General features: G+C 54.6%; 2 protein-coding genes and 1 long non-coding RNA gene across 11 annotated transcripts; 2 read left to right on the top strand and 1 right to left on the bottom strand.

Moving 5' to 3' along the window:
- Positions 1–5,937: 5,937 nt before the first annotated feature.
- Positions 5,938–34,396, top strand: BCL9L (BCL9 like). 9 transcript variants are annotated; one of them, XM_046684875.1, is made up of 11 exons: positions 5,938–6,594; positions 12,409–12,471; positions 12,892–12,949; positions 21,383–21,484; positions 22,766–23,151; positions 23,857–23,976; positions 27,030–27,240; positions 27,408–27,492; positions 27,592–29,884; positions 30,331–30,612; positions 31,046–34,396. In XM_046684875.1, the coding sequence occupies exons 4-11, from the start codon at positions 21,459–21,461 to the stop codon at positions 32,137–32,139; spliced, it is 4,497 nt and encodes a 1,498-aa protein (XP_046540831.1). In that variant the 5' UTR covers positions 5,938–6,594; positions 12,409–12,471; positions 12,892–12,949; positions 21,383–21,458; the 3' UTR covers positions 32,140–34,396. The 9 variants fall into 9 exon arrangements, with proteins under 9 accessions (XP_046540831.1, XP_046540835.1, XP_046540830.1 ...); XM_046684879.1 differs by having other exon boundaries at positions 12,892–12,956; XM_046684874.1 differs by lacking the exon at positions 12,409–12,471.
- A 1,526-nt stretch (positions 34,397–35,922) lies between these two features.
- Positions 35,923–46,254, bottom strand: CXCR5 (C-X-C motif chemokine receptor 5). Its single transcript, XM_046638249.1, has 2 exons — positions 46,198–46,254; positions 35,923–37,124 (listed from the first exon to the last, which is right to left on the bottom strand). Exons 1-2 carry the CDS (start codon positions 46,252–46,254, stop codon positions 35,970–35,972), a joined length of 1,212 nt encoding a protein of 403 aa, XP_046494205.1. The 3' UTR covers positions 35,923–35,969.
- A 10,328-nt stretch (positions 46,255–56,582) lies between these two features.
- LOC124225322 (uncharacterized) lies at positions 56,583–60,841 on the top strand. The gene is made up of 5 exons (XR_006885060.1): positions 56,583–56,877; positions 57,090–57,155; positions 57,543–57,675; positions 58,110–58,254; positions 60,709–60,841. It is a non-coding gene; the product is annotated as an uncharacterized LOC124225322 (long non-coding RNA).
- The last annotated feature ends 2,481 nt before the right edge of the window (positions 60,842–63,322 follow it).

Here is a 63,322-nt window from a genome sequence, read left to right as displayed (position 1 = left end):
TTGCGCTTCCCTGGGGCGTGGGGCCCTGGCCCCCCCCCCCCGCGGCCCCGGGCGTGGGGTGGTTTTTTTCTTTCTTTGCCCCCCCCCCCCCCCCGCCACTGCTATTTAACTGCTATCTTATCTGATAAAGAGCCTGGAGATAAAATCATCCAACCCTCTTGTTCTACATTTGAAGAAACTAAGGCCCAGAGACAGGGTGTGACTAGGCCAAGGTCACAGACTCTTCACTCTCCCCCCAGTCTTCCTTCTTTTGGGACTGGGAGAATTGATTTAAATGGGTGGTTTGGGAAGGGAGCCTTAGAGCTCTCTCATAACGTGTGTGAGATCCCTTGCTGGGATCTTGTTCTATCATTAAACCTCCAGCAAGATGAACTGTCCGCCTGGACAGAACCGCACCTTAGGCTGCAGTGAGGCTCAGCTCAGATGTGGCTCCCTGCAGGAAACTTTCCAAGACTCCCAAGTCCAGGATAGGCATCTCTGAAGTGCTCCCCAAGCCTTCGTGATGCCAACTTGAAGTCAACTGTTCACTTGTTGTCTGTGAGGGCAAGGACCACATCTGTCTTGTTCACCAAAATATACCTATTGTCTAGTCCAGAGCCTGGCACATAGTAGGTCCTCAATAAATATTTGTTGAATGAATAAGTAGGTGGCGTTGGTCAGAGAAGGATTCCTGGAAGAAAAGGCAAACGTTGAGTCAGGTGTCACAGCCGGCCAGGAGGACTGAGTTGTCTCTGGTTGGGTGAACTGCCTGTACAAAAGGAAGTCTTATATAGAGGATAATGGGAAACGAGGAGAGAGAGGCAAGTGAGGCAACTGAAGAAAGAAAGGAGAAGAATGGAGCCCCTCAAGATCATGGCCTTTGCTAACCTGGGAGGGCTTCTGGGTAGAGGGGAGGACAAGCCTCAACCCTGCTGGGGATAAGAGGAAGTGGTTGTGGCACCTAGGATCCCTCAAGAGGAGTCTTTTTATGAGAAGAAACTCAGAGGGCAGCTTGGCTGGTGGAGAGGGAAGCCGAAGGCGGATGGGGTGGATGGTAGGAGCGTTGAAGCCTGGCTAGAGGTTTGAATTTGCTGCTGGGGTCTGGAGGGGGTGGGAGTTCTGGGAAGGCCTGGGGCACAGAAAGAAAAGAAGGTGAGGAGCAGCTCCCTTCTATTGACCCTCTCTATTAGGTTGAGAGCCTGAGAGGACAGGGCCTTCTGTTTTTTCTGGTCCTCCTCCAAGTATCTGGGCACCGGGGACCCACAAGTAGAGTCTCTAGGGCAAGGATCTGGAAGGGGCTGAGGCAGCCTGCGGAGTGGGGATGGCATGGCAGGGATTGTGGGCGCTCCCTCTTCCACCGGCCTTCTCCCACGACTCCCTTTCCCTCCAAAGGTGCTGCTTCTGCAGGAGGAGTACTCCAGCTCTCTCCCAAGTCCTTCTGCCACCAAGCACCACCTGAGCCTAGCTTTTGCCAGGCGACTGCTAAGCCAGATCTAGCCACCAGGGGGCAAAAAAGCAGCCCTTAGGTCGGCTCCCTTCGCTTCCCAACCCACACTACCTGAAGGCCAAGATGGGCGTGCCTCACCTGGCTCTAAAGCCTGGTAGTCCGTTAACCCCTTCCTGCCTAGGCTGAGGTACTTTCCTCAGGTAGTCACTCACAGCGGACTTGGGGGTAAAATCTGATGGGGGAGGGTGTGTTGCCTAGGAGAGGGGCTAGGGTGGAGGTGAAAGCAGAATTTCCCGTTACTCAGGCCCTTGTCCCAGCTGGAGCTGGGGGAGGCTAGCATTCCCTGTCTCAGTTGCATAGCTACCCCACGCGCCCTCGTCCCCCTTCCCCCTCCCCTCCCCTCCCCCCCCCCCCCCCCCCCCCCCCCCCCCCCCCCCCCCCCCCCCCCCCGCCCCGCGGATGGGTGAAGGAGCCCCCTGGAGGCAAGAGCAGCATGGGCTGTGGTGACCTGCGCTGGGCCTCACAGGCGGGATGTAGAGACCGCTGAGGCAGCCACAGAACCCAGACTTCCGGGTTCCCTGCAGCCTTGTATCTATCAGGGGCCTTTGCAACAACTAGTGGGTCGGGTGTGTGTGTGGGGGGGGGGGGTGGCTAAAGAGTGGAGGGAGCGGCACAGAGGGTTGGGGTTGGGGGAGGGCAGACAGTTAAGACTTGGCAGGAGATGGGACTGGATTACGCTGCTCTCAGGTGCCCGGTTTCGTGTTGCTCCTTGAGTACCAGGCAGCCTTCCAGGGCTCTGACCAGCCCAAGTTCTGAGATTGCGTTCCGGACCACAACGTGTTAAACTGTGGGTGGGAGTGAGGTCGGGAGTCCCTCCCTTCTTCCCTTCCTCTCGGCGTCACCACCTCGGAGTCCACCAGGCTGGCAAGCAAGGAGTTAAGTCTGCCCGCAATCTGCAAGACTGGAGCCGGGGAGGGGAAGGAGGGGGAAGAGGAGGGGGCAGAGAAGGAGAAGGGGGAAGCCGACTGCAGGGAGACAGCGCCAGGAACCCCCTCCCCAGGGACCTGGCCCCTGGGCCCCCAGCCCCAAAAGAGGCCCTGCCCTCCCCGGGGTCGTGCTCTCTTCCCCCGCCCTGCCCCCGCCCTCCAGCTTTGTGTCCCCAGGAGGGTGGGCTGCAGGATTTCCAGCCAAGCCTTGGCTGCCTGCTCAGTTTTTCCAAACCCTCCAGTCGGGGAAGGCGGGAGCCCTGTCAGGATAAGAGTCCTTCCCCCACTGCCCCTGCTGGCCCCCTCTCCCAGCCTCCCTTTGCTTGCCCCCGCACCTTTTCCAAACTCCTTTCCCTTTCAGACCGTGGCCCCTGCGCCCCCTATCCCCACCTTTATTGGCTCCCAAGTTCCAAGTTCAGGTTGGAGGAGCCAGGTGGGTCCCACAATCATGGAGTGGTGCTGCTGAAGCCATACTCCGCAGACCGACCCTGAGACCTGCTGGGCGCCAGCCCGGCTCGCAGCCTGGCGCCCGCCCCATCCCAGGACACGGCCCCAGGGCCACCAGGGAAGATGGCCCAGAGGTCTCCCTCCCCGGTATGGAGGCGGTGCTGGGGGGCGCCGGCAGAGCTGGGCAGCAGGCTCTGTGCGGCTGGTGCCAGGCTGTGGGGCAGGCTTCGAGGAGGGGGAAAGTGTTCCGAGCGCTGGCACGGTTCTGTCCAGCAGGTCTATTATATAATAATCACCATCTATCAGGAAGCCAGGCAGCTGGAGTGGGGAAGCCCAGGATGCCCGGATCCGCTTCTCCTTCATGGCCCGGGAAGCTCTCTCCGCCAAGATGGGGGGTGTGGGCGCAGCCCAGAAGTGAAATGATGTGCGGGGTCGAGGGGCAAGTGAGGGGCGCTGGGCAGTCCGAAAGCGGCCCCGCAAACCCCACCCCCAGAACGCTGACTGACACAGCCCTGAGCCAATGATTGAAGTCACTGTGGGGCTCAAAGTTAACCCTTTCTTGGTTCCTTAGCTGCTTGAGGGGATAGGATCCCGTTCCAGGAACATTTCTCCGGTTCTGAATCCCTCTCACCTGCACGAGGCCCATGAGGAGTAGCAGCTGGAGGACCCTCGCGTCCTAGTCACCCCAGGAAGTGATCTCAGACAATCAGCAGCCCTAGTGCCTCACCCCCACCCCCACCCCCACCCCAAAGTAAATTGTATTATGAGATGTGGCTGTGTACGTACACCCTGTGGTTCCAGAAACAGGCCCGCGTGGCGCTGGCACACCCACAGTGCGCCACGAGCAGGCACCCTCGCACACCTATACCCATGCCAGCAGTTCGACCGACACTCTCGAACACACCTGTGACACTCCTCGCGACACAGTGACACACACATAAACGAAATACACGGTGGTTCCCCGAGTTCGCCAGTAGAGGGAGCCGCCCGATTCCAGCAGCGGGCCGCCGGCCTCTCTCCCCGTCTCCTCCTTGCTCACCCTGGGGTTCCACCCAGAACTCGTGGCTGCCCAGAGCAGAGCTCTGCATCCCAACCTAGAACCTACGCTGGGGGAATGAGTCACAGCCCCACCCAGGGGAGCAGGCTACATGACTGCTCCACAGGACATGCTGAATACGCTTCAACTTCCTGTGTACCACATTTGAGAGACCCCTTGCAACACAGCCACCACGCACCCCTACAAATGTTGTTTTCTGGACCTACTATGAACCTGGCATTGTGCTAAACGGATGTAACAAGCCCATGTGGCTTGTCATGTATGTAACGAGAAGACTGATCCACATAAATAAGGTGGACCCTTCCTTCTAACAAGCATCCTGTTTGAGACGTGACCCTCTTGCCTTGTGGCTCATATTATACCTGCAACACCCTGGAGAGGGGAGAGGAAAGTAAAGCCCACTTCTATGGGTCTGGTATTATCCTAGGCTCTGGGATTTTTCACACCAGAGCTTAGCCTCCCTGGGCTTCAATTTTCTTTTCCTTTAAGTGGGAATAACACCTACTTCCCAGCATTGTGGTGATTCAGCCCCGAAGCCAGTTCGTGGTTAGCACAGCAGTTAGTAGGCACTTGGGTAAGTTTTGTTGACTGGATCGAAGCATGATGGAGAGAGAATGTGTACGAAAATGCTTTCTAAACTGTGATGTGAGGCACCCTCAGGGGTTACTATGTTATCTTCTTTCAGGGTTTGCCCCCTCTCTCCACCTGTGCCTTCCCAGACCTTGCCCTGTGCCCAGCTGCTGGCACCATCAACCCATCAAGTGAGTATTTGCATTACTGAAGTCCTACTATGAACCCAGCACTTGAGTGCTGTAGGAATATAGAGGCATAGGAGGTATGGTCTTGGCCCTCAAGAATCTTTTGGGGGCAACCAGACATATATAGGAGAACCAAGAGAAAACACATAAGTAGGTACTCGGTTGGGTGGCATAGATGTAACAGGTGGTCAGAAGAGAGGGAGGTCAGTGAGGGCAGGAGCTTTCTGGGGACCATTTGTGAGGAGGGGCAGGGGGGAGAGCAGAGGAATCAAACAGCAGGAGCAAACGAGCTGGTTAGTGCCCCTCCTTTCTGATGCAGTCCATGCTTGTTACTTGTTAGTATTGATTCTGGGTGGGTGGGGGCAGTGGAATACAGGGAAAGTGCCCTGGGATAAGGAGACCCAAGTTCTAGTCCTGGGCATACCACTTACTAGCTGTGTAATCCCGAGTAAGTGCTTAACTAATGCAAGCCTCCCTTTCCTTACCAGTGTAATGGGGCCATAACATCTTTCTCATAGCTTTGTGGTAAACATTGAAATAATATATGTACAGTGCTTTTCAAAAGTGCTTTACAATTTCTTCTTCATTGCTTCTACCCTCCTATAGGGTCTGTGTGTGTGTGTGTGTGGGGGGGTGTCTATGTGTGTAGCACTTTGAGGTTAGGAGAGAGTTCTTTTGAGAAGACAAAGGTTTCAGTTCCACAAACATTTTCTTAGCATCCACTTTGCGCTGCTGAGGATTGAGATGAAAAAATCCAGTCTATGTCCTCAAGGACCTCATGGTCTGCTAGGAAAGAGAGATGAATAAAGAGATGCTCAGTGCACAATGTATGTGGGTGGGTACACTGAAGAGGGGATCCAGTACTCTGTGTGTGTGTGTGTGTGTGTGTGTGTGTGTGTGTGTGTGTGTGTTGGGGGTTGAGGGAGTCCAGGCAACTCCCACTCTTTCCAATCAGTGTAGACAGGAGGGTAGGTAGTCAAACCTCTCCCTAGCCTGGGATGTTGTTGGCGCCTCTCCTCCCCAGTCTTCAGGAATGGGGAGGAGAGACGGATAGAAGCCCCCTTCCCGCCCCTGGGCCAACCTGCCTCCCGCTAGCCGGCCGGCGCCTTACCGAGTCAGACCACTGGGAGGCTGGGGGAGCCGGGTTGGGCGAGGAGGCGAGCGAGATGGGGGAGCTCTTATTTTGACAGGGGCCTCTCCGGGCTCTGGTATGAAGGCAGAAGGAGGCAGCCAGAGAGCCCCGATGCTTATTCAGGCTGGGGAGAGGAGCCGAGTGCAGGGGCGAGCGAGGCTCCGGCAGCGCAGGGGAGCCCGGGGAGGCGGCGGCGCGCGGCGGAGCCAGTGGCCGGACATGCCCCGGACTCGGGGCCGCTTCACCACAGCCGCCGCCCGGAGCCAGCCGGCCGGACGCCCACACGCCTGGGTCCCCCGGCGCCGCGCCACCCGGGGGCTGCTACCCGGACCCTCGGCGTCCGACCAACAATAAGCGCCCAGACAGCCCCCTCCCCGCCCCGCGCCCGCCGTCCCCGCGGGCCCCGGGGAAAGTGAAAGGAGGAGGCGAAGGAAGGAAGGAAGGAAGGAAGGGAGGAGGAGCGGGAGCCCGAGCCGTGAGGTTCGGGGCCGAGACCCCAGCCCCGAGCCCCGGGCCGGGCGGGTGTGCGCGCTCTCCCGCCGCTGCCCCGCGCCCACGACCATGCTCCGCGGTTGGGAGGCAGGAACCCAGGCGCCCAGCGACCCCCGGAGACCTCCCGGGCCGGGCTGGTATTGAGACCAAGGCGTCCAGGATCAAAAGATCACCGCCTGCCCGCCCCCCTCTGCACCTCCAACTGGCGAGCAGGAGGACCCCAATCCACCCACCGACCCTGACCTGGTCATGGCGTCCAGCTCCGGCCTGGCGTGAGGACCCCCGACCCGCGTGAGGTGAGGGGTGGGCTGGGGCTGAGGGCGAAAGTCATGCCAAGGCCAGCAGAGGCGCGAGGAGGGAGATCTAGTCTGAATTGGGGAGGGGGAGCCCAGTCTGTCTCTTGCCTTCTGGCACGCACCCCCAGGCTGTTTAAGGGGTGGGGGCGCCCCCAGTGTTAGTGGAGGCTACTCTCGGTCCCCCAATCAGGTTGGCAGCCCCAGAGCACAGGGAGGAGGGCTTAGGGGAAGCCAGGGGACCCTGACACCCTAGCGCAGAGAACAAGGCCGGCCTTGGGCCAGCTGGAGCAGCAACTCTGCCCTGGGGGCTTCTGGGAAATGTAGTCCCCCTCCCAGGCTCACCAACCCCTTGGGTCTCAGCACCCCAGCACTCCTCCCCTGGCTGATGGGAACCTCCAGAAGGAGGTGCATTGGGATTGGGGATTGCTGGGGCTCACCTTCTGCTCCCAAGCACTGCCTCGGAGCAGCAGGGGCTGTGACTGGAGAGTCTCCCCTGCTAAAGATTCTTAATGGTGTGGGCTTGGCTGGGGGGTGGGGCAGTCACACAGTTCCTTGGAGGTGTCCCTGCACAGCTAAGGGGAGGTGGCCCCTGCCTTGGTCCCAAGGAGCCCAGTGGGGAGGAGTGTGGGGAAGAGAAGTGAGGCTTGGGGCTTCTTGCTTGGCTGGGGTATGTCTTGTCCCAGGGCTGCTGGAATTTGGTTTCAGGAGAGACTGAGGTGTACTCTCCCCTTCTTCGCCTTGGGAGCTGAGAAGGAGAGTGTCCCTCACAGTCTGGGAATCTGGAGGTGTCTCTCTGGAGCAATGAAGCCAGGATCAGCTTCTGTCTGTCTGTCCAGCTTCCTTCCTTCCGGGTTTTTCTGACACCCCCTCCTCCCTCCTCCTTCTGTCTGTCTGCTGCTTGGGGTGTGTGTCTGTGTCGGGGGGAGCCTCTGCTGCAGGGAAGAAAAGTGTTGCTCTGGGAGAGGTGAGCTGGGCATGTGACTGAGCCCTGAGAAAGGGGCTTGGAGGCCCCCTTGGTCTTTGGCCTCGGTTTCCTGTTTTACCTAGGAAAGCTGTCTTAGTGCTGTATCTGCTGTAACCCTACTGATGCCTCTGGGCAGCTCTCCGAGTGAGACCTCCATGGTGGGTGGGCTTCCATTCCCCTTATTCTCCCTCCTCCTCAGCCTCTCGAGGGAGCAGCCACTTCTTCTGGGCTAGGGCTGCCTGGCTCCTCTGCTGCCCCTCCAGCTCTGCCTTCTCTGGGTCAGGACCACGATTTCATGGCCTCAGGGGAAGAGCACTTTCAGGCCCTGTCTTTCTGGTGTCAGTTCTGAGATGCCTGCTGATAGAAGCCTCGGGACAGGGTGAGAATGAGAGAGGAAGGTGAGGGGCAGGGGGAGTCTGGTGCCAGGAAGGAAGGTGCTTCCTCCCCAAGGTGATCAGGCTCCTTGGCCTTGGAGAACCAGGCCTGAAGGGCTAGTAGCCTCTGGCCACCTCCCTCTAGAGGCTCTCTGCTTACCTGTTTTGCTCCTGAGTGGGGAGGCGTGGGGGTTAATCTTGGAAAGGGCGCTGGTGAGAGGTAGAATACCTCTAATCTTGGATCTAGAGTAACTCTTGTGCTCAGGGTAGCAGGAGCCCATGGCTGAAGATGGGTTCTAGAGATCCATATGGAGGCTCAAAAGGAGTCTCTAATTACCGGGGCTGAGGGTCCAGGTGGGAAGAGATTACAGCATCCTGGAGAAGGATCAGTGGTTCATGGAAGTCTAGGACTAGCACAACAGTGGTAACGTGGGACCTAGTGAACTTGCTTACTGAATTCGTGTTGAGCATCTACGACTCCGTCTGGGTAGTTCCTGCCTCCCAACTTTTGGGTCCCTGGGTTAAGCAGGAGCCCTGGGCTGGGGACTCAACTTCCATGCACAGACAGGGCAGTAGCCTTCTGGGCAGAGGCCTAGTGGGTGGCAGTGTCGACTCAGCAAGGGCTGGAATGCCTGGCACCTGCTTTAGATTAAAGGAGATGCCTGCAAAGGGGGGCTGCCTGCCTGTGGGGGGAGTAGCTGGGATGGAGCTCCGTGGAGCCCAGGAGTGGGGTAGAAGGAAAGGACCAGGGTTGCAGGCAGCAGCAGCTCTGGCAGGAGTGGAGGGAGCCAGCAGTCATCCAGCTCTGCAGCCCCTCCTCCAAGGAGTCTAAGACAGGAGCTGGGGGCACCCCCACACTGCCTCTAGCACCACAGGCTAAAGTTCTGTCCCAGCGCCCAGGGGGGCAGCTGCAGGGAGCCAGGGTGTCTGCGTGTTCAGTCTTCCCAGGACTGGAAGAGGCCTGCAAGGAGGTGGGGGGCACTTTGGGGTTCTTGTTGCCTTGAGGCCCTGTGTCCTCTTCCTGGGACTCCTTGTTGCTGGCAGTGAGGCACCCCTAGAGCCTAGGCACCCATGGGTGTTGGGGAAATGGCATCCCTTCTTGTGCCAGGAATCCTGGACACTGCCCGGGTGCTGACCTGGGGGGAGGAGACAGAGGGGATGGCACCGTGGGAAAGTGGGCAGCCGTGGGAGCCAAGTGGGTACAGGCTGGGTGCCGCAGGCAGGGAGCCTCTGCCAGGCCCGCTCTCCCTGGGGTGGGGCTGGCTGTTCCAGGGACTGGCTCAACCTGTTGAGCACCTGGCTGCTCTAGCTTGGCATCTGTACCCCTGCCTGGCAGCCCTGCCAGCTGCCCACCCATAGCCACACTGTAGGGGCTGCCCCCAGGGATCCGGGGAAAGGAGGCTCTGACTGGCAAAGGGGCCAGGATGGGGATGGTAGAGGCTCCTCCAGAGAGGCTGTTTCCCTAGGTTCTGTCCTCTCCAGAGCTGGAGCTGGAGCCAGTAGGAGGGCCAGGCAGCCAGAGGCTAAGAGGGGCTGGATGAAGAAGGCCACAGCATCAGGGCTCCTGAGGTGCTTTAAGTCACTTGGATGGGCGGCCCTGAAGGCAGCCTGGAGTTACAGCCTGGAATTTCCTCTGCTGGGTGCCAGGGCCAGGCCTCCAGAGCCCCACCCCCAGCCTGGCCTGACCTCCCCTCCCTGGGAGAGAACTGCCGACTTTCCCTAGGGGTTGGGGGAGGGGCAGTAAGGGCATTCTGCTGCCCTGGGAGGAGAGGGGTGACTTCCTGGGTGCGGGGGTGCTGCAATGTCTCGGTCTCCCGCAGGGCCCCCACTCTCCATGGGGAGGGGGAAGTCCTGGGTTCTCAGGAGATGTCCCCCACCCTGCCCTGAGTGTGGGGAGTCCTGGGTCCCATGGAAGATCCCTGACCCCTGCAGGCCCTTGCCGTCCTCTCATACCATCTGACCCCTTAGCTTTAGGTCCACCTTGGGGCTCTGCTAGCCAGTGGGGAAGGGGAGCCAGGGTGCTCCTCTGTAGGGAAAAAGGTGGTCACCACCGCCCGTGAGTGGGGGAAGTGGGCACAGGCAGGTTCCCCCTTCCTCTCAGTCCTGACGGGGAGGGTGGTCTCCCTTGCCTTCTCACCTTTCCAGTCAGGGGCAAAAGCAGAGGCATCTCATTTTTTGCCTCCTTTCCACCCCAGGCTCTCCCTGCTTGGCCCTGGGCCGTCTGCCCCTCCTAACCTTGGTGTCTCTTCTAGTCCCCCTTCTCCAGGGGCTGGGACTCCCTCTGTCCAACCCCCTCCTCCAGTGGGCTGGTGGCCCCGCGCTGCCCTGTCTTCCCCCCCCCCCCTCTCCCCCCCCCCCCCCCCAGCCTCAACTGGGAATGGCCCTGAATCCAGCATTTCCAGCATTTCGAAACCAGGATTGTTTTGAAATCCCTGAGTACTTCTCCACCCGCCTCTGACTCCCCTCCTCCCCACTAGGCCAGAATTTAGTCCTCTCATCTGACTTCATGCTGCGCATTGCCAGGGTGTGTGTGTGTATAAGTTTGTGTGCTAGCACATGGCCATACGCATACTACTGTGAGTGTGTGTGTGTCCCAGTGTGGGTGTATCCTCTGTCTGTCAGCAGTTCTCTGTGACTGGCCGGTATCCTTTGTATTTTCTGAGCTTTCCTGGGCCGCCTCTACAAGTTTGGGAGCCTCTAGGGGTCTTAAGGAGGCACTCTTGGGATGTTCGGGGTTATTTTTAGGAGGTATCTTGGATGCGTGTCTTTGGGACTTGTGTCTGTCTCTTAGTTGCACATGTCTGGGAGTACCTCTGAGGAGTGTGTGCGCCCGGGTCGTGCCTCTTTGATGAGTATTTGTGCGTGTGTGCACACATGCGTGCTCTCTGCTTCTGTTCCCGCCTCTCTCCTTCTCCCTTGGAACATGTCTGGGGTGTGTAGTCACAGGTCTCTCTGCAGCTCCCTGGGACATGGAGTCCTTTGTCCTTTGATAGGGAGGTTTCCTGGAGTGGGGCCAAGGCTTCTGGCAGTTCTGCAGTCCTTGGAGAGAAAGTGGTGGAGTGGGGAGACTTTGGGATAAACTGTCCCCAGGGTTGGCTGTCTTCTTCTGCCCCTCATGGACACCCAGCACCTTGAGGGATCCCAACACTACCCACCAGTCCACCCTCATCTTGTCCTGATGATACAGTGGTGGCTGTCATAGGCAGGCTGAATGCACTCTAAAGGAAAGGGCTGGGGAAAGGGAGTTCCCTCTCCACCCCTGGGGGCACTTGCTTCATTGGGAACAAGGAACAGCCAGCCACATTACACCTGGGAGCTTGGTGGCTCATTTATGTTCAGAAATGTTGACTTCTCTAGCTAGGGGCAGACAGCAAAACAGGACAAGACACTCATATTTCCAGCCTGAGCAGAAGACACAGGGGCCTGGAATCCTAAAGGGGTGATGTACCACCCCAGAAATATGAGGCATTTGGGGTGGGGCCAGCTGCCATTGTAGCCTTGATCCTAGAAAGTCCTTGATGTTTAATCTCATTCTTTCCTTCTGCAGTTAGACGGTGTTCTACAGGAGAGGAGGTTGCTAGAGTGTTTTTGTTTTTTTGTCAAAACAAGAGTGGTGATAGCAAAGTTATGTCTGCATGGGGTACAGGCACTGGAACTCCTGATATCTTGCTATGACTCAATTTCCCAGCCTGGGATCTCAGGCTATAATTGAATGCTTTCCTCTGGAAGCACTTGTGGCCATCAGTGAGGAAGAAAAGGGCTGGGGCAGGGGCCGTTTGTTTGAGTCAAGGGCCTGAGGAGACAGCAGCAGGAGGTGGGCAGAAGGATGAGATGTCCCTTCTACACTCCCCCCACCCATGGCCTCCGGTCCCAGGACGCGGTAGGAGGGAGGGAGGGAGGGAGGGAGGGGTAGAGGCACAGGTTGGTACAGTGCTCAGTGACCCAGCAGGGGGAGGGCCTTGGCAAGGAATTTTCAGTTTGTTTCTCAATCTCTGAGACACGCACACACACGTCACTGCAGACACCTTCAGGAGATGAGCCCAGAAAAGTCACTCAGGTGGCGGTAGGGCATGGTGGTACCAGATGGGGCCATGTGGAACAAGCCGCATTCTGGCAGACGCCCAGGACTTGCCCCTTAGAACTGAAAGTTGAGCCTAACCGGAGGTCCCCTTCCCAGCTCCCCCATCCTGGGCCTGAGAGCAACACAGACTGGAGAGGGTTAAGTCTGGTTGGCAGGGACACCCCCCCCCACCCCCAGTGCAGTGAGAGAGAGAGGGAGGGGTGGTTAGCAGCTTGCTCTAGTTGGCGTCTCTCCCAGAATTCTTCGGAAAAGAACTCCCCTTTGACCCCCAGTACAAACTGAGCCCAGCCACCAGCCTCGCTCCGCCTGCCTGCCTGCCTGTGGGAGCGTCCCCCAGCCCCCTTCGACTGAACTGCTAAGCTTGATTCTCCCTCCCCCTTGGCCTTCCCAACCAGGCTGCGCCCCCCAGGACTTTGCATCTTCAGGGGACAAGGGGTGTAGCCAAGGAGACCACACAGGTACATAGGACCCACACCATTCTTCTCCCTGACATAGGATAACCCTGGGGGTGGCTGGTGCTGGAAGCTGGGGTCCTCAGGCCAGGTCGTGGGAGTCATCCACCCCTTCTCTCCCTGTGGGGCCCAGCTCTGAGGGAGCTCTAGGCATCTTCCAGTGCCTTCTCCTTTCCTGCTTCCAGGATAGCGAGGGGGAGCAGTGCGGTGGGGCAGCTGGGTCAGGCCTGGCTCCCAGCCAATCCACAGAAGTCCTGGAGGGGGGGTGGTGTCCGAGTAGCTCAGAGACTTCCTGGAGCTGCAGGCTGTGTGTATGTGTGTCCGTGTTTATGTGGTGTGCGTGTTGGGGGTGGGGCTGGGGCTATGGGAGGGGCAGGGGCATAGATTGCTGGCCTGGGGCTTCTAGCTGTGACCCTCTCTCCACAGGGAACCCCCATCCCAGACCACACCCTTGAGCCTGAGCCCGACACACATTATTCCTGAGGTGAGAGGTCCGTGTGCTTGTGTGTGTCCTCTGCAGCCTCCTTGCTGATCTCTGTCTGCCATAGCCGCCTGCTTGGCTTTTTGTCTTGGGCGCCCTCCTCCTGGCTTTCTGCCCCCACTTCTCCTTTTATTCTCCTCCCCGCAAAGGAGGGGGGACTAACAGCCTTACAACCTGGAACCTGGGAGAGAGTGGGGGCGGGGCAGGAAGGGTTAAAGGGCCACTCCGGTGAAAATCCCAGCCTTCTTAGCTGGATCGTTTCCCTGGGGTGGGAGGTGGGGAGCTCCTGCCCAGTCACCCCTGGAGGGCAAGGTGCGATTTCCTGGTCATCTCAAGTACTTGCTCCCCCTCGACAGGGGCTTTGGCCTCAGCTGTGGTTTCTGCCCTGGCCCCTAGACTCATGCACACACACATACACACAGGCTCTCTCCCTACTGCCACCCCCCTCCATCCCTCCCTCCCCTCCTTCCTTACTTAGCAACAACTCCCTGAATTCACAACAAACACACCCGTATGCTCCCGGTCCGACTAGGGAAAGCTGGAGAAAGCCGAGGACAGGGAGGAGGCACTGCTCTAGACTGTCCTCAGGAGAGAGGCGCTTCTAATCCCCCCACCCTCCCTGCTGGAGGCCACTACCCCTCAGGGACAGGGAGGAAGTGGTCATGCTTCCAACTCAGACAATGAAAAAAGTGGGGAGCAGTGACAGGTGTGGCTGAGGAGGTTGGGGGGCAGGGCTTGACTCCGCCCCACACTAGTGAGTCCCACTTGACCTTTGACCCCCACCTGGAGAGTAGGAGGGGCAGCAGACTCCTCTCCAGCCCTTGGGCCTCTCTCAGCAGGGGCCCTGTGCTGTTGTCATGGTAACTTGCCCTGCTCCCTCCCCTGACTCTTAGGGACCAGGATGGGTGAGGATATAACGGATTGGGCTGGGCGGGGCTGGGGGGTGCGGCCCAAGAACTTTGCTCTCAGAGCACCAACCTGGCAGGGCACCGGTGTTGAGGGGGTGGGGCATGGTGCCCTCTCTTTGATCTCGTCCCTGGGCAGGAACTATGGCCTCTTGCTAGGACATGGCACACATCAGGCCTGGAGGGAATGTGTGCGGAATGAGTGAGGGAGGCACCTCTTCTTTCGTCATAGCACAGAAGGCTGATACCAGGGTGAATCTGTCTTGTGAAATGGTTGAGAACCCAATTGCCGGAGTGTCTGGGTTCAAATCCTGACTGTTCTAATTCTGGACTGTGTGTGCCTTAGGCAAGTTATTTAACTTCCCTGTGCCTCGCTTTTCTTATCTGTAATGTGGGGATAATAAGAGTCATTTCTTATAGAGTTGTTCTGAGGTTTAAATTAGATAATGCCTGTGAAGCATCCAGGACAGCTTCATGGTACAGAGTAAAGGCTCAATAAATGTTAGAGATCCTCCTCATTATTATTAGTCATAGCTCTTCACAGGAACTGTTGACCTCCCAGGGGCTTTAGCAGGGGAAGAATTGATGGGGGTGGGAGGAGTGTGGGGGTGGGGAAAAGACTACCTTTCTAGCACTTCAGACTCCTGGATTCTAATACCCTTCCAGACCCACCTTCTTGCTGCCTAGTTTCCCTGCTGTTGGTGCTGGCTGACACCTTGATGGCAAGTTTGCCAAATAGCCATGGGCCTGGCGAGGGGCCTGGGGGACTTAGGACGGTCTCCCTTCCTATCTTCCAGCACTTCTCAGGGCTGAGTCCTCCCTCCCCCAGGCGGTTAGCTCAGATCAGCTTCAGCACCCCTCCCACCATCTCACCCCTGCTGCTCTGTTCTTTCAGCAGGCTGAACAAGACATTCTGTCCTTAAATGGCTTAAATGGCCTCCTCCTCTCCTTCCTGGCCCAAGGGGTCAGGGGCCTTCCTTGGGGAGAAAAGTGGCAGTGTGGAGCTGTGACATAGATGGCAGCTGTTAGGCCTGCCTCAGGGCCCAGGGTTCCCTGATTCCCTATACTTTGCCTGGGCATTTTCCCTGAGTGTGGCAGGGCAGTGCCCAGGCCTGTGATGTGAAGCCCACATGGGCACGCTTGGCACCTGCTGCACACAGATGGGCAGGGAGGAGGCATCCTGAAGCCCAGAGGAGGAGTGGGGTCACATCAGCATCAATGGTGTCCAGAGGACACCCCCAGAATCCTTTCCTGGGCTGCCTGGGTGAGTGTGGGCAGTGCTGGAAAAAGTTCTGCTTCAGCCCTGTGTGCCCTGGGGCAGGGCAGGGAGAATGATGAGTGACAGCAGGTGAGCAGGGCTCCTAACAGCCCTGGAATGGGAGTGGGATGGTGGAAGGGCTGAGGCTTGGGCACTTCTGCGTGAGGAGCCCAGGAGTGGGCAGCAGGGAGAGGGTGCCCACAAGGAGGAGAGCTCTGCAGACAGGTGGTTTGGATCTTCTGGGGAGTGAAAGTGCAGATCTCAGGAGAAAGTTGATTCAGATGTGGCAGAAGTGCCTGGGATAACAGGGCTCCTAGTCTGAGGCCTGGGCTTGGCTAGCAGGTACCTTCTCTGCCCTGGCACCAAGAAGGGAGGGCTGGAGCACCTGGCCCTACTTACCACCTCCTCCTGGAACCCGAAGGGACCCCTCCCTTCCATGGGCCTGGCACTGAGGGCTCAGAGTTGGCCTGGGCCGTGCCCCCCTGCTGGGCTGGCCATGCCGCCTGTGCCCAGCCCCTGGGGCCTGTTCCTTGGGCAGGCTGGGGCTATTTTTGGGATCGGGCTGGGGCTCTGGGGCTGGTTTCAGATGTTCCAATGTGAACAGGAGAAAATGGGAACAGATGGCTGGAGGGTTCCAATCAGCAGGTCCTGCTGGGAGCAGGTTATTTTTAGGGCCTTATTAACCCTTTTGGGGCCAGTGGAGCCACCCTGAGAGGGATAGCCCTCTCTAGTTGAGAAGAGAACAGGTCTTCTCCCTGGACCCCTACTTTCCAGAACTGCATGTCCCATTTGTTCTTTTTCTCTCTCAGACCTTCTACTCTTTAAAGAGATTGATGGCAGGAAAGTAGGCGTCAGTTTCCTTCTACCCCAGACCCTGCAGGGAGACTGCCAAGAGGTCAGACAGGGAGGGGTGCCTGGCGGAGGGGTGCCTGCAGGCCACCGTTGAAGGGGAACTCCCCTTCACTTGCCTCCTGGGGTTTTGAGACACAGACCTGAGGCTAAGAGGGTAAACAACCTCTCTCCAAGTGCACGCTCTAGGGTTGAGTGTATGTCGGTAAACCCAGTGATGCCCAGGGGAGTGCTAGCTGAGGGAGGAGAGCAGAGGAAGAGCCAAGTCTTTGTGCTTGATACTACTAATATCATGCCCAATGGATAGCACATTATCATCATTCTCATGGATACTCCAAAGGCACATAGCTGGACAATGTCCCCCTTTACCAAATGCCCGTGTGTTTGGGTGCCATGCAGGGAGGAAAGCAGGTGACATTATGGCCAGAGGTACTCTGTTGAGGGCTGAGTATGTCATAGGCATTCTGTTAGATAGTTTCATTAACAGTATCTCACTCTATAAATTTATCCTCATCTCGCAGGTGAGGAAACTGAGGCCTGGAGGGATGAAGGGCTGGACAAGGTCCCGTGCCTCACAAGGGGCGGGATGTGATTGGCACCTGCCTGCCCGACTGCAAACCCATTCTCATTCCACTGCCTCACTCACACACTGCCTGCCAGTGTCCCAACCCCACAGGGCGAGGCTGCCAGGGCACCGGACCTCAGGGGGCAGGTTTATGGAATGAGTGTGGGAAAGGAGGCCTGGGGGCAGGGGACCCTGCCTGTCACTGCTCTCACAATCCCCTAATCCCTTCTTGCCTGAGGGTGCCAGGACTGACACCAGAAACCCATTTGGCCTTCCTGACTTCCCTACAGGAGGATCACAGGCATATATCCTGTCTGGTCAGCCCCCACCCCCACCCCATCCTGGCCCACATGCCCCTCCTTCCTGTAGGGTCATGGCAGTCTGGATGTCAACGTGGGCAGAGTTTGAGGGCCCTCCAGGTGCTGCTGATGCCAAGAGTTTGGGCCAGGCAGGCGAGGTGAGGGGGCTGGGAGGATGTCTCCACTGCTGGCAGTACCTGGGGGAGAGAGCAGAGCTGCGGGCAGGCGGGCGTTGGGTGAGGTCCCGCCCCACGGTGCGCTGGCTGTGCCAGCAGTCTGCCCGCACTCCACTCCTCCCACAATGGCCCCATTGTTCCCAGCCGCCAGGCAGTTTGGAGGAGGTTCCTAGGCCACCCTAACCACCCCCCAAACAGGGGCCAGATTAACCCGTTGGAGGACAGAGGCCAGGTGAGGGCCCAGGGGGAGCTCCCTGCCCATTCTTCCCTTCTGGGAATCCAGGCTTGGGAAGTCACTTCTACCCACGTGTACCCAGCCACAGGGCACCTCTGGAGATTGGGGTCTCCCACAGGGTAGAAAGTAGCACCTAGACCCTTGCCCACCCCCACTGTGGTGCAGGTGCCAGGGGGCAGGAAGTGCCAGTGGGGTGGCAGGCGGAGACCAGATATATTTGGGCCGGTGGGGCTAATTCCAGCCACCACCGCCTGCCCTACTGGCTCCTGAGCTCCTTTCCTTCCTGTGAAACCAGAGCTGGGTTGGGCCTAGCTCAGGATTTCGGTGGATTTAAAGAGGCAGCACCATCCCTGCCAGCCTGGCTTCCTCTCCCCCTCCCCAGGTAGGGTCTGGGACAGAGAGAGGACTGGAAAGGTTCATGCTCCTGCCTTGCCCTGGGCTAACCCCTGGCCCTTGCTCCAGTTGGGGTGCCGGGCTTTTGGCACTCCTCTCTCCCAGAGCTTTGCGCGGGTGGGGTGGGCGGGGGTGGGCTGTGGTTTCCTGTGTTGGCTGTTTGTGCCTGGCCCAGAGTGCCCGCCGCCTGCCTGGCTTCCTGCCCTGTCTTGTTTCCTTGTGCCCCCCACCCTCTCCTCCCCTCCCCACTGTGGGAGGGAGCAGCCAGGGATTGGGCAGCACCTTTGGGAGCACCCCACTGCCAGGGGATGACCACTTCCTGAGCACTGGCCACACTGGCACTGGCTGAAGGGGCCAAGTGAGGTGACCTCAGGCTTGTCCAGGCAATGCCACTTGTCCCTTCGGCCTCCAGAAGGGACAGTGGGCACTAGAATGGGCAGAATCCCCCCCAGAAGCACCCTGTTCAAAGACCTCAGACCAGAAAGGTCTGGGGCCAGGAGTTTCCATGTCCCTGCAGAGTTGGGGTTGCCTGACATTATCCTGGGGCTGCAGGTGGGGTGGGGCTGGAAACTCCCAGACAAAAATGGTTCATTTGCATGGTCTCCTTTGTCGGGGGGAGGTGCGGGGAGTGGGGCAAGCTGCTAGTAACCAGGGTGAGAGGGGAAGGCCCCCTGAGCCTGGAAGTCCCCACATAGAGGGTCCTACAGCAATACCTTGTTCCTTGCACAGATTTCCTGCTGGGCTATGAATCCTTGACCTCCCCACCCGGCTGAGTCACCACCACCTCAGGAAGAGGAAGTGACCTGGGTGGTAGAGGAAAGCTTCTAGGGACCAAGGAGTCCTGACACCCAGGAGAAAGGGGACCTTGTTGTCTTGGGGGCTGCATCTCCCTAAGCCAGGGGCCAAGGACCCCACCCCTGTTGTTCCCAGTAGGGCCGTGTCCTTTCAGCCATCACAGAGGATCCTAGTAGCCCATTTCCTCTCCAGAGGTGTCTGCCCAAAGTATGAGAGCACCAACCCTCCCAGGAGTTTTCGCACTCCCTCTTTTAGGTGGGTCTGAGCTAGGCAAGGAGACTGACTTGGTGGACAGGCTGGTGAACCAAGCAGAAGCTCCCAAGGTGGGGGCAGCTGCAAATAGGCAGGTTGCCACTGGTGTGGGAATGCCCATTGGACCTGTGGCAGTTCTGTGTTGAGCAAGGAGCTAGTATGCTACACCTGGAGGCCCTGGGCATCCAGGGAAACCTTGCTGGTTTCCCTCCCCCAGGCAGGGTCAGGTGCACTGTCACCCTTAGGCCACTGGCTCTCCCAACCCCAAGTTGCACGGGGAGGGCAAAAGATCTCAGGCTCTTTGTCTCTGCTGCCTCCTGGGCTCCGTTCTCACATTCTCAGGGGTATGCTCCTGGCCTTTCACTCAGGTGACTTGCACCTGCTCCCCATTTGTGAGCACATGTCACCACTCCCCACCCTACCCCCTAAGAGGGAACCACAGCGCCCTGTTCTCAGAGCACACCCCAACCACCCCCCCCACCCCCCCACCCCCGCAGGGGCTCCTGGCCTGGGGCTGGGAAGCCCTCTTCACTCATTGTTTGTTTAAAAACTTCACCCACGGGGAATCAGCCCTCCTGCCCCCCACCCCTTCCAGGCCTCTTCTGGGGCTGTGTGTAGAGGAGGAGGGGTCTCTGGGAGCTGGGGCCAACTCCTGAGGGGTAAAGGGGGGAGGTGTGAGATGGGAAAGTCCTGACTCATCCGTGCTTGACTCAGCTTGCCCTGCGGCTGGGTGGGAGCGAGGGGGTGGAGTCCTAGAGGGGAGGGCAACTCCAAGATTCTTCTGGGGAGGAGCCTTGGCCTGACTGGGGACACTGGAGAGGAATAATTTTCCCCTTCTCAAATTATTACAGGTCCCAATATTTGAATTGTAAACATGGGAGGTAGTGGGTGACCCTTGCCCTGCCCCCCACAGGGAGGCGGCCTGTGCAGGCAAGTGGGAAGCCCACCTATCTAGTGCAGGCTTAGAGGAGCAGTCGTGACGCAGGGGGGAGGACACTACAGTGTAGAGGGAACAGGCAGGAATGGGGTCTTGGGGCTGTGGCGAACTGGCCACGTGACCCAGGGCAAATCACCTTCTTTTCCCAGACCTCAGTTTCCTCATTGTGAAATGGGGAGAAGAATACTTTCCGGGTAGGTGGCAGGTAGTTTTGAGGATCAATGGGGTGGGGAGGGGGTGAGCCTAAGACCCAAGTCAGCCAGAGGCCTGGCCCGGCCGCCTGCAGCCCTTCCCCGCCTCAGCTCTAACCGATTGTGATGCAGAGATGGGGGCTGGCAGCCGGCTGCTTCCCAGCCAGGCCCTGGACTTTGGAACCTTCCCCTGAGGAGCCTCCCTCCCCAGAGACAGAGCTGGAGCAGGGAAGGCCAATGTGCCGCGGGCTGAAGTTAGGGTTAGACTCCCGCAGGGTCACGGCTGGGGGCCCCTTCACCCCCACGTCCCAGCCCAGCCTGCAGCAGCCCGGCAGGGAGCAGCGGGAGTGTGCGCTAGTGTCTGGCTGGCCCTGTCACCGGGACAAGGCTCTCGGTCCAAGACTCCTCCGCTCCTCCACCCCTTACCGGGATCGGCTGGGGGGTGGCAGGGCAGGGGGCGGCTGGGTGAGGCTTCTGTGTTTGTGTGAGTCTGTTTGTTGGTGGTGTATCTATGGCCCTGTGTGTTTCTCTGTGACTACCAGGCTCAACTTTCTATGGCTCCCTTGTGCCCGGGCCTCAGTCTTTTCGTCTGTTCAATGAGCCGGCGCGCTCGCCCTCTGCCCCGGCAGCCCGGTGTGCGCGGGTGCCCCGGGCTGTTTCCGCCGCTCCTGCCCCGGCCAGCGCACCTCCGGGGGCCGCCGGGAGCGCGCCTCCAGGGTCCTGGGCTCCGTGCGTGTCTTTGTCTCCCCGTCCACGTGTGAGCTGTGAGTGTGTGAGACTCAGAGTTCGGACGCTGGGCCCCGAGCCCGGCGCGCCCGGCCCCTCGCGCCCGCCGCGGCGTGTCCGTCGGGCGGCGCGTGTGGCCGCCGGCTCCCGCTCCCCGCCTGCCGCTCCCTGGCTAGCTCGCTCGCTCGCTCGCTCTCTCTGCCTCTCCGCTCGGGCGCTGCCGGAGGGGGCGGGGGTGGGGTGCGGGGCGGGGGAGGGGAGGCTCCTGCATTCTTGCGGTCGGGGAGGAATCCGAGCCAGCGTTACTGGTCTCCAGAAGAGCCCAGCTGCAGCCCCGGGGCCCCGCCAGGCCTCTCGCTGCCCGCCCGGGCCTGCTGGGATGGGCACGGGCTAGGCCTCGAGCCGGGGGGCGAGGCGGGGCACGGCCCCCACCGCGGCCTCCTCCACGCGGGGGGCGCCCCGGGCGGGGCGGCGCGCAGCGCTGGGAGCGGGGCGTGAGGGGTTCCCCACCCCGAGTGAGGGGCGTGCCTGGGAGCGGGAGTCCCCCGGGGGGCCAGAGCAGACCTCACGGCCGCCCCACGCGGGCACCTTTGCAACTATCCTTTTAGTGAACTCTGCTTCTGCGGCCCGGGGGCCTTGCTAGAGACCGCAGGCTCCCTGAGGGTAAGGTGCGGGAGGGATGGGGACAGGAACGGCCTCTCGGATGAGACCCCACCTAGTAGTCCTTCCTTTCCATTCCCACCCTACCCTATCCAGTTCCCTAGTCCCAGGGCTGTCGGGTCCTCCCTTCTCCCCTCCCCTTCCTACACCCCCTCCCCAAGTCACAAGTTTTCTCTTTGGGGCTTGTTGCTGCAGTCCGTGCTCCAGTACCGAGTACCTGGCTGGGCCCTGGGCACGCACAGGGGCCGTAGCCCCACTGTGTGTGGGAGCCATGAGGATCCTGGCTAACAAGACAAGGTGTGTGGGTGTCGTGGAGGGCGGGATGTGTGTGTGTGGAGTGTGGGGAAGGGAAGGGCCCAGTGGTGATAGGGCTGAGCTGTGCTGGCTTGGAGAGTGAGCTGCCCTGGGCACCTGGCTTCCAGGCCACTGGTGGCTAAAGGGGTGTCAGAATGGGAAGGCCTGCCCCAGGCAGGAGCCCACAGCCTTAGTGCCTGGGGACAGAGGAATGGCAACCAGCTATGCCTGCTGTTCTAGTCCCTTCTAGCCCTTTCCTCTTAAAAATGGCTTGAGCAGATCCCCACCCACCTCACTGTCGGCCCTCTGTCAGGCCCACCGTTGGGCACACTGAGGCCCTCTGGGCCCTCTGGCCTCAGTCTAGCTGAGGGTGGGCCCTAGAAGGAGGGGCGGTGCCTGCCTCCCTCCCCTTCCCCAGGAGAAGCCGGCAGACAGGGCCAGGCGGCAGCAGCAGGACAGCAGAGCTGAAATAAATCTGAGCTGGTGTGGAATGAGGGGGGATAAATATCCTCTCCCGTGATGTGATCTTTCCAGCGGCTATTAATAGGTCTCCGGGGAGGGGGAGGTGGTGGGGGGAGCAGGCTGGAGCTTAAAGGGCCCGCAGCCTAGGCTGCAGGAATCCTTGGCTTGGAGCTGCACTCCAGTTTGTTCCACACACCACTCGCCTCCCCCCCTTCCTCCTGCTCCTGCCTGCCCGCCAGGCCTGCCGGTGGACCTTCTCCAGGCTTTCCCCTCCTGCTCTTGGAGCTGTCTGGACTAGTGGGTACCACTCTCTGATGTGCTTTTCCCCACTTCCCCAAGGGAATGGGGCTGGGGCATGAGCAGTGACCCTCAGGTCCTGTGCCCCTTCCCTGCTGGTGTTGGAACACGTGAAAGTTGAGGTTGGGGACCTTGGAAGGAGTTTGAAGAGAGCAAACCTTAGCAGAGAGGATGCTTAAGTGTTGGTCAGGTGCTAGCAGAGAAGGGTTGCCATGGAGGCTTGAAGTCTGAAGGATGCTGGGCCTGGGGGCGGGGTGGATTCTGCCACTGCAAGGCCCCTGATTTTCATTTGAGTTGTGGGGGCCGGGGAGTGGAGGGGGTTGCCCCATCTTCACTCCCCAAGGTAGAGTATCAGCTCTTGTCTGAGGAGCCATAGAGGGAGGTAGGGAATAGCTGGTGGTCTTAAGATGCCACTCAGCCCCTACCTCCCCCACCATTAGGTGAAGCAGAACAGGGCAGTTAAAATCCAGGCCTACTAAACCCCTAGCAAGGTTAACTTTTCATGTCTCTTCCACCTTCTCCCAGGTTACCCCACCCCAGGAGGAGAGAAGCTCCAGGGAGCCCGCCGCTGTCCCCCCGCGGCCACTGCCCCCCTGCCCCAGCCAAGCCAATGCACCCAGAAAATAAGTTGACCAATCATGGCAAGACAGGGAATGGCGGGGCCCAATCCCAGCACCAGAATGTGAACCAAGGACCCACCTGCAACCTGGGCTCGAAGGGCGTGGGGGCGGGGAACCATGGGGCCAAGGCCAACCAGATCTCACCTAGCAACTCAAGTCTGAAGAACCCCCAGGCAGGGGTGCCCCCTTTCAGCTCGCTCAAGGGCAAAGTGAAGAGGGAGCGGAGCGTGTCTGTGGACTCTGGAGAGCAGCGAGAGGCTGGGACCCCATCCCTGGATTCAGAGGCCAAAGGTACTCATGCCCTGATCCCCACGACCCCAGCATCTTCCACAGTCCAAAGCCCAAAACTGCTGAGAGACCATGTTTCTGCCCACCTCGCCTAATCCTCCTCCCCTGCTCCTCTCCAGCATTTATGCAGGAGCACCTTTCTCTTACTTCCTTTCTATCCACCAACCTGGTCATTCTCTCAAGATTGGGGTTGCCCAGGGTAGAGATTTCTCATCCTTAGGTGCCACCCATGGAAGGGCCACACAGTGATGGGGCTTATGGTCAGTCTCCTTCCTCTCCTGCTTTCCCACCAGAGCCCCCAGGGAGAGGGAGGTGCTCTAGGTGAGGAGCAGACCCACTCACCTCCCAGGAACCTCCGGGTATCCCGGCTGGTGGGAGCTGTTGAGCAGGCACTGGGGCCTGGAAGAGTAGCAGCGGCTTCCCCCTCCTCCCCCCCAGCCCTAATTAGAACCAGTTGTGGTTGGGGATTATGCTGTGCTTGGTGCTGGGTGGGGGAGGGGAAACAGGCAGCAGGGCTATAGAGAGAAATCAGAAACAAATGGTGGTGTGGTGGGGACCAAAGGCTGGCAAAGTGCCCACCATGGCCTGGGCAGTGCCCTCTGGGATGGGCATCTGGGAGAATGGTCCTGGGAGGGACCCTGCGTGTGTGAGGACAGGGCCTCTGGATACTCACTCTGACCCCTGCCTGCCTCCGTCCTGCCTGGGCAGAGGTGGCACCCCGGAGCAAGCGGCGTTGTGTGCTGGAGCGGAAGCAGCCATACAGTGGGGACGAATGGTGCTCAGGACCAGACAGCGAGGAGGACGACAAGCCCATTGGGGCCACCCACAGTGAGTGCTCACCGATGCCAGGATGCTGTGGCCCATGGTGCTCCCAGGGGATGGCTGCCCTGAGGGAGCCTCCTACTCCTTACCTAGGGCTTTGGAAGGCTGGGGGCAAGGAGCAAGGTCAAGAGCCCAGGCTCCTTCTCTCCCAGCCCATCTCTCAGACTCAGTCCCTCCCTGCACTGTGACAGCCCAGCCCCTGCCTTCCAGGTGCTCAGTGTCCCCCCATCCCCCTCTCCCTAGGGACCCAGGTGGGCTGGGTGAACCTCAGGTGGCCTCTCCTGGCCACACCAGCTTCACCTCCTCCCATGAATTCCTGGCCTATGCTGCCACCTACTGGTCAGTGGAGGGAGGGCAGCGAGGATCTAGCATCACTGGGAGCCGGACAGTTGGCTCTGCCTTGCAAAAATGTGCTAAGCCTGGGTGTGAACTGACGCTGGCTGTCTCTGGTGCCCTACCCCTAACCTGTAATTGACTCGTGGAAAGTGCATGGAGTGTGTCACCAGGACGAGGAGTGGGTATGGGTGGACACCCTGTACTCTCATCATGATCAGCGTGCATGTAGGCCTCATGCAAGTGATGGGGGAGAACCAGATATGCATCTGCCCTTGGGAAGCCCATACAAATTTATTTGGTGCTTTCTCTCAAAGCTTACATATGTCTTGGGGGAGAAACAACTTAATGCATAAGAAACTAGTCAGAGAATGTTGAACTAGGAACTTCTTGAAGCCAGGGACCATAGAAAGAAGGAAGAAAAAACTACGCTGGCTAGTTTGCTGCTTTGTTTTATTTAATCCTTACCCCAGCCCTGTGAGGTAGGTGTTATTGTGGTGCCCATTGCAGAGGAGGAAACAGACTCAGCAGGTGTTTGTGGAATGAGTGGACCGTGTCTGTGGAGGTGGTGCATGGGACCAAATACCAAAGCTTCTGCAGCTGGCTGGGACTTCAAACGTCATCTGGTCCTAGGTTCCCCCCAGGAGACTGACTGGTGGTCCACCAGCCCCTGGCTGAACCCTTCAGTGATAGATGGGGATGGTCACTGCCTCCTAGGACAGACTCTCCCCCCCTCCAATTCACTTTTATAACATGAGGCTGCGCCATTGTAGAAATATTGGAAGACATGGAGAACTACAAAGAAGAAATTGCTGGGGCTGGCCTGGTGGCACAGCAGTTAAGTGCACATGTTCTGCTTCGGTGGCCTGGGGTTCGCCAGTTCGGATCCTGGGTGCAGACATGGCACCACTTGGCACGCTATGCTGTGGTAGGCGTCCCACATATAAAGTAGAGGAAGATGGGCATGGATGTTAGCTCAGGGCCAGGCTTCCTCAGCAAAAAGAGGAGGATTGGCAGCAGTTAGCTCAGGGCTAATCTTCCTCAAAAAAAAAGAAGAATTTGCTAACCTCCTATACTCAATGCCGAGGCAATCATTGTGATTATTTTAATTGTTCTACCATTAGATTCTCAAAGACTTCTTAATGTGGGCAGGATAATAAAGGTGAAGAGCACAGACTCTGCAGTCAGACCACCTTGGTTTATGTCCTGAGTCCTCTGCTTATTATTTGTGTAAATTTGGGGAAGGGCCTCAGTTTCCGCATCTATAAAAGTAATATTTACCTCATAGGGTTGGTGTGAGGAGTAAATGAATTGCTACATGTAACATACTTAGGACAGTACGTTAGCTTTTATTATTGTTCTTATTGTACTAGAAAGTTCCTTATTGGAATAAAATGTGCCTCCCTCCCCATAACTTGTCCGCAGGAGTCCTAGCTCTGTGTGCGCCTTCCTTTTCCCAAGGGCAGCCCTCACACACTGAGGTTGGCTCTCAAGTCCCCCTCAAACTTTTGGGTCTGTTATTCTATGTAAAATTGGAGAGACAAGGGCCAGAGCAGGGCCACTAGGAAGTAGGATTGTCAGAGGAGATTTATCCGAGGAGGGCAGCCTCACGCTGGGTCCCGGGGGGACGGTGGCCGCTGCCCTGGCTCAAAGGAGGCAACCTCAGGCGGTTCGCCTCCTATGAACTGAGAGTGCTGGCACCCACTGTCTGCAGGCCAGGCACTTAGACTTGGTTTTCCTGGCATGGGAATGGGTCAACCCACTCCCCTAGACCCAACAATGACCAACTGCAGCTCTTTGCTAGGCTAGGTCTTAGAGTCAGGCTTGTGACTGTGGAACAAAACTTCTCTTGGTGCTAACGGTGGCCAGTCTTCCCTGGGAGTGACCCCAGTTTGTCAGCCTTTTCTAACTCTCTCTGTTTTCCAAACAATTTTTTAGTTTGTGACCTGGTTCTGAACTTGCTGTAAAAGTAGATTTCTCTGACCTGCCCCCTTGCAGAGCAGGAGTTAGTGTTTCCATTTTACAGGTAGAAGAACTGAGGCTTAGAAGGACAATGTGTCTTATTCATAAGGTCACAAAGTCAGTCAGTGGTGGGGCTAGAATGAAAGCCACTCAGTGTTTGAATCGTCGATTTGTGCAGCCTCTTTGCCTTCTGCCTTTACCTGGTCAATGTGTGTCTGCACGTACACACACACACACATACACACACACAGACCATAGCAGGAGGGGTCAGAGCAGAGCTAGGAGCAGGGCTTTGCAGTCCCTGCCTGGGTTCAAAGACTGGCTCTGCGCTGACAGGCTGTGACACCTTGGGTGAGTAACTTCATCCCTCCAAGGATCGGTTTCCTCCTCTGTAAGGTGGAGTGTGTGACACCTTCCTCCCAGGGATGTGGTGATCAGATGCAATCGCATCTGTAAGTGTCCATCAGAATGCCGGGCGCATGGGAACCTGGTTTGTCTGGGTCACATTTTCCCTCTCCCTCCTCTCCACGTAGTTACCATGATTTCCATCCTGGTTAGAGACTGGTCTAGGGCAAGTAAGTGTGGAAACCACACTAGTGAAAACACCAGATTGTGGCAATGGGTGACCCTGTGGGCATGAGCTATAAAACAGTGAGTCTCTGTGTCCCTGGGCATCTCTGGAGGGGGCAGTGGGGGGGGGGGGGGGGGGGGGGGGGGGGGGCGGGGCAGCTGCTTACCCACTTTCTCTCCCCTCTCTCATGCAGACTGTAATGTAGCAGACCCAGCCATGGCGGCCCCACAGCTGGGTCCCAGCCAAGCCGCCCAACTGCCCCTCAGTGAGAGCAGTGCACCAGGCCCCCCGCATGGGCCCCCTCCAGGCCTTCGGTCTGATGCCCCCGGAGGTGGGGGCGGGGGTGTCCCTGGAAAGCCTCCCTCACAGTTTGTGTACGTCTTCACCACCCACCTGGCCAACACGTAAGTGCCTCAGGGGAGGTCAATCCTGCTCGTCTACCCAGCATCCTTCAGCCTGGGGGCCTGAGTGAGCATCTGTGGGGGGGCCAGGGTTGGGTTGCATTGGATGAGGGCAAGGGCTCCCTCCTGCCCACCTCTCTGAGCTGTTTGTGCCCAATCCTCCGGTGCAGGGCCGCAGAGGCAGTGCTGCAGGGCCGGGCCGATTCCATCCTTGCCTACCATCAGCAGAACGTGCCCCGGGCCAAGCTTGACCAGGTGAGTGTGGAGCCTGGCCCAGGCCTGGCGCCTCTGTGAATAGCTGAATTGGCTGATGCATCCCCTTACCTGTCTCACTCTGCCTTTGTTCTCTTGCAGGCCCCGAAAGTGCCACCCACCCCAGAACCGCTACCCCTGAGCACACCGTCAGCAGGCACCCCGCAGTCCCAGCCACCTACTCTGCCGCCACCACCACCCCCAGCCCCTGGCAGTGCCCCACCTGCTCTGCCTTCAGAGGGGCCTCCTGAGGACACCAATCAGGACCTGACGCCTAACTCAGTGGGAGCTGCCAGCACGGGTGGTGGGACGGCGGGCACCCACCCTAACACCCCTACGGCTGCCACCACCAACAACCCACTGCCTCCTGGAGGAGACCCCAGCAGTGCCCCTGGCCCTGCCCTGCTAGGGGAGACAGCTCCCTCAGGAAATGGGCAGCGGAGCCTCGTGGGCTCTGAGGGCCTGTCTAAGGAGCAGCTGGAGCATCGGGAGCGTTCCCTCCAGACCCTGCGAGACATCGAGCGGCTGTTGCTCCGCAGCGGGGAGACCGAGCCCTTCCTCAAGGGGCCCCCTGGAGGAGCAGGTGAGGGGGGACCACCAGCACAAGCCCCTCCTGCCCCCCAGCAGCCACCTGTGGCCCCTCCCGGTGGGCTGAAGAAGTACGAAGAGCCCTTGCAGTCCATGATTTCGCAGACACAGAGCCTAGGGGGTCCCCCGCTGGAGCATGAAGTGCCTGGGCACCCCCCAGGTGGGGACATGGGACAGCAGATGAACCTGATGATGCAGAGGCTGGGCCAGGACAGCCTGACGCCTGAGCAAGTGGCCTGGCGCAAGCTGCAGGAAGAGTACTACGAGGAGAAACGGCGGAAGGAGGAGCAGATTGGGCTGCACGGGGGCCGCCCTCTGCAGGACATGATGGGCATGGGGGGCATGATGGTGAGGGGGCCGCCCCCTCCCTACCACAGCAAGCCTGGGGATCAGTGGCCACCTGGAATGGGTGCACAGCTGCGGGGGCCCATGGATGTCCAAGATCCCATGCAGCTCCGGGGCGGACCTCCCTTCCCTGGCCCTCGTTTCCCAGGCAACCAGATGCAACGGGTACCTGGGTTTGGAGGCATGCAGGGTATGCCCATGGAGGTGCCCATGAATACCATGCAAAGGCCTGTGAGGCCGGGCATGGGCTGGACTGAAGATTTGCCCCCGATGGGGGGGCCTAGCAATTTTGCCCAGAATGCCGTGCCCTACCCAGGTGGGCAGGGTGAAGCAGAGCGATTCATGACTCCTCGGGTTCGAGAGGAGCTGCTGCGGCACCAGCTGCTGGAAAAGCGGTCGATGGGCATGCAGCGCCCCCTGGGCATGGCAGGCAGTGGCCTGGGGCAGGGCATGGAGATGGAGCGGATGATGCAGGCGCACCGGCAGATGGATCCGGCCATGTTCCCCGGGCAGATGGCTGGTGGCGAGGGCCTGGCGGGCACTCCCATGGGCATGGAGTTCGGTGGAGGTCGGGGCCTTCTAAGTCCCCCCATGGGGCAGTCTGGGCTGAGGGAGGTGGACCCACCCATGGGGCCAGGCAACCTCAACATGAACATGAATGTGAACATGAACATGAACATGAACCTGAATGTGCAGATGACCCCGCAGCAGCAGATGCTGATGTCACAGAAGATGCGAGGCCCTGGGGACATGATGGGGCCACAGGGCCTCAGTCCTGAGGAGATGGCCCGGGTGCGGGCCCAGAACAGCAGTGGCATGATGGGTGGCCCGCAGAAGATGCTTATGCCTTCACAGTTTCCTAACCAGGGCCAGCAGGGATTCTCTGGGGGCCAGGGACCCTACCAAGCCATGCCCCAGGACATGGGCAATACCCAAGACATGTTCAGCCCTGACCAGAGCTCAATGCCCATGGGCAATGTGGGCACCACTCGGCTCAGCCACATGCCTCTGCCTCCTGCATCCAATCCTCCTCCCGGGTCTGTGCATTCAGCCCCAAACCGGGGGCTGGGCAGACGGCCTTCAGACCTCACCATCAGTATTAATCAGATGGGCTCGCCAGGCATGGGGCATCTGAAATCGCCCACCCTTAGCCAGGTGCACTCACCCCTGGTCACCTCGCCCTCTGCCAACCTCAAGTCACCCCAGACTCCCTCACAGATGGTGCCCTTGCCTTCGGCCAACCCGCCAGGACCTCTCAAGTCGCCCCAGGTCCTCAGCTCCTCCCTCAGTGTCCGTTCACCCACTGGCTCACCCAGCAGGCTCAAGTCTCCCTCCATGGCGGTGCCTTCTCCAGGTTGGGTTGCCTCGCCCAAGACAGCCATGCCCAGCCCTGGGGTCCCCCAGAACAAGCAGCCGCCTCTCAACATGAACTCTTCCACCACCCTGGGCAGTATGGAACAGAGTGAGTCAGCTGGGCTGGGCAAGGGGGCATTGGACTGGGGCATTGGGAGCCTCCCAGGTTGGTGTCTTCATGCTGGGGCAGGGGCATGAGTTAAGGCATCACAGTACCAGGACCCAGAGGTGGCTGGCTCTGCTTGAGGGGCAGATGTTGGCAGCTGTGAGTGGGCTCTCACGGGACACCATGTTAATCTCAGATGCATTTTAAGGGGGTCATACTTGGGATCTCCGCACTGCCTGGGGCACTGAGGTTGCAGGAGTTGCTTGAAGATGGGGGGGCTGTAGTGTTAATGAGGGACCTGTGTTGAGTAGGACATCTCAGTAGAGGTCTGCCTGGAAGAGTCAGGTGGAGATCTGGGAGGTGACTTTTTCTAAACCCCCAATGTGAGCAGCCAATTCATCTTCCCCTCCCAGTCACCCTCTGCTTTTTCTGTCTCCCCCCTTCTGTAGGTGCCCTCCCGCCTAGCGGCCCCCGGAGCAGCAACTCAGCGCCTCCCGCCAACCCTCCCACTGGCCTCATGAACCCCAGCCTGCCATTCACTTCCTCCCCAGACCCCACGCCTTCCCAGAACCCCCTGTCACTGATGATGTCCCAGATGTCCAAGTATGCCATGCCCAGCTCCACCCCACTCTACCACAATGCCATCAAGACCATCGCCACCTCAGATGACGAGCTGCTGCCCGACCGGCCCCTGCTACCCCCGCCACCACCACCGCAGGGCTCTGGGCCAGGTGCGAGGACAGGAAGGGGGCCACAGGGAGAAGAGCTGATATGGGCACTGGGAATGGGAAGAGTTGCCATGGCCAGCAATTGCCCCTGTGGTCATGCTGGCTTGTATGTGCTTCCAGAGGGCCCTGGGAGTGGGGTGTGATGTCCTGGGACACAGTTCTCGCTTGTAGTCACTTAGTGAAACCAAGCCCAGAGCACTTGAGTGGTTTTTCGAACATCCAGTGATGTGTCCATGGCAAACTGGGCCAGAACTCGGATCTCTTGGCTTCTAACCTAAATGCCTCAAGTCCCTTCCCTCGCAGCCAGCAGAGGCCGATGGTGAAAGCCCTCACCCCTGGCACCAGCCTGGCTGGGGACAGGGGACGGACTCAGTTCTGCACTCTCCCCCAGCTGGGGGCACACAATTCCTGACCCCCTTTCCATCTTTCCCCACAGGGATCAGCAATAACCAGCCCAACCAGATGCACCTGAACTCAGCTGCTGCCCAGAGCCCCATGGGCATGAACCTGCCAGGCCAGCAGCCCCTGTCCCATGAGCCCCCGCCTGCCATGTTGCCCTCCCCCACCCCTTTGGGCTCCAACATTCCACTGCACCCCAATGCGCAGGGGACAGGAGGACCCCCTCAAAACTCGATGATCATGGCTCCAGGGGGCCCAGACTCCCTGAATGCCCCCTGTGGCCCTGTGCCCAGCTCCTCCCAGATGATGCCCTTCCCCCCTCGGCTGCAGCAGCCCCATGGTGCCATGGCTCCCAGTGGGGGTGCGGGCGCTGGGCCTGGCCTGCAGCAGCACTACCCTTCAGGTATGCCCCTGCCCCCAGAGGACCTGCCCAGCCAGCCGCCAGGCCCCATGCCCCCCCAGCAGCACCTGATGGGCAAAACCATGGCAGGGCGCATGGGCGATGCTTACCCACCAGGCGTGCTTCCTGGGGTGGCATCAGTGCTGAACGACCCCGAGCTGAGCGAGGTGATCCGGCCCACCCCGACGGGGATCCCTGAGTTCGACTTGTCGAGGATCATCCCCTCTGAGAAGCCAAGCAGCACCCTCCAGTACTTCCCCAAGAGCGAGAACCAGCCCCCCAAGGCCCAGCCCCCCAATCTGCATCTCATGAACCTGCAGAATATGATGGCGGAGCAGACTCCCTCCCGGCCCCCCAACCTCCCGGGCCAGCAGGGTGTCCAGCGGGGGCTCAACATGTCCATGTGCCACCCGGGACAGATGTCCTTGCTGGGCAGGACAGGTGTGCCCCCACAGCAGGGCATGGTGCCCCACGGCCTGCACCAGGGGGTCATGTCCCCTCCACAAGGCCTCATGACCCAGCAGAATTTCATGCTGATGAAGCAACGGGGTGTGGGGGGTGAGGTCTACAGCCAGCCCCCCCACATGCTCTCCCCACAGGGCTCCCTCATGGGCCCCCCGCCCCAGCAGAACCTCATGGTGTCCCACCCCCTGCGGCAGCGCAGTGTGTCTCTGGACAGCCAGATGGGCTACCTCCCAACGCCGGGCAGCATGGCCAACCTGCCCTTCTAGCAGTCCCCGTTTGGGGCTGGAGCTGGGGCAACATTGCAAATATGATAACCTTAAAAAAGTTTCTTCCCCTCCAGTGTTGGGATGGCCTGGGTCAAGGGGTGGGGTGGACGGGGTGGGAGGGGCTTGTGTGGGGAGTGGCATTTGTGGAAACCAGATGTGCTGGCAGCTTTGGGGGAAGTGGCAGAGTTGGGGGGTGGGGATTTTGGATTGCTGTTTGTTCCATTTCGGCCACCACAACTGCCCCCTCCCTGGCTCCTCCCAATCCTATGGAGCCTCTATTTTCCTTCCTTCTTTGCACCCACCATCATTCAGCTATGCTTCAGGAGTCCTGTGTGGAATCCTTGGGGGAGAGAGGAAGGAAAGATGTCCCCCTCCCGTCCCTTTCCTTTCTGCTGCTGTCTCCTATCTCTTCATTGCTCCCGCGTCACTTTCCTCCTCTTGATTTTTCTGCTCCTGCGTTCTTCCTTCTGTCTTTTCCTGCCTCATTTCCTCTCCCTGCTGATGTGGCTGACCCCTCTCCCACCCTTCCCTGCAGGCGGCTGGCCAGGTGGGCAGGTGCCAGCCGTAGCTGTAAATAGAGCGCTGCGCTTTTGTGCCGGTTTGTGCGTGTGCTGTATTTCTGTGTTTTGATAGAAGTCACACAAAAAAAAGGATAAAAGAAACCTTTCCCCCCTTCTTCAAATTATTGCCCCTTCCATTCCCCTGGACCCAGGGACATGCAGTACAGCACACCTACCCACTGTTCACGGTGTCCCTGGGTCCATAAAAGATACCATTCCAGCCCCCTCGCCAAATGGTGAAATGACAGATGCCCCACCACTAAACTGAGGTCAGACCACCTGGGCTTCCACCTGGAGAGCCCCAGCATGCTGAGACCCCCAGGCTGGCAGCCTGTCTGCTGCTGAGTGATCCAGGAGAACACGTGCACATGCATGCGTGTTTGCCCCACACAGGTAACATGGGGCCTTGGCTTCCCAGCTGTGGATGTCTAGGGTCCCCTGCTGCTACATCTTAGCCAGAACTTGAAGTCCTTGGTCCCCAGTCTGGGATGAAGGAAAGGAGGAAGAGGTGGAGGCTGTGTGGCCCCCTTGAGTGGAGCCATGGAGGAGTGACAGGGTGGCCCAGATGGCCCTGGGCCAGGTAACCCCCAGGGCCCTGACTCTTCCAGAGGCTGCCACCAGCTGCTTCTGCCCAAAGGAGGAAGGAAAAGGGTTTGGTTGAGTCAGTCTGTCTCCCTCCAGCCTCCACCCCTGAGGATGGAAGAGAAGGTGTTGGACAGGGAGCAGGAGAGTGTCCTACCACATCCTTTCTGCCTGCCTACTTACTGGCAAGGACCCTCTGCCCAGGGCTCAGGGCTCTTTGCCCACCCAGGCGCAGCCACTGCCTCTCCCTCAGTCCCCTGCTCTTCCCCAGAAGAGCTCCCCAATGCCTCTGGTGAGAGCTGAAGCCATACACGACTGAGTGTTTTGCCCCCTCTCGGCCCCAGGAGTAAACACTTCTCCTTTTCTCACTTCCTTTCCTGCCTTGTGAGGTGGCAAGGCAGTTCCCTGGCTGAGGCCTTTTACGCCCCGCCTCCAGGGCCCAGGGCCATTTCTAGACAAAGTGTCTTCTGCCATGGCCCCGTCCCCAGCCTTCCTGATCTGCAGGGCCTGGTCTCGCGTTGGCAGCTGTGAAACAAAGGGAATTTGCCCCCACTTCTCCCAGTCTGGTGCTGTCCTCAGTCCACCGTCAGCCAGGTCAAGCGCTTCCTCCAGGGCTGGCCGCAGGCTCCTGCCCCCCCAGCACCTCCCGGGAGCCAGGGCCCGGCCTCTGTTCACAGGCCACCTGCCCTCCATCCTGCCAGGCACTTTGCCTGCCCTGCCTCAACCTGGGCCCTGTGCCCATGAGCCCCCCACCCCTGACCCAAGACTCCCCAAACTGACTGTTTCCTGCCCAGAGGAGAGGGGTCAGAATGCCAAGGACCCAGTGGCCTCCCCATTCTCCTCCCACCTCCGCCATCAGACTAGCTTTCCAAGGTGAACTCCACAGGCCAGCCTACTTCTTCCCTCCATCCATGGCCATAACCCCAGCCATTTTGTACCATTATATAAATATATATATATAAATATAAATATATAAATACAATATGTGAAGACATCTTTTCGGTTTTTATTTTGAAACAATTTTTAGGCTTGTTCCGGGGGTCTCTGTGCTGCCTGTACTGTATTGACCTGTTTTATAGGTGCCTTTTTATTAAAAAGAGAAAATTAAAAATCAAGCCTTTTGCCTTGTTACTTCCGTGTCTGGCTTCTCCACTGCCCAGCTTACCACTGGATGCTAGGAGAAAAAAGGGGGGCTCCAGGGTTTCCCCATTGTTCCACGTGAAGACACTGTCCCCTGGTCACAGCTCTGATTCCCCCATGGGGGCCTCCTAGGGAGCTTGGCTGACTGGCTTGAGTGGGACTGAGCAACCCAGAAGTTTCCTCAGCAAGTGCTGGGGTCCCTGTCGTCCCTCCCTAGACAGACAGAGGCTGGGAAGGAGGGAGGGTCAGCCCTCCCGGGCAGGCGGGCGAGCGCAGAGCCGCTTCCTCTGGTTCCATCTGAGTGGTATCCTCTGGGGGCAGGGCCCTGCTTCCTGGGGCCTGGGGACTTCCCTGCCCAGGCCTGCTTTTCCGCACCGTCCTTCCTAAGGGGATGCTGCAGCGCTTGCTGAGGCCCAGACAGACTGCGTGCTCTGGGCTTGGCCTGCGGGCAGGGAGCTGGATGAGATGACCCCCTTGGCCCCTGTCAGTCTGTCTTGCTCCTCAGGAGATCTCCATCTCCCTTCTGACTCTTGGCTAAGTGCTCCCTGTGCTGCAGTCAAGACCCCTCTGCTGCTTGAGGAGTTTCCCCTGCTGTGTAGTTTGCAGGGATGGGGGCAGGGAGGAGAGGGTCTGCTCCTTCCCCATCAGTGCCCAGGCCCACCAAGGCCCTAGATCTAGCTGCCCCTGGCCCACCCTGGGAGCTCTGTACCCTGGGCAGAGACAACAGCTGGCTTCTGTTTGTACTTGTCCCTCCGTAGGGCTGGGGAAGGGGAATCTTGTCTTGCCGCACTTGGGCTCCTCTCTGCCGGCTTGGCTCTAGTTCTTCCCTGGGACACTGCGTGGTCTCTGAGGGCACCTGAAGTCTGTCCTCAATCTGCAGACCTCCAAGGACCCAGTGACATGGGGCTGGCCCAGCACCATTTTGGTCAGAACCAGAGGCAGCTACCTGGACTGGGTCAATCTGAGCTTCCTGCTTGGTCAAGATGCTGCAGGCTGGAGGCCTGGCAGAATGTCTGTGTTTTTTAGGGACTGAGACATGTTAAGGCCACACTCTGTTGCCAGCTGGTCTTTCCTCAGCCTTAACCTCCATCCATCCCCTGGTCCTCAGCTTCTAGCTTCTTTCAGCAGGTAGGGTAGGAGGAGAGGTGGGTAGTCGTGGAGGTCAGTGGCCCAAAAGATGATAGAGTGTGTTCTGGAAGGGGATTGACTTTCCCTATTGGCAAGGGCAGAAGTAAAAATTCTTTCTTGAGCTTTAGATGGTTAAGATGAGAGAAGCTGTGTGGGGTCCTCTCAGCCCAAGGTGATGTAGGCAGGCACAGGTGTCCTTTGCTTTGCCTTTGGGCTGCTTTCGCCTACCTGGACTCCAGCCAAGTCCCAGGGCTGGGAGAAGAGCTGGCAGGGATCTCCTGGAAAGAGGAGTTGGTTCATCTAGCTGCCCCATATGAGGACACTGGCCAAGGTGAGCTCTTAGACTCCCAGATCCTGTTGGAAGGGGTTCCAGCATCACTGCATCCGCCAAGGAAAGCAGAAACAGAGGGGAGCTGGGAGCTAGAAGGTGGTGAGGGAGGTGGCATTCTCTGACTCAGAGAGACTGCTCTTGTGCCAACTAGGCAAGAACTGGCAGAGGGAGGCGGGGCCGGCACAGCCCAGCTTGGTCAGAAGCCGTGACAGGTCACTACGGAACTTCACGCCAACGAAAGTGTAGAGCATGGGATTGAGGCAGCAGTGGGCCAGGCCCAGGAACTCACTCAAGGTGATGGCCACAGAGAGATAGCCATTCTGATCACAGCTATTGACCATGGCCTTCAGCCTCGCCAGGGTGTCCAGGAAGATGATGATGTGGTAGGGTGACCAGCAGAGAAAGAAGACACTCGTCACCAGGATGGCCACCCTGACTGCCTTCTGCCGCTGAGGGCGCCGCTGGGCCTGGCACAGCCTGTGTACCACCCCTACATAACACCACCCCATCACCAGCATTGGCAGCAGGAATCCTCCGATATGGTAGAGGAAGCGGGAGGTGAACCAGGCATTGGTTTCAGCTTGGTTCTCTTGGGAGAAGGTACAGCGGGGCAGAGAGCCATTGTGATGGGGTTGGCTGACCTTGGCGAAGAGAAGCTCTGGCAAGGCGAAGAGGAGGCCCGCCAGCCAAATGGTTATACAGGTGATGTGGATGGAGTGGAGGCGGCGGTGGCGGTAAGCATGGACGGAGTGGACAATGGCCAGGTAGCGGTCCACAGCAATGCAGGCCAGGAGCAGGCTGCTGCAGTAGAAGTTGATCTTGTGCAGAGCGATCACAGTTTTGCAGAGGCCGGTGCCCAGGACCCAGCCCACAAAGCCCTCGGCCACAGCAAAGGGCAGGATGAGGACCAGAAGGAGGTCAGCCAACGCCAGGTGGAACAGGAAGGTCTCGGTGGAGTTGCGTGTTTGCCGGTGCCGCTCCAGGATCACCAGCACCAGGATGTTGCCCATCATACCCAGAAGGAAGATGAGGCCATAGGCCATAGGCATGAACACGGCCTTGAAGGAGGTCAGGAGGGGCCCCTCAACTGTAGAGCAGAGGTGATTTTCCACCACGGGGGGCTCCGAGCTGTCATTGTAGCTGCCCAATTCCTTGTACTGCAGGGGCAAGGAGACAGAAGGGGAAGGAAGTGAGGACCTGGCTTTCCTCTTGGAGAAGGATGCTGAGTCTCCTGTAGATTTTTCCTACCCCCACCCAGAGGCTAACTGCTTTTGTCCCAGCACTCCCAATACATCCCACTGACCCAACCCCACTTTCCATTTGTGTGTCCTTGAGCAAGTCACTTTGCCTTTCCCAACTTCAGTTTTCCTCTATAAAAGGGACCAATTCCTCACCGGGTCGTGACGAAGATGAAAGGAGATACATACTGAGGATATGCTTCGTAAACTCTGAAGGGCTGTGCATCCGTAAGTTATTTTGTGTTTGTGTGTCCTCAGGTACGGAAGGCTGCAGACTCAGGGGCTGGAATCAGGACTTCGTTTTTGGGAATGGAGGTGGTTGGGACAAGGAGCCATCTGTTCCAATTCTGAACAGAACAGTAGGCACTAAAACCCAGGATCTTGCTGAGGGGGCGGATGCTGCAGTGGCCCACTGGCTTCCTCTTGATTTGTTCCTTATTCCTGACTGTCTTCACTATAACTGAAATTGTAGTAATAGCCTCTGTTTTGTTTAATTTGCATGACAGGCTCAAGATATGCAATATTTCTATTTTACTGGTGAGTCCGGCTAAAGATCAGGTCTGTTTGAACCCATATTGATCTAACTGCAGAGCCAATGCTTCCACCACACGCAGCACTGCCTGGGCTTCCCTCCCTGCTACTTCCCATCACTAGCAAACTCCCTTCTCTGCTGACAGCAAGGAAAGCTTCAGAAGCAGAAAGCCCAGAAGCAGAAGGAAGTGGGGGCGGGGGGTGGGGTGGGGGGAGCCTGTTCCAAGTGAAGGGGATGTGCCCACTCTGTCTCCGGAAGCTCCCTCCTCCCCAGCCTCCTCCTCCCCCCCCCTTTCCCCCCCCCCCCCCCCAGCACTCAGGTTGTTTACTCAGCTAACCGCAAAGGAAGACACAGTGCCTGTTTTCATACCTTTCACTCACAGCTGTCCCCCTGCACCTGCTCCTCCTCACTTCCCAGCTCTATTCTTCCCACCCCTCCCCAAACCAGATCCCTCCCCACAGCGTTTCAAAACCATTTATAACCAACTTGTGTGGGTTCGGAAAGATGCTTCCATAAACGATGAGCCTCAGGGAGGGAGAGGATGGGAGACGGTACTCTGCCCCCAGGCTCTGGGTGGTCTCATGCTGCCCTCTTTCCAGGAGATTGAGGGTCTCTCGCAAGCAGGGGGTGGATGCACCAGCACCCAGAGGCCCCAGTTGTTGGTCATATGCTCACTCTCAGTGATGGGCAGACCCCTTCCCCAATCTGGGTCTTTCCTTCTGGTCCCTGGGGTAAGAGGTGCTGGGAGAAGGAGATGGGGGTATACATTAGTGCAATGGCAGGTCCATCTGCCCACCCCCCACCCCCAGCAACCTTCTGCCATCACCTCAGTCCAGCCCTTCTTCACCCTAATTCTCAGGACTACTGTCTCCCCCAGGTGCCATTCCTGCCAACTTCTCCACTCTCGTCCATCTGCTACGCAGAGGCCCCACAAATCCCATCACATTACTTTCCTGCATAAAGTCCTTTACTGGTTCCCTGTTACCTATAAGCAGTGGTTTTCTTTTCTGTTTGTCTTTATCTTTTTTTTTTCTTCAATGTCATTGAACATTGAATAGCAAAGCCAATTATAAGAAAAATTCATGTTCATGATCAAGTTCATCAGTAGAAGATTGGAGTAAGCCACGCCAGTGCATTCACACGACAGAAGGCAATGCCGTGCTCAGAAAGAAATGAGGCCCGTCTGCATGTCCTCTGAGGGGGTGTTTCACCATATTGCTAGATTTCAGAGCCATTTGCAGGGCATCCCATACAGCAAGATTCCATGGACTTTCGTCGCAGGATTCTCCTGGGGCCAGGGCCGGGCAGGGACCAATCCCCCCTCCCTGCCTTTAAACCAGAGCTTTCCACTTTTGTCTCATGTGGTATTTCACACATAAGCTTTTGTTTAAGAAAATGGTTCTGGGGCTGGCCCCGTGGCTGAGTGGTTAAGTTCGTGCGCTCTGCTTAGGCGGCCCAGGGTTTCTCTGGTTCAGATCCTGGGCGCGGACATGGCGCCACTCATCAGGCCATGTTGAGGCGGCGTCCCACATGCTACAACTAGAGGGACCCACAACTAAAAGTATACAACTATGTACTGGGGAGAGTTTGGGGAGAAAAAGCAAAAAAAAAAAAAAAAAGAGATTGGCAAGTTGTTAGCTCAGGTGCCAATCTTTAGGAAAAACAAAAGGTTCTATTTTCATTTGAAAACCATGGACTTGCAGGGTGAGGTCTAAACTCCCCAACAGGGCCTTTAAATTTCCAGAAAATATATATTCCTCTGACCATCAAACCTCATCTTCTACTTTACCGCTTTAGGCAGCCTACCCTCCAGGTTCATCATTCTACTGGCTGCCTGCCCCCAACACCCTGACACATTCCTGTCTCCAAAACTTTCCTCAAACTCTTCCTGTTGCTGAGCAGTCCTTTCTTTCCAAGTTTACCATCTAATACCTATGCTTCCTTCAAGGCCCAGTTCAAGCCCACCTTCCTACATCCTTCCTAGCTCTTCCACTCGGAATTACATTCCCATTTCTTGCATTACATGTGCCTTTGTTAGGCACTCAGGGTTGGGATGTCCATTTCCACCCTAGATGGTGAGCTCCTGGAGGCAGGCCTTCTGTCTCCCTTACAGGATCATGTGCTTTACACATGATGGACATGCAACAGATGTGTGCTGAACTGCTCTGAGAGCAGTTTCCCAGGAAAGGCCAGGGGCCCTTGTATTCTGGGACTTTAGGCAAGTCCTTCTCTGTGCTCAGAGGAGACTCAGACACTGCTTTTCATCCTTCTTCAGTTCCTTCCTCCTCCCAATGCCCTTGACAGCCTAGAGCTTATCTTGGGTTCTCTCTCTGTATTGGGAGTTATTTCCAGTATCGTCAATGAATATATAACCATTTGCCCTGACCTGGAATTCAGCAGGAGTTCAAGAGGCAAACAGTGAGACGAGCAGTCTTCACACAGAGCAAAGCAATTCAGACACAGAGAGGAGAGATGCCAGTCTTGGGGCAGTCTGTGGGGCAGGACTCCACCTAACTTCGCAGTGGTGAGAGCCCGGCTGTTCCACGTGCGGTGGAGGGTTTAGGTGCAGACAGCCTGTCTGGTCCCAAAGGCCCTTTATGAGAACCACTCAAGTCCTTCCCCTCTAAAACATCCAGGTTGACTGGTTTACTGCTCATTTAAAATCAATGCAGCGGAGCATGTCCCCAGGACCCCAGAGTCCCTGTCTCCTGAGAACCCAGGTTTAGAGGAGGGTTGGGTGGGGGGACCGTCTCTTCCTTCTTGCCAAGAGGTATTTGTTTGGCAAGGTGGTCAGGCAGAGAGGGGAGCATGGGAGGAAGCTGGTTTGAGGGGTGCCGGGAATTGGCAGTACATCTCCGCAGGAGGTGTCAAACAGACATTTTGGGGGCTCAGATGTGGCACCTGTTAAAGCCACTTCCCATACCTAGGAGATCAGACACCCCCACCCTTCCCCAAACCATGGAGAGAGGTATCAAAGCAAGGTTGGCTGCGGTCTGGTGGGAAGTTGAGACTCAGAAATCCTGAATAGCATGGGGAGTGGGGCACAGAAGGGAGCCCCCCGGGACTCACGCCCAGAGGGAGCACAGTGCAGGTGGTCTGGCCAAGCACTCACTCCTTCTCTGACAGGAAAAGCTGCAGGAACCCAAGGTCCTCAGCATGCACCCACTCTGACAGCAGCATGCACCTTGTATAGACACAGACATGTGCCCAGGTGGGGCCATGACAGTGTGTGGCATAGGTAAGGACCCAGCAGACAATAGCCTACACAGAGGGCAGGGACTCATGCCCCAAAGAAGCAAGAAAACATGATGACCAGATGAAACTGAGCACCAAGCCAGGAATCCAGTAGAAAATTGCTTGAGCGCTGGGGACGAGGCAGGAGAAGGGGCTTGAACGTTTTGTGTCCTGGTATTGAGGTCCCAGGAGAAGGGAAGATGGAGGAAGAGATCAAGGTGCTCGGCCCCTGGTGGGATTACAAATGTTGTTCTTCTCCTCCACTCCCCTCCTCCTTCTGCGTCTTTCTTCTCTCCTTCCTCAAGAGCCACTGTAGGACCCAGCCCTCCCCCGCCCAGCTCCCCCCCCCCGGATAATTAAGGTCTCCAAGCCCCCTCTGACTTCTCCAAATAATGAGGCTGCCTCGCTGCCCTGCACTGGCCAGTGAGAAGCTCAGCAAACATTTGCTGCCTGGGATTCTGTGTCAGCAGATTGGGCAGGGCATGTCTAGGGCATTCCTCGGGGGTCTGTCCTGGATCCTCTCCTCTTTTACACTCTCAGCCCTGTCTTGGATGACATGGCTGGTGGACGCTTTCAGACAATGCAGAGTTCTCCACACCCTGGAACTACATGCCCAAACTGACTGTATGGAATTGATAGGGAAAAATATAGAGACCTAGACTCAGGCTTCAAACTTCAACTGTCCAGGGACAAGTTAGGGAAGACCTGGCTTAACAAAAGTTTATGAGAAAAAGACCCGAGAGTTTGTTGTCTGCAAGATTAAAATGAGTCAACAGGGTGACGTGGCTGCCAGAAGGGCTGCCTTATTCTAGGTGAACAGAAACCTGTAGGTGGGCAGCTGGCATCAACCCAGTTTGTTTGGTCTGGACAAGGGTGACCAGTTTGCTGAGGGGCCTGGAAATCCCCACCGTGGGAGGAAGTCTTCAGGTACGGGGCCGTAGAGTCTAGGGAAGAGAAGATTGAGTTCAGGAGAGCCGTCTTCTTCAAGGATTGGAAAGAGGCCCCCTGGGCAAGAGGGCAGGATGGGCTGATTGTGTGAGGTTCTTGAAGGCAGACTAGGAGGAATGGGCAGAGGTTGGGATCAGGGGTGTTTCAGTCAAAGGAGAAAGAACCTTCTAACAGGCAGAACTGTCCAACCCTTGAGAGGAAGAGGAATGTTTGAGCCCAAGTGTGTGGGAAGGGATTCCTGCCCTGGAAAGGAGGCTGGGCCCTGCCCTCAAATGCCTGTTGCTCCTAGCTCCCAGATGCTCAGATTCTCTGGCTGTCGTGCCCTGCCCAAGGCTGAGCTAGTTCTTAGCCTGATCTTCATCTAGCTCAGCACCTGGTGGGAGCTGTTTGCTTCTAGTCTGTCTGTCCTGAAGCCACTGAATGCCCCAGCCTGACCTTGCTTCTCAGCCCCCTGGAGGGGCCAGGGCTGCTGAGTACATGGCTCATTCAGGCCAAACTCCAGGCCTCCAGGGCCCTGAGTCATTCTGGCTGCAAGAGGCATCTGCGCACAGATGCAGATCATTGCTCTGGCCGTAGAGAGCACACAGGCTCCATCTCCTGTATGTCCCTGTCTGGATATTCCCAGCCAAGAGTCAGGAGCTGTGAGTGGCGCCAGCCAGGGCATCTCTCATTCCAGCCTTCAGTGGCTTGAGGGGTGCAGGGGTCTGGAGGAATGAGATTGGGCCAAGGGGCTAGGGTAGAGGTCTATATCCCTTACCTCATTCTTCCTTTAGAGGGCCCACACTCCCTAAAGACCATATGAGATTCTGGCTTGCCAGTTGTCACATCTTCCTCCTGTCCCCTAGCCAACACTTCAGAAACAAACCTGCCAGTCTCCTCTTCTATCTCCACCTAAGGGTTTTGTCCATTAGAAACATGGTACTACTCTGGATGATCTTCTGGGGGAGACTTTAAGCTATCCTTTCCTCTGAACTGAGTCTAGGTTTAAGAGCACCCCCACTTGGCACCCCAAATCAATTTGCGCTTTGGGGACAGAGTCACACAGTCCGAGGGACAGGTAGACATGTCTCCTAGGTGTGTACAGCAACATCTTGAAACCATCTCCTCAGTCGGTACTGATTTGAAATATTTTGTCCCATCGTTCCTGAAAGAAGACTCATTCTTGTGTCCTGATTCTCAGTGCTGAATCCATGGCCATTTTTCACATTGTTTTGCCAGAGGAGTGGAATCAGCCAGTCTGTATTCTCGAGGAAGACAAGAGTTCCTACTGCAGACTGTGATCTGTGTGCCTGAGCCCAGATTCACCGCACACCGCCCCCTCCCTAGGGTGGCCCTGGGTCGCTCCCTTATCCTGGGCGCCCCTAATAACCCCCAGTTGGGGCCTTCTCCACTGGAGTTCCTCTGGGACTTTTGACCTGGTTAGGGGAGTGGATCCTCCCCTCCCCCAAGGTAAAGCCCAGAAATGGCCTGAGCTGGTTTTGGTTCCTCTTCTTTACATCTCCTTGATGAAATGAGACAGTACATGTGGATGGGTTTTTCAACCTGTGATGCTCTGATCACGCTGAAGTCAGAGTTTGTGGGGGCTGTCACTGGAGAAGAGGTCAGGGGAAACCAGGCCCTGAGGCTCGACCAGCTTAACCCTGCTCTGTAGCAGCTTCCTTTTCTGGTTGGTGTGTAGGGTACGGCTGGAGGTGCAGTTTATGACTGGCCCCTGTAGGTGCCCCCGCCCAGGCCCTGGTTCTCCACACTCTCAGATGGATTCCTGTGAACAGAGACTTTTCTAGGTCTGCCTAGATCTGCCTTCCCAGCAGGGTGGTCCCTGGTATGCCCACCCCAGGGATCTGGATCCTTGTTCCTGGTACCTAGCTATCTAGATTTTTTCCGTATGGATCCTCCGTTCATGGGAGTTAGCAGCCCATCTTAAGAAAATGGCCATTTTAAGTGGCTAGAGTTGATCTTAGAATTCAAGAGGAGGAGGGGAAGACAGGATGACCAACAGGTGGCTTATGGCCCAGAGCGTCCTGTTATTAACCCAACGTTGGAGTGTAGAAGCCAGTGTTCTAGGAAAGTGAACCAATGCGTGCTTTGGACAAGGACAAGGCTGGCAATAGGAAGCAAAAGGAGTAGAAGTGGGACTAAATCCAGAGAGAAACAACGAGCTGAGACCTTCAATACGGCACAAATCAATAAATGCTTATTGAGAAGCTACTGCCTGCAAGACTCTTCTGCTACTCTGCCATCCCAGGGCCCATGTGCTGTGAGACACTGTCGGGGAGACAAATAAAACTGCTCAACGCCCTGCTGTGAGTGGGCAAGGGTACACGGAGAGGGTCTGTGCTCCTGAGGGAGCAACAGCCCGAGAGAGAGTGTACAGGAGGTAAGTGAAGGCGGGACAAGGCGCTGGGAGCTGATTGAAGAAGAGCTCCAGAGCCGGGATGGTCCAAGGACTCCTGGGCTCCTGGCTAGACCCTGACTGAAAGGGTTCCAGCATGCTGGGATGCCTAGCCCAAGACCACTCATTTGAGGGATGACATGAAGCAAGTCACCACGTCTCTCTCCCTGACCGGTAGGTTTTCTTTGATATATAGGACATGCCCTGCTGTCCCTCGCCACCACCTGGCTCTAGTAGGTCACCCAGTGGAGTGAGGCATGCAATTAGGGGAAACTCTTGAGGTTTCTCAGAAGCCAGGACCAGCCAGGTCTCGAGTTACTATGATATTCAAGTGGGTCAGGGCTCGTGGTCAGCTTGAAGCTACAGGCAGAGGAAGACACCCAGTAACCTAATCAGGTGGGGCCAGGAGCCCAGACTGGGGGCCCGGGTGGGAGCACATTGCCTTGCCAGGGCAGTGGAGCTTTAGTCTGATGTAGGGTATCGCCCAGACTCTGGGATTGGACTCAGGGTCAGCTTCATGGGCGTGCGACCCATGCAGTCACACACAACCCTGCACTTAGAAGAGCCCGGACCTTGTCTTAGTGCTCTGCCATTGCTATCTTGAAATTCTTAACAATTTTTGAACAAGGGGCCCTGCATTTTCATTTTTCACTGGGTCCCACAACTTACGCAGCACGTCTGATTAGGCTGATGGTCCTGGCTCTGCTTTTACATGGGGATTGAATCTGAAAGATCTGACTTTGGGTAATTAGCCCTTCCCCTCACCTTCCTGCATGTTCTTCTCATACTTCCAAGCCTCGAGATCTGAGCAAGTGAGAGGCAGACTTTTCCAAGCAAGTCTGGGAACGGTTGGTGGAGTTACAGTACAGACTCTAGCTTGGGGAGCTGGAGGGAGTGGGGAACATCTCAGGGTGAGCTTAGGGTCAGGAGAGCTGGTGGGTATAAAAGAAAGCCCAGAGTGCAGCTCAGAGAGAAGTCCTTTCTTACAAGTGCCATTGGCAGTGGAGGAAAGGAATGACAGACCACAAAGAAGTTTCCAAAAGATCCTTACAAACAGCGCTCTGCTGCCCGCACAAAGGAGCCCTAAGGTCTCTGGCTGAGCTGTTCCCCACACATATCCTTTGGGAGCCCAGTGACAGCTAAGCCAACTGAACCACTCTGCTTCATGGGAGAGACTTCGGTGGGTAGCAGAGAGCGATGCTGGGGACCAAGTTCTCAGCCCATCCAAGAATACCCTATCTCTAGAGATTCCAGTCCTTTGAGGGAGGCCACAACATGCTCTAAAACACTTCTAGGATTCACACAGAGTTCTCTCACTGACCTGGCACCCCTTGCTCCCTGACTCCAGCCCACTGGGGTCCTCTCCCTTGCTGACCACTTGGTCTCACACTTCTTCGGTTTAGCACGTAATGATTGTCTAAGAGCTTCCATTGAGTGATTTTCTTCTTCTCGGCTAGACTGTAACTTATTTGAGGGCCAAGACCAGGCCCTCAACGTCTCGGTCCAATACCAAATGTAGTATCCCGATAATATAATCACATAGCAAGAGATGAATAAGTATACACTGACTGATTGGCTGGCAATGCCAGCCTCCTGGCATTCAGAAAACGTTCAAAGTACTTTCCCGTCTAGCCCCTTATTGCAGCTTTAAGAGGTAAGCAGAGCATCCCCCGTTGATGAATGGAGAGGCAAAGTGACTTGTTCTAGGTCACACAGCAGTCAGGGAGGATGCAGGACCTGAACCCATACTTCCAACCTCCTCTAAAGAACGTCTCTTTAAGGCAACAGCTCTATTTATCTGCTTCCTCCGTGGAATGGAAAATAAAATCTTAAAAGGTAGATGTCAATGGGTCTGTCTAGATTCTGCCAATCCACAGTGGGAGGGGACTCCCCTTTTCCTTGGGCCCCAGGCACAGGATGTTTAGAATTCCAAGTAAGGCCTGGGCGACCATGAGCCCTCTATCCCTACTCACCAGGTCCTCCAAGTTGTAGTTCGTGAGGTCCATGTCCAAGGTTAAGGGGTAGTTCATGGCTGTAGCTGTACGTCACCAGACTGGTCACTGTCTGATGTTCAGCAGCTCTTTGCCTGGTGCCTATAGAGAGGAGGCAGCCGTCAGCTGCAAATTTAAACAAATGAGCTGCGCACCGTCTCCTGGGGCTGCGTAGGACCCACTGTCTGCCTCACAACTCATCACTTTTTTTTTTTCCACTGGGTCTTTTCTGTTTTTTTGAAGAAAAAGGGAAAATCCCCACAGCATCAGTGCTAGTCAAGCATTTCGGCTTCTTTCCCGGCAATAGTTGTCTGACTTGGGGCTTATGACTGGTATGAAGCTGCCCCTTGCTTCTCCTCCCTGACCTCCACCAGCTTCCCAATAAGGGAGCCGCACCTTGTAATTAAAACCACCACAGCACTCAGTGGGACCATGAGGGAATCTCCACATAGAAAGGGAACAAGAGGAGAGCCCTTCTAGGACCTCTGCTACAAGCCACCTCCAAACCCTCATCTTTTCACCACTGGGGCAACCAATCATCCAGTTGGCCCAGGACTGAAAGTCCCTTGTCCTGGGAAACCCCTCAGTCCCAGGCAAATTGGGACACCTGGCCACTCTACTTGCTACCCTCCTTCTGCCAAGGCAGGGGCAGAACCCCTTCCCTTTCCAGCTCAAGTTTAGAAGAGATAATTTAGAAATTTTCAAAAGGAAAACTCTAAAACGTTACTGGAAGACAAAAATGAAATTACCCAAATTACCAAGCACAAAAAAATAAAGTCACAGAGTCGTTTTCTGACTCAAAAATAGTGATGTTCTAGCTACAAATTAACTTGATTGGCACATACATTATTAACATCATAGACTACCCAGCTAGAGCAGATTTTTACACTGGAGGATCCTGAGGTCCCTAGAGGGAGAGTAATGTCCCCGGGATCTACAGCTCACCACTGGCAGAGCCGGGACTTGAACCCAGATTTCCTGACTCCATATTCAGTGTTTTCTCTGCTACACCAGGCTGCCACTCTTATAGACTCGTAGAACCCCTTTCCTTTCCCTCAACTCTGCCTTAAGGGCCCCCAAGTGTCATCTTTGTGTTTCTTCTTCCAGGAGAGGGCATTTCCTCTCTTGGTCCACAACGATGTGAAAATAATGACCGCACACACCGTGGCATCTACACATGAAATGCTGTTTCTCTGCCCCACCTCAATCCTTGTTGTCATCCTCCCCTTCCAGCCAAATTACCATTTGCTGGGATTCTACCCTTTCTAGCGCCCTCCTTCACCTTTTCCTCCATATTCATCTTCCCCTTTCTCTCCAAACACCTTGCTTATAACCCTCACATCACTCCCAAAAGATACATCTTTCTTGGGCTTCAACAACTTGAGGAGTTTTCAGCCTCTGTTTTTGCTGTTGAGGTCTTTTCTTTCCTCTATTCACTGCCTTCAGCAACTGCTTTTAAGGAGGAAGAGTCCCAGGACAAGTGGTCTGAGTTCCTCTCCTGCACTTCTGGTCCTGAAACGTTCAGGAAGAAGCTGATGTGCACAATGTTTCCTGTGTCCCAAGTTTGCTGTGTACTTTCCATTCTTCCAGCCCAACCCCCCGATATCCCTCCCCCTCCAATCCATTGAAATATTCAACTTAGCTTTTACTGCTCTAAGGACATTGATAAGGAAGGAATATAGTATAGAGAATCATATAGGAATTGGAAGGGAATTGGGGAGATAAACCAATCCATCCTCATCCCCCATCCCCTGCCCCCAGCAAATGCAAGACTCTTGTCACTACCTCTTCTTTAGGTGGGCACCCAGCATTAGTCAAACATCGCCAAGGGTGAAAAACTTGTTCCATGCGGAGATCACGTTTCAATGTAGGATGATTTAATCATTAGAAACTTATTCCTCATGCTGAGTCAAAATTTGTCTCCCTGTAATTCATCCCCAGAGGTCTTGGCTCTGCCTTCCATCTAGACTGCCTAGCTCCTCTTCCAATAAGTACCCTCTGAAGACAGAGATCACATCCCCATTAGTCTTCTCTTCTCCAAAGTACACATCCCCAGTGTCCTCAGCCATTCTTCAAAGGACGTGGTTTCTGGGTTCCTCGCCAGCCTCTTCTTTGACCTCTGGGTGATTTCTGGCTGATGGTTCAGATGTTGTCTGACTAGGAGAAAATATAGGAAGATAAGAGTTTCCTTGTTCAAGACTCCATACTTATATAATTGCAATTAAAATGGTTTTTCCTGTGGGCTCCCACTCCCCTTGACAACATGCCTAAGACATTTCATTTTGATGGTTCTAGTCCCTCATCTCAGCCTATAAGGGGACACTTTGGAAATGCTGCTTCAGTCATCTGTTGATGTGATGACAACTTAGCTAAGCATGCCGTCCTTGGGTCTATCCAAGTCCTGATGGAAAATATTGACAGGACAATGCCAAAAGCAGAAACTTCCTTCATGCCATTAGAAACCTACTATTCTCAGAGATCATAGAAAACTTCGTGGAAGAAGTGGGACATGAGCTGGACATTGAAGGTTTGAATAGAGTGAAGGCCTGATGTGCCTGGAGGGGAGGGTGTGTGGTAGGGGGTATGGGGGATGATGAGGACTGCATGAAAAAATACGTGGAAAGAATTACTCAAGTTGTGGTGGGTGTGGTTATGGTAGTGATAATGATGGTGATGATGTTGGTCGGGGCCGCAAGAGGAGGCGGGAGGAGGTTGGAGTGTGCACTGGACAAGGTGGGAATTGCTCTTGTGGCCTACTCCTCTCCTATTCTTCCCATGGTTGTCCTTTCCCACTGGTGTGTTGCAGGTGCAGAAGAGGGGCTTGGGAGGAGGCTCAGGGCTACTTCTCAGGTGCAGCAGTGGGCTGTGGCAGTAGTTTCAGCTGTGATGGTGTGGGGCAGTGAGGCATCTACTAGCTTCTCATTGGCTGATGTGAGTTTTACAGAGCAGAGGAACCTGTGACTCTCACCTGAACTCCTCTCCAGTCCCTTGACTTCTTGGTGCTTCTTGCACCACGAACCCATTCAGATAGTCCTTCCTGTCTCTCCAGATGCTGGGACATACTACAGGTTCCCAGGGCCCACTTGACCCAGCCACTGACCTTTGATGGTCAACTCAGTTTGCCCTAAATGGGTAAATATCTACTGACTAGAGTTCCAATGTTGCCTTAGAAGTTTCAGAAAGTACCCGCCGCTGGTAGAAAAGATGATCTTATGATCTTCAAACCCCAAAACCAGACTAGCCCCCCAGGATAGAGGGGGAAATGCCTAGGCTGTGACCCCTTGACTTTAAAGATGAGATGGAAGAAGTCCCACCTGTGTGTGACGATTAGATGGAGGGGATGCTTCTAAGTGAGGCAGCCCAAATTTTATTTCAATATGCAACTTGTTTGTATTTCTATGTGGGATCCCAATCCCCACCTCATGGGCAGCCTGCTGGAGGCTGGATTGTTTTCCAGGCTTCTTATCAGAATGACTGCTGGTGGTTCTGCCAAGAGCAGGCTTGTGTCTGCCTGAGGTAGATGGCTGCTTAGCATCAGCTTAGGTGGATTTTTCTCAATAATTTTTCTTCACAGTTCATGGGATATATTAAGTTTGTATCTATTCCAAATACTAGATATAATCACTTGTCTTGGAGTTCACTTCCCACGTTCCACAGAAAAATTCAGGTGTCCCCCAGAGTGTTGGGACGCAGGGAATGGGTTGGGCTTTTCCCCTATTTCTTTCACTAACCTGAGACACTCTCTTTCTGACCTGGGCGGCGATCTTATTCTCCTCTTTATCCGGGTGTTTCCCAACTGTTCAGAACAGAGCTCCCCCGGTCCCCACCTAGTGAGTCAGCCTGTGGAAGTGTTGGGCATCCTTCTAGGCACCCAAAGAGAAGGACAGCAATATTTGCATAGCATTTGCCAATCTACAAAGCCCTATAATTTTTAAAGTTAATTTTACCTGATCTTCATGTTTAAGTTAATCTGACATTTAGTTATATTTAATCCTCAAAACACCTCGTGTGGGAGGTATTGGCATCATCCCTGGCCATATTTTTTTGTGGGGGGTGGATGAGAAAACAGAGGCTCAGATCCTTGCTCCTGATTCCAAGGATAGTAATCGGCACAGTCAGGGTCTGAAGCCAGCCCTGTGGGCCCCCAACCCGGGGCTCTCTCCACCAGACCGTACAACCTTCTCTCAGAGATTCAGTTTTGCAAAGGACAGGCACTTACCTGGCTATCTAAAGGAAAAACTCTGCCTAAACCCTTTATGGGCTGTTTATCAGGTACTCGCTATGTGCCATGAACTGTGCTAAGCTCTTCACACACATCATTTCCTTTCATCCTCTGAACAGTCTTTAAGTGGTGGGTATTTTTATCACCTTATCACACATGTGGAAACTGAGTTTCAGGCAGTACTAGGAAGTAGTTGTGAGTCTTAACACCTCGCTCAGGCACCAGTGACCAAAAAGCACAATACATATCAACACAGGAAGCGGGGTGGTAAATGTTCTCAGTGCCGGGACCCAGCACCTACGCATAGCTCCTCTCTCATTAGGTAACAGGTAGGAGTCCTGCGGGGAGGAAATGGGCTGCAGGTGCTGGGTAGGCGCATCAAGGTTACCTCAAGGTTATAAGGGCCATGAGTGTGTCTGGGAACCTCGGCCTGGGGGTGAGCTGTGCGGCCAGGGTTAGAAAATGAGTCAAGTGCTTGATCAGGTGTTTGCATTCTGTGTAGGAGCTGAGCCCCAGCCAGAGAGGAGATGTAAAGATCAAGGGAGATGGGCTTTAGGCTCTGCCCTGGCAGCATTTTGTCTCACAGAGAAGGCAGAACAGACGCGTGTCCTCAAGTTTGCACACTCATATCTATGTGCAACTTGAGAACATTTTCAAAGCAATATATATGAATCTACCGTGTCACTGAACCTAGCGCGGGCTGAGTCCAGCAGTGTGGAAGGCATGCAGAGTAAGGAGGATCTACCAGGCAGTGCGTGAGCGTGCTGCGTAAACTGTGGCGAAAACACTGTATTTTGTATCAAAAGGCCTGGATTGGAGACCCAGCACTTCTGTTTTCCAGCAAGGCTGCTTTTAGACCAGACTCTGCCTAAATATTCTGAGACACTTCAAAGATAGAATGCCAAACAGGGCATTCCTAGGAACGTGGATCCCAGGGATTCCTAGGGAGGCGGATCTCAAACGTTATGCCTCAGCATCACCTAGAGGACTTGTTAAACACAGACTGCTGGGCCTTCCCTCACAGTTTGTGATTCCAGAGGTCTGGGGTAGGAACCTGAGAATTCACATTCCTAGCAAGCGGCCAGGTGATGCCGATGTTGTCGGGCTGGGAGCCACACTTTGAGAATCACCGCCTTAGGCTACACAGGATGGTACACGGAGATGGCTTGCCCTGACATGGAGCTCCCATCCCACCCCAGCACTGCTGCCAACCTCTCCACACAAATGCTGCTGTAGCTGAGGCCTCTCTAGAACAGCTGATGGCATCTCACACAATTGGCACCGCAACCCACAGCTGGTTTCCCCCAGAATACCCGGCTTCCCTGGGGCTCAGGCTGGCACTGCTGAGATTTAGATCACACCTCCCCCGACCCTGGCTGGCTCCCACCTCTGGCACCTCTCTGGTCCATCTCAGCCTCCACTCTTATTGGTGGAGCTTAAGCTCTGCTAGTTAACCTTCAGCATATCACGTAACCCAGTCACTTTGAACATGGCCCATCGTAAGAAACAGGTTTTAAATCACAACCTAGTTGGCGTGTACACACACACACACACACACACACACACACACATTTAACAAATAATACTTATTCTTAGTATGTTTGATATACTCATATTTCCTACCCTTCCTTTCTTCCTCCCTCCTTCCGTCCTTCCATGTCTCTGTCTCTGTCTCTCTCCCTGTTTCTTTCTCTAATGGAGATCACTCAAACAAATTGCTTTCATGGATCCACAAATAAGCCACAATCTCCAGGTATATAAATTACAAATAAAGCTTCTCTGAGTTTTAGTGTCCTAATCTGTACACCTATAAAATGCCTGCACTGCCAATCTTGCTCATTTGTTTTGAATAATATCATATACATATCATGTACTTAAAAAAAAAGGTAAAAGTCTTTTTTCCAAACAGAAATCCTCCATAGGTATAAAGTGCTATGAAACACACACACACAGTTTTTTTTAAAAAAATTTATTTGTGTATATTTTATTTTATTTAAACATTGGCACCTGAGCTAACAACTGTTGCCAATCTTTCTTTTTTCTTTTTTCTTCTTCTCACCAAAGCCCCCTAGTACCTAGTTGTATATTCTAGTTGTGAGAGCCTCTAGCTGTGCTATGTGGGATGCTGCCTCAGCATGGCTTGATGAGTGGTGCCATGTCGTGGCCAGGATCCAAACCGGCGAAACCCTGGGATGTCAAAGTGGAGCGTGCGAACTTAACCATTTGGCCACGGGGCTGGCCCTGTGTATACTTTAAATATCCTCTATTTTCACAGCATTGTCCCTGAGCTAACATCTGTGCCAGTCTTATTCTACCTTGTATGTGGGACATCACCACAGCACGGCCCAAAGAACGATGGGTCATATAGGCCCGTACCCGGGATCTGAACCCGTGAACCCTGGGCCCGTGAGGCGAAGCGTGCATACCCAACCACTGTGCCACCAGGCTGGCCCCTACATGTGCTTTTTTAAAGGGAAAGGAAGGAAGTTTAGACAGAACTCGGAGGGAAGGGTAAAGGGAATGCCTGAGTCCCAACAGAGGCCTGCAGGTGGTACAAGCATGTCTTGGGGAGAGGATGGTGGGTAGTTTGTCTGGACTGGAGCAGAGGAAGATGTGGGAGAAGGACAAGAGGCAAGGAAGGTGGGTTCTGAGAGGCACAGGGAGCTGTCTGGGCATTTGGATGGCAGATGGGGAAACTGAGAAATGCAGCAGATTCCTCAGCAACAGAATTTCACAATGAAGCTGGTATTTAAGGAGGTTTGTACATTTCAACTTCCAAAAAACATTTATTAATCACCCAGCTTGTGCCAGGGTTTAGCAGTAAACAAGACAGACTAGCCTAGTCGATGTCTTTAGTGAGGATGGGTGGTGGGTCCTCAAATAACTTATCAGTTAATTATTCCTTAAGCCTCCATTACATTCCAGGCACTGAACTAGATGCTGGGAAAGTATGAGAATCAAAACTAAACATGACTCCCTCCCTATCGTAGCTTACACTACGGAGAGGAGGTGGGCATGAGACAAATACACAACTCACTTAGTAATAATGATAACTTATGAGTACAAAAATCTGTAAGAGCTACAAAGAAAAGGAACAGGATGCCGAGAGAGAATAATAACATGAACTCAATCTTTGCAAACTAATAACCACAATCATAACACTCCCAGATTAATTTACAGTTTATGAAGCCCTTTCACATTCTTTGTCTCAGGAGGGCCGCATCTCAAGCCAGTGGAGAAAGCCAGCCAAGAATTCTTAGCCTCTTTTATTTGTGAGAACACCCAGGCTCAGCAGTTCTCATGAGTTGCATAAGTCTGTCCAGTTGGAGAGGAAACCCAGTCGGTTCTTCTGACTTCAGACCCAGCACTCTGCTCTCCGAGGAGCAAGAGATGAACTGGTCCCCAGTGGGACAGTTAGCTTGCTTGCCCGAGAGGAGGCGTAAAGTGGCAGAAAGTCCATCTTCCCCACGTCCACATCCTCATTGCCTCTACATGAGGCTACAGCGAGGAACTGTGGCCAGTGAGGGGGTAGGTTAGAGGCCTGGTCTTGGGTGGCCCAGCATGGGCCCCGGCAGGACCGAGCAACCTTGAAAGGCAAAGGCAGGAAACGGCTGAAGCAGGATCATGAAATGTATTGTCAAAGGCATCCGCACTGTCTCCGGCAGTGAAAGTGAACAAGGCTCAAGGCGGAGGTGATGGGCCAACGAAACTCACCACTGCCTTCACCTCCGAGACTGGAGACACGGTGAGGCTGGCCCACCTGCCGTATCAGCACCTTGATCACGGAGCTCATCAGAGAGAGGTTTCCAAATGACTCGTCCTGCTGCCCCAGGAAGGAAGCTTTTTGCAGTGTGGGGGCTGCTGGGTGTGGGCCAGGCACTTGAAAGAGAGTAAATGATGACACAGCAGTGGAGGACAGAGCTGCTGACACTGTGGGACCAGCTCTGGGGAGGAGGCCGGGAGAGAACGAGATGGAACAGCCACCTGGCCTTACCCACCAAAGGGGACATTAGAAAATCCTGTCAATGGCTCCCTGTTAGCAAGGAGACAGGCACCAGACTCGGCAGCTTGGCATTTTAGTCCCTGTAATCCAGCCCAAATGTCCTGTTTTTATTTTTCAGGTAATAAATATTTACAGAATGTCCACTGTGTTTCCAAACGTATCCTGCTACTCCCCTTCAGGTGCACAGTCCGCCAACCACACGAACTCCTCAGTCTTCCCTCTTCCCTCTCCCTCCATCCCTTCCTGCCTCCACATCTGTGCCTAAGGCGTTTCCTGACTCTCAGCAGCCCTTCCCCACATCTCTGCGGGATCAAAACCTACACATCCTCAAGGTCCACCTCAGTGCCCCTTCCTCCACAAAGATTCTCCTAAATCAAAGTAATTGTTCCCTCCCTTAAACTTGGTCTAGCACTTTACCTATATTTCTTACTTTTTACCATGAATTGTAGTTATTTATCTACTAGACTCTCCTACGAGAGCCTTTGATGACAAAGTCATGTATAATTCATCCATTCCCCAGGAGCTTTGCACCTAGTAGGTACTCAATAACTGTCTTTGACTAAATGAATGAATGAATGAGTGAAGAGGGAATTGGGGTGAGGCCTGTGAAGGGGTGGTGGGAAGTCTGGGCTGGGGCCTGGGGGAGTCTGGCTCTCCCTGGTGGCTTTCTGTGGCCTGAGCCTGCAGTACTTATCCTGGGGCTGCCAGCAAGGTCAGGAGAAGGACATGGCCTTTGAATCTCAGCTTGGTACTCAGTAGCTGTGTGACCTTGGGCAAGTCTCTGTCTTCTTCTTTATGTGTAAATGATATAGCACCTATCTCCAAAGATTATTGTGAGGATCCATATGTGATCAATACATGAAAACACCCAATACCTAGTAAGTGCTCAATAAAGATTATTAACTAGTTATCCAAGTAAGAGTAACTTTTAGCCTCGTTCCTTAGGTGGAGGGGTGGGGGGAGTGGTCATTTGCCTTGCTCTTCTTTGTGGTAGAGACATTTGTGTACCTATCGATTCTTTCCTAGTAGATTACAACCTAGCACAGTGCCAGGCACAGAAAGTAGAGTCAGCAGGCCATGGAAGTTTGATGAATGGGGCCCGGCCTGGTGGCGCAGTGGTTAAGTTCGCACGTTCTGCTTCGGCGCCACGGGGTTTGCCGGTTCGGATCCTGGGTGTGGACATGGCACCACTTGGCAAGCCATGCTGTGGCAGGCGTCCCACATATAAAGTAGAGGAAGATGGGCACGGATGTTAGCTCAGGGCCAGGCTTCCTCAGCAAAAAGAGGGGGATTGGCAGCAGATGCTAGCTCAGGGCTAATCTTCCTCAAAAAAAAAAAAAAAAAAAAGAAGAAGTTTCATGAATGGATGGAGAGACACACATGATAACTGAATCAATAGCCTCTGGAGTCTAAAATCCTACTTCCAGTTAATCAAGGTGCCCTGGAAACTAAATGAACATGGGCTGTTGCTGTCACTGATGTTCTGACTCAGGTAGAGGAATTCTAGTCCTCTGGGCACGTAATCCAGTCCAGTGATCCTCCAGGCCCCCCGCTGGGTGCTGAGGTGGGGGGGGGGGGGTGCCATTGAGGCAGCGCTAGGAGAGAGGCTGGGCAATCATCCTTTGCTTGATGGTTGACCCAGAAACAAACTGGCACTTTTTTGCCCTTGCCAGGCCTGGAGTGAGGAGGAAAAGGCCACTATACACTGTGCCCTACAAACTAGCCCGGTGTGCGGAAAATGGACATTGGCATGGGCTTTATGGCTATGGAACTCACTGTCCTGGAGATTGGTGTGGAAGGCTGATCCTCAGTCAGCTGCAAGGAGAGGACTCCTTGGGCTGGGCAGTGGGCAAAGAGAGTGGCTGGGGAGGTGCCTGAGGACAGGGAAGAAGGAGCCCCAAACTGGCCTCGACAACTTCCCCTGTACCCAGTTGTTCCCTGAGGTGAGCAGAGTTGGAACACATCATAGAGAGATTCTCACAACAGCGGCACGGAAGGCTTACGAAGGGCTTTCTGTAATCTGAGGCTAGTGCGCAGTGACACAGCATGTGTGGGTGTGCCCTTGAGAGAAACCAGCTTTGCTGCTGCCCTGAGATGGCGGAGCTGGGGGAATCTACGGAACTGGAGGGCCCTTGGGAAGCCACAGTCTCTCTCCAGTCTTTTTTTCTCTAGGCAGACTAAATCTGTGTGGAACTGGCACTCAGTATCCACCCACACTTTCCTCCCTGTGCTGGGGGTCTCTGATAGGAGTTTTTACAGTCCTGCTGGAAGCAGGGAGAAGGGAAGGTGGTGTTCCCCTCACCCCATTTGCCCCAAAACTGGCTGGGGACTTTGGGATGTGTCACCTGGAGCCATGTCCTCAGCGGGCAAGGGGGGCCCTCCTGGTCTCTCTCCAGCCCCAATATCTCTGTTTAAGAGAAGGAACTGGAGCCTTTAGGTGCGAAAAGAAAGGGGAATTTTGTTGCTGTGGGGAGCCTTTAGTTATAGACCACACTTTGTTTTCTTTAAGGATTTTTAAGTGTTTCCTTCTAGCCTTGTTTTAAAAAAAATCTGATTGCACAATATAAGAACACATTATTTTTGTAAATGACTTAAACATTTTAGAAAAATGTTTAATCAATACCGACAATGTACTCCCCTTCTCCCCAGGAATAACTGCAGCGACGAGGTCAATGTATCTTTCCAGACCTGTTCCAGGCGCATAGAAAAGATAAGGTATCGTTTTGCTTCGTTTTTCTATAAAGGATGTCATGTTGTTCATATTTCAGTAAGTTAAAATCTTATTTTATTTTAAAACCCACAGTACGTGTAGTTGGAGAACAGCAGAAAAAATCAGTCCTGACGCTATGATGAGAATTAATATAACTTTTGTGCTCCGCCTATGCTCTTATATACATCTTGCAAATTTGCAATCATGGTAGATGTGTGATTCTGTAGGCTGCCTTTTCATTTAGTGTGAGCTCGCAGACATTGTTTGGAAGTTTTTAGCACAAAATGTCAATGTTTAAAATTGTTCTTTTTCTGACTCTGTTTCTAAAATGTTAAAAGAATAATTAGAGCTAACAGGTATTCATTAAATTTACTTAACCCACTACGTCGAAGGAACCTACTATGTGCCAGGTTTTGTCCCAGGCTCTGAGGATGCAGAAGTGAGCAAAAGAGACAAAGATCCTTGTCCTCAAGTCTTCACAGAGCTTATTCTCTAAAGGGAAAAGACAGATAATCAGCATAGTAGGTAAGTAAATTAAATAGTGTATTAGATAAATAGAACATGAGAGGGACATATGTGCTATTAAAGAAAGTAAAGAAGGAAAGGAGGATAGGGAGGGCTGGAGCTGTCAGGAAAGATGTAACATTTAGAAAGAGACTTTTGGATGAAGATTTGAAAGTGTTAAGAGAGTGATCCCTGAGGATAAAGGGGTAAAAATGCTTCAGGCAGAGCAGCTAGCAAGTGCATAGATTCTGAGGTGTGGGAACACACAAGGAGGCCCATCTGGCTGGACCAAGGTGGGCAAAGTGTTGTGTAAAGAAGATGACGGCAGACATGCTGGGACCAGACCATCTAAGGCGTCATAGACCCTGGTGGGGGCTTTGGCTTTTACTCTAAAACAGAAAGTACTGGGAGTTTTGGGAGAGAGGCTTGTCATGATGTGACCTTTGTTTAAACAGGCTCCCTCTGGATGCAGCATTGAGAATAGACTAGAGGTGAATAAAAACGAAAGCATGGAAACCAAGAAGCTATGCAGCGTAATGATGACGGTGGCAAGGACGAGTGTGGTTACAATGGAGGTGGTGAGAAGTGATCAGATTCCAGGTATATTTTGAAAGTGGAGCCAACACAATTTGCTAAGCGCTAACTCCAAGGACTTCGGCCTGAGCAGCTGGAAGGATGGAGGTGCCGTTAACTGAGATAGGGAAGACCTTGGAAAGAGCAGGTTTAGGGGTGGAGATGAAGAGTTCAGTTTGGGGCACTTTAGGCTTAAGATATCTATTAGATGCCCGAGAGGAGTTGTCCATCAGGTAGTTGGATATTCAGAGTAGAGTTCAGAGGAGAAGAAGGAGCTCAACTTGTAAATTTGGAACTAACCAGATGGTATTTAAAGCCAAGGACGTGCGTGTAGGCAGAGAAGAGATGGGGACTGTGGCCTAAGGTGGACCAAAGCTCAGAGGTGAGGGAAATGTATTCATTCATTTAATCCTCACAACAACAACCCTCTGAGGAAATTACTATTATTGCATCATTTTACAAGTGATGAAATTGAGGCATAAAGAGGCTAAATAGCTTGTCAAAAGTCACATAGCTAATAAGCAGCAGAACTGGGGTTTGAACCAGCCAGTCTGGCTCCAAGCAGCATCCACTTAAGCTCTAGGTTATATGGGTGGGTTCTGTTAATGACCACATTTTACAGGTGGGGACACTGAGGATTAGGTTAAGTAATTTGCGAACACTGGTGGCAGAGGCAGGCTGTGAACTGTCTCACTGACTCTCTGCTTTGAGAGATCTCCACTTTTTAAATTACTCTGCCAAATGACTTGCACAACATTTTTAAAGATGAGGTGAAAGCTTTCTGCGTCTTGCAGCTTATAGCTCTTAAATGACTGCTCTCCTACTCACACGTAAGACTTTTCTGGCTTATTACTGAGCTTGGAGAAATGGGACGCCAGGTGTAGCTGTCAAGGTAGCCTCAGGCCCTAGTACCTTTCCTCTTCCCCTCTCCTGGTCAGGAAGGCGATGGTTGGATGTGGATCCTGACTTCCTGTAGGTCAGGTCTTAAGGTGATCCTATGGAATAGGTCTGTGCGGCCATCCACAAGTTGCTACCCTTCCCAGACTCAGTTTCCTCTTTAGTAAAACAAGCAGATTGGGTCAGGACAGTGGTTCCCAAAGCTGGCTGCATACCTGAATCACCCACCTGGCTATTGTTCAGAGCCTATGGTGCCCACAACAGACCTGTTGAATCAGACTCTTCCGGGGTGAGGTCCAGGCTTATATACGCTGGTTCCGACACACCCTGGGTTAAGAAGCCCTGGGTAAGATGACCTTGAAGGTCTCTTCTCAGGTATGTGTTCTGTGGTTCTGGGACCTCCCTCACGTGGGCCTCTGCTTCTCTGATGTCTTTCTCAGGGCTCAGAGCAAGGTGGAACTCTGAGAAGAAGGCAGGAAACCTGAGGTCTTATTCCAGTGAGGCCTGTAGGTCAGCTCTAACAGATTGCTTCCTCTCTCTGGACCTCAGTTTCCTCATCTGCAAGACTAGTTTGTTGGGGGGAATTGCCCTAGATTCATTGACCCAGCAAGTATTTATTGAGCGCCTACTCTACTGTACGCCAGGCTCTACGATTCACTGGGTCTGAGTCTAAATCAGGCAGAAGGGTGACATCGTAAGGGATAAGGATGGGAGGGGGGCTGCTGCCAGGCAACCAGTCCTGGTTGCCTAGACTTCCAGGCATGGATGCCACAGATCCCTTTTTAGTACGAGCATGATGGTCCCCTCTCCCTGGCCCTGGAAGCTCCAGCTTGTCTCCACAGCAACAAGCAAACTCGCTGGGTTCAGGAAAGGAATCATATGCAAAACTGGTCAAATAAAAATCAATGGCTTTTCTAGAGAATCACAAGTTCTAAAATATTAGATTAAACTATCCCATTTGAAATAGCACAATTATGACTTTACTGTTCCAAGTGTGGTTCCTGGCACTGCAGCCGCGTCACCTGAGAGCTTGCTAGATATGTAGACTCCTAGGCTCGCCCCCAGGCCTGCTGACCTGGTCTGCTTTTTAAGAAAATCCCCAGGTGATTAATGCACATTAAAGTTTGAGAAGCACTAAACTAAGAAAATACGGCCTCAGAAAACCCTTGACGAGAAATGTGTGACACTATAAGCGGGAAAGCACGTGACTTCCCCAAGGGACAGCATATAGCATATTCCTGGACGGGGCAACTCAGCGGTGTGAAGACGTCAATTCTTACTGGTGTGGAACATGTCAAAGTGATTAGTGAAGTTCATCTGAAAGAATAAATGGACAAGAACAGCTTTTTTGTTTTTTTAAGAAAATAAAAATAATGAGATGGGATTTGCCTTATTGGACAGAAATGGTGTTAAATAAGAATTCAGGTACTGGAGGAATTAGGCTTGGGTTTGAATCTGGCTCCACCACTTCCCGGACATGTCACTGTTATAGACTGAATTGTGTCCTTCCAAAATTCGCATGCTGAAGCTTAACCCCCTATGTGACTGTATTTGGAAATTGCTCTCTCTCTCTCTCTCCCCCAGGGTGAGCACAGAGGAAAGGCCATGTGAGGACACAAAGAGAAAGCGGCCATCTACAAGCCGGAGAGAGAGCTCTCACCACAATCCAAACCCTGCTGGAAACTTGATCTTAGATTTCCCAGCCTCTAGAACTGTGAGAAAATAAACTCCTGTTGTATAAGCCACACAATCTGTGGTACTTTGTTATAGCAGCCTGAGTGGACTAATACAGTCACCTTGGGAAGCATTCCTAGCATCTCATAGCCTCAGTTTCCCCACTCAGTAGAGTGGGAATAAGAACACCATTTATAGCGTCATTATAAGTATGAAACGAAGTGTTGTGTGAAAGCACTTTGCACAATGCCTAGCCCTTAACTGCTGCTCAATAAATGACAAGTTCACTGACAACAACTGTGGCACTGGGGTAAAAATTTAGAGAAATATCAACGGAGCAGGACAGACAACCCAGTAACACACCTCAGCCTTTGTATAAGCTCCAGGAGTGAGGAGAGAGACTACTTTTTTATTCACATTGTGTCATTTCCCCCATGTAGCATATGTATGGCACACAGTAGCTGATTAAAAATATTTGTTGACTGCCTAAATTAGAATGTAATACATGCGAAGGAAGGACTCATAAATCAATTGGTGAAACAAAAGACTATTCTTTGAATGGTGTTGGGAAAATTGCTGATTTGGAATAAAATAATTAGATTTTATCATTTCATCCTATAAAGGGCCTTTTAAACTTTTTTGACCATGACCCACAGTAAGAAATATGTGAGACAACTCAGCTGAGTAAATGTGCTCATAAGTATAAATTCATAATTAAAGCAAAAGTTCCTAAAACAATATTTGTTCTTATTATGTCAGATGAACTCTGATCTACTCTATTCTATTCTATTCTATCCCACTCCACTCCACTCCTATCCTAGCCAATTAAAAAGAAAATTCTTGTCCCTATCCACTAAATTGATCTTAAAACACTAATGAATACGGGCTGGCCCCGTGGCCCAGTGGTTAAGTTCGTACACTCAGCTTCAGCAGCCCAGAGTTTCACCAGTTCGGATCCTGGGCGCGGACATAGCACCGCTCATCCAGCCATGCTGAGGTGGCGTCCCACATAGCACAACCAGAAGGACCTACAACTAAAATATACAACTGCATACTGGGGGGGCTTTGGAGAGAAGAAGAAGGGAAAAAAAAAAAAGAAGATTGGCAACAGATGTTAGGTCAGGTGCCAATCTTTAAAACAAAAGAGCCCAATGAATAACTATCAGCACTTAGAATACTACCTTATACTCAAATTAATTTCCAATTAAAGAAAGAAATTATAGATCAACAATATAAAGTCTTGAGGCAAAAAAGAAACAATGGAAAAAAGTCATTGTGGCAAACATCAACAGCTTTGACTACATAAACATTTGAAATGTCTGTTACAGGGATTGCACATGGAAGAGACAACAGTGACCGAAATAGGATGTGGCCGTGCCAGGAGGGGAAGAGGCCACTTATTCCTGACATTTCCTTCTTCCTCACACCCGCCCACATCTAAGCCATCAGGAAGCCCTGTGGACACAGACTCCATTTGTGTGCTCTTCTCCTCTTCCACAACCCAGTTTTAGTCCAGACCATCGTTATTTCTCACCTGTGCTGCTGTCACCACCTCCCAGCTGGCCTCCCTACTTCCACTCTGCACCCTACAATCCTTTCTCGTCATAGCAACAAGACTGATCTTTTTAGAGTATAAGTTAAATCATTGCCTTCTTAACACTCTTTATGTACAATCCAATCTCTTGGATGTGGCCTCAAAGCCCCCCTCCCATCTCATCCTCACTCACTCCCCATCACCCCCTTCCACTGGCCTTTTCTCAGTTCCATCTATGTGGAACACACTTCCCTCAACTACGCACTCTGCTGGCTTTTTCTCATCCTCCATGACTCAGTTTCAGAGTTACCTCCACCCAAACCAAAGTGGGTCCCCCTTTCATAAGGTTTTTTCATAATGTGTAAATATTTGTTATTTGTTTGCTCACTTCTTTATTGTCCATCTCCCCTGAGTAGACTGTCAGTTCCTTGACAGCAGCATCCTCAATACCCAGCCCAGTGTCCCGCACGTGCGCTCAGTACATACTTGTTGACCATAGTACATCCTCAGACCAGAGCAAAACCAGCTCCTACCTTAGGCCTGTGCTTTCGAGTGCCCTGTTCTGGCCTCCCATAGTTCTGCCCCTCCCTCTGGGGAGGAGAGACAATGTCCTCTCCAGGAGCCTCCTCCCCAACCACCTGGGATCTTGGAGTTCCTTTCCCAACTGCCCTCTGATCTCTTTCAGGCCTGCATGGGCCTCTTCCCTGAACCACTGTTACTGAACCAAGTGGGTTCCCCTCCTGCTGAGTTACAATTGGATTCTCTACCAGAAGTAGTTGTCACACAAAGTAATACTTATTTGCAGCAAATAGGAGGCCACACGGAATCATTTCCAAAGTCGCAGTGTCCCCAGAAAAAGGGAAGCAGGGACCTCTTATTTCAGTTGAGGAATGAATATGCAAAAGGGAGAGAAGGGTATTCGCTTATGCAGGCTCAGGTGGAAAACATGCTTCCACATACCCTGCAGATTATGGTAATAAGGCCTAAGCT

The sequence above is a fragment of the Equus quagga genome, chromosome 14 (genome assembly GCF_021613505.1).
Source record: "Equus quagga isolate Etosha38 chromosome 14, UCLA_HA_Equagga_1.0, whole genome shotgun sequence".
Lineage (NCBI taxonomy): Eukaryota > Metazoa > Chordata > Mammalia > Perissodactyla > Equidae > Equus > Equus quagga.
Note: the sequence above shows the minus strand (reverse complement) of the source record. Positions and strands in the feature narration are given on the sequence as shown.

Coding starts and splice junctions, on each gene's coding strand:
- BCL9L (XM_046684873.1), top strand. CDS start 19,782: ATGGGGAGAAGAATACTTTCCGG. Junction 19,805..21,382: donor GGGAGAAGAATACTTTCCGG/GTAGGTGGCAGG, acceptor TTGTTGCTGCAG/TCCGTGCTCCAGTACCGAGT. Junction 29,885..30,330: donor CCTGGGCAGTATGGAACAGA/GTGAGTCAGCTG, acceptor CCCCTTCTGTAG/GTGCCCTCCCGCCTAGCGGC.
- CXCR5 (XM_046638249.1), bottom strand. CDS start 46,254: ATGAACTACCCCTTAACCTTGGACATGGACCTCACGAACTACAACTTG. Junction 37,125..46,197: donor ACTACAACTTGGAGGACCTG/GTGAGTAGGGAT, acceptor GGGTGGGGGTAG/GAAAAATCTACAGGAGACTC.